The 72,089-nt window shown below is 42.4% G+C and overlaps 4 protein-coding genes across 4 annotated transcripts; 1 reads left to right on the top strand and 3 right to left on the bottom strand.

The window, feature by feature from the left end:
* Positions 1–3,587: 3,587 nt before the first annotated feature.
* LOC129830929 (growth factor receptor-bound protein 10-like) lies at positions 3,588–20,417 on the top strand. The gene is made up of 13 exons (XM_055893777.1): positions 3,588–3,886; positions 6,553–6,709; positions 13,020–13,135; positions 13,770–13,844; positions 14,039–14,176; positions 14,548–14,658; positions 15,112–15,210; positions 15,452–15,529; positions 15,671–15,787; positions 15,922–15,988; positions 16,492–16,579; positions 18,343–18,436; positions 18,621–20,417. Exons 1-13 carry the CDS (start codon positions 3,698–3,700, stop codon positions 18,765–18,767), a joined length of 1,476 nt encoding a protein of 491 aa, XP_055749752.1. The 5' UTR covers positions 3,588–3,697; the 3' UTR covers positions 18,768–20,417.
* A 5,112-nt stretch (positions 20,418–25,529) lies between these two features.
* Positions 25,530–33,422, bottom strand: LOC129830930 (uncharacterized). Its single transcript, XM_055893778.1, has 6 exons — positions 33,313–33,422; positions 32,947–32,966; positions 32,735–32,837; positions 29,637–29,807; positions 29,326–29,417; positions 25,530–27,006 (listed from the first exon to the last, which is right to left on the bottom strand). The coding sequence occupies exons 1-6, from the start codon at positions 33,313–33,315 to the stop codon at positions 26,412–26,414; spliced, it is 984 nt and encodes a 327-aa protein (XP_055749753.1). The 5' UTR covers positions 33,316–33,422; the 3' UTR covers positions 25,530–26,411.
* A 5,758-nt stretch (positions 33,423–39,180) lies between these two features.
* LOC129830931 (uncharacterized) lies at positions 39,181–43,879 on the bottom strand. The gene is made up of 6 exons (XM_055893779.1): positions 43,723–43,879; positions 43,328–43,374; positions 42,929–42,984; positions 42,191–42,576; positions 41,839–41,974; positions 39,181–41,648 (listed from the first exon to the last, which is right to left on the bottom strand). The coding sequence occupies exons 2-6, from the start codon at positions 43,330–43,332 to the stop codon at positions 41,599–41,601; spliced, it is 633 nt and encodes a 210-aa protein (XP_055749754.1). The 5' UTR covers positions 43,333–43,374; positions 43,723–43,879; the 3' UTR covers positions 39,181–41,598.
* Positions 43,880–53,260: 9,381 nt separating this feature from the next.
* LOC129830932 (uncharacterized) lies at positions 53,261–56,310 on the bottom strand. The gene is made up of 5 exons (XM_055893780.1): positions 56,247–56,310; positions 55,715–55,734; positions 55,469–55,583; positions 55,110–55,280; positions 53,261–54,554 (listed from the first exon to the last, which is right to left on the bottom strand). Exons 1-5 carry the CDS (start codon positions 56,247–56,249, stop codon positions 53,850–53,852), a joined length of 1,014 nt encoding a protein of 337 aa, XP_055749755.1. The 5' UTR covers positions 56,250–56,310; the 3' UTR covers positions 53,261–53,849.
* Positions 56,311–72,089: the final 15,779 nt, after the last annotated feature.

Consider the following 72,089-nt stretch of genomic DNA (forward strand, 5'->3'; position numbering starts at 1 on the left):
TCAGATGTTTGAGATGGAGTGGGGAAAAGGGGAGAAAGAGGGGTGAGGGAGGAGGAGCGAGAAGGAAGGAGCAAGGAGGAAAGAGAGAAAAAGAAAAGTGAGGGAGAAGGAAGGAGCAAGGAGGAAAGAGAGAAAAAGAAAAGTGAGGGAGAAGGAAGGAGCAAGGAGGAAAGAGAGAAAAAGAAAAGTGAGGGAGAAGGAAGGAGCAAGGAGGAAAGAGAGAAAAAGAAAAGTGAGGGAGAAGGAAGGAGCAAGGAGGAAAGAGAGAAAAAGAAAAGTGAGGGAGAAGGAAGAAAGGAAGAGGGTGTTAATAGTTAATATGTGATGAATGATTTGACTGAAGAGTTTTACTGACACACACACACACACACGCATTCCTCCCTGTTGATGTGGCCTATGACAACACCCAGCTCTCTCTCTCTTGCTGTGGGGCTTAACATAGCTAACATTTCATGCTCTGTGTGTGTGTGTGTGTGTGTGTGTGTGTGTGTGTGTGTGTGTGTGTGTGTGTGTGTGTGTGTGTGTGTGTGTGTGCGTGCATTCTTGTGTGCGTGCATGTACTGTATGTGTGTCAATGCGCATTTGTATGTGCGTGTATGTGTGTGTATGCTTGCATACATGCGTGTGTGTTGTGTGTTGTCTTATGCATGCTGTGTTAGGGGCCAGCTGGCATGCAGCACTCCACACATGAGGCTGATTATGACTCAGTATTACAGTACTGACGTTCCTCTCTTTCTTTCTCTCCTTCTGCCTCTCACTCTTTCTGTCCCTCTGTTTCTTTTAGTGCTGAACAATTAACCAAAACGTTGGTTATTGTTTGTTTTTTTAAACACCTAATTCACTGAATTCCATTTTATTCTGGGATTTTGTGAGATCAATGCCCAGTTTCACTAGAGATGAATCAGATCAAGCCCAAACTGTGCGATGCAGTAGGGTTTTGTAGTTTCCAACAGGCCAATATACAACATAGTTTAACGCAGAAAACGTGGTAATTAACTACAATGACCATAATCCATTGCGCACCTACTTGTCCGGTCTGTGCAACACTCCTTCCGTGGCCTCCAACTACTCTTAAATGCAAGTAAAACGAAATGCATGCTCTTCAAACGATCGCTGCCCACACCCGCCCGACCGACTAGCATCACTACTCTGGACGGTTCTGACTTAGAATATGTGGACAACTACAAATACCTAGGTGTCTGGTTAGACTGTAAACTCTCCTTCCAGACTCACATTAAGCATCTCCAATCCAAAGATAAATCTAGAATCGGCGTCCTATTTCGCAACAAAGCCTCCGTCACTCATGCTGCCAAACATACCCTTGTAAAACTGACTATCCTACCGATCCTTGACTTCGGCGATGTCATTTACAAAATAGCCTCCAACACTTTACTCAGCAAACTGGATGCAGTCTATCACAGTGCCATCCGTTTTGTCACCAAAGCCCCATATATTACCCACCACTGCAACCTGTATGCTCTCCTTGGCTGGTCCTCGCTACATATTTGTCGCCTAACCCACTGGCTCCAGGTCATCTATAAGTCTTTGCTAGGTAAAGCTCCGCTTTATCTCAGCTCACTGGTCACCATAGCAACACCCACCCGTAGCACGCGCTCCAGCAGATATATTTCACTGGTCATCCCCAAAGCCAACACCTTTTTAGGCCGCCTTTCCTTCCAGTTCTCTGCTGCCAATGACTGGAACAAATTGCAAAAATCACTGAAGTTGGACACATATCTCCCTCACTAACTTTAAGCGTCAGCTGTCAGAGCAGCTGTACACAGCCGATCTGTAAATAGCCCATCCAACCAACTACCTACCTCATCCCCATATTTGTTTTTGTTTTTCTGCTCTTTTGCACACCAGTATTTCTACTTGCACATTCTCATCTGCACATACAGTGGGGCAAAAAAGTATTTAGTCAGCCACCAATTGTGCAAGTTCTCCCACTTAAAAAGATGAGAGAGGCCTGTAATTTTCATCATAGGTACACTTCAACTATGACAGACAAAATTAGATTTTTTTTCTCCAGAAAATCACATTGTAGGATCTTTAATGAATTTATTTGCAAATTATGGTGGAAAATAAGTATTTGGTCACCTACAAACAAGCAAGATTTCTGGCTCTCACAGACCTGTAACTTATTCTTTAAGAGGCTCCTTTGTCCTCCACTCGTTACCTGTATTAATAGTACCTGTTTGAACTAGTTATCCGTATAAAATACACCTGTCCACAACCTCAAACAGTCACACTCCAAACTCCACTATGGCCAAGACCAAAGAGCTGTCAAAGGACACCAGAAACAAAATTGTAGACCTGCACCAGGCTGGGAAGACTGAATCTGCAATAGGTAAGCAGCTTGGTTTGAAGAAATCAACTGTGGGAGCAATTATTAGGAAATGGAAGACATACAAGACCACTGATAATCTCCCTCGTGGGGTCAAAATTATCACAAGAACGGTGAGCAAAAATCCCAGAACCACACGGGGGGACCTAGTGAATGACCTGCAGAGAGCTGGGACCAAAGTAACAAAGCCTACCATCAGCAAGGGCATTGAAGATGAAACGTGGATGGGTCTTTCAGCATGACAATGATCCCAAACACACCGCCCGGGCAACGAAGGAGTGGCTTCGTAAGAAGCATTTCAAGGTCCTGGAGTGGCCTAGCCAGTCTCCAGATCTCAACCCCATAGAAAATCTTTGGAGGGAGTTGAAAGTCCGTGTTGCCCAGCGACAGCCCCAAAACATCACTGCTCTAGAGGAGATCTGCATGGAGGAATGGGCCAAAATACCAGCAACAGTGTGTGAAAACCTTGTGAAGACTTACAGAAAACGTTTGACCTCTGTCATTGCCAACAAAGGGTATATAACAAAGTATTGAGATAAACTTTTGTTATTGACCAAATACTTATTTTCCACCATAATTTGCAAATAAATTCATTAAAAATTACAGGCCTCTCTCATCTTTTTAAGTGGGAGAACTTGCACAATTGGTGGCTGACTAAGTACTTTTTTGCCCCACTGTATATCACTCCAGTGTAAATTGCTAAATTGTAATTACTTCACCACTATTGGCCTATTTATTCCCTTACCTCCTTACTTCATTTGCTCACACTGTAAATAGATTTTTCTATTGCGTTATTGACTGTACGTTTGTTTATCCCATGTGTAACTCTGTGTTGTTGTTTTTGTCACTTTGCTTTATCTTTGCCAGGTCACAATTGTAAATGAGAACTTGTTCTGAACTGGCCTACCTGGTTAAATAAAGGTGAAATAAATCAATTTAATCACACACACACACACACACACACACACACACACACACACACACACACACACACACACACACACACACACACACACACACACACACACACACACACACACACACACACACACACACACACACACAAACACCACACACCACACACCACACACCATACACATACACATACACATACACACACACACACTGCACAATCCACTGGCTGAGTCAGAGAGAGTAGCATTCAGGCATTATCTTGCCCAGCACAAGAGGAAGGACTCTCTCAGTTTCTCTCACCTTCTCTCTTTCTCTTCCCCCTCACTCTCGCGCCATTTATCTCTTTCTCTCTCCCTCTCCCTCTCTCCCTCTCCCTCTCTCTTTCTCCCTCTCTCCCTGTCTCTCTCCCTCACCCATATTCCTTGTTCTATTTCTATGTCCCCTCCCTGTCTCCTGTGTTCTATTTACCTCTGTCCCTCCCTCTCTTCCGCTCCTTTCCCCTCCCTCCCCTATCCCTCCCTCTTTCTCTCTCTCCTCTCTTCCTCTCTCTGTCTCAGCAGAGTAAGGCTCAGTGTGAAAATGCCATCGTGCTCTCCTGACTGTTGCCTCTTTCAGGCTGTAGAGGTAAGCATATGCGTGTGTAGTAGGTAGGGTTTGTTGTGTGTTTGTCTGTGTATAGCTTTAGCGGTGATGACATTCCACATTTAGAAACGTTCTCAAACTACTATGAGGCAAGAATATTTTTCTTTTGTTTCTGGTGTCTCCTTTCTAGTGTGTACCCTTTGTGTTCTCTGCACAGGGGCCGGAGGAGGCAGAGAGAGCTGTGGCGTCATTTTTGATTTCCTGTGATTCTCTGTGTTCTACTGTGGAGTTGTTCCTAGTGTCGTGTGATTCTGTGTTCTACTGTGGAGTTGTTTCTAGTGTCGTGTGATTCTGTGGAGTTGTTTCTAGTGTCGGGTGATTCTGTGTTCTACTGTGGAGTTGTTTCTAGTGTCGTGTGATTCTGTGTTCTACTGTGGAGTTGTTTCTAGTGTCGTGTGATTCTGTGTTCTACTGTGGAGTTGTTTCTAGTGTCGTGTGATTCTGTGTTCTACTGTGGAGTTGTGTCTAGTGTCGTGTGATTCTGTGTTCTACTGTGGAGTTGTTTCTAGTGTCGTGTGATTCTGTGTTCTACTGTGGAGTTGTTTCTAGTGTCGTGTGATTCTGTGTTCTACTGTGGAGTTGTTTCTAGTGTCGTGTGATTCTGTGTTCTACTGTGGAGTTGTTTCTAGTGTCGTGTGATTCTGTGTTCTACTGTGGAGTTGTTTCTAGTGTCGTGTGATTCTGTGTTCTACTGTGGAGTTGTTTCTAGTGTCGTGTGATTCTGTGTTCTACTGTGGAGTTGTTTCTAGTGTCGTGTGATTCTGTGTTCTACTGTGGAGTTGTGTCTAGTGTCGTGTGATTCTGTGTTCTACTGTGGAGTTGTTTCTAGTGTCGTGTGATTCTGTGTTCTACTGTGGAGTTGTTTCTAGTGTCGTGTGATTCTGTGTTCTACTGTGGAGTTGTTTCTAGTGTCGTGTGACTCTGTGTTCTACTGTGGAGTTGTTTCTAGTGTCGTGTGACTCTGTGTTCTACTGTGGAGTTGTTTCTAGTGTCGTGTGACTCTGTGTTCTACTGTGGAGTTGTTTCTAGTGTCGTGTGATTCTGTGTTCTACTGTGGAGTTGTGTCTAGTGTCGTGTGATTCTGTGTTCTACTGTGGGGTTGCTTCTAGTGTCGTGTGATTCTGTGTTCTACTGTGGGGTTGCTTCTAGTGTCGTGTGATTCTGTGTTCTACTGTGGAGTTGTTTCTAGTGTCGTGTGATTCTGTGTTCTACTGTGGAGTTGTTTCTAGTGTCGTGTGATTCTGTGTTCTACTGTGGGGTTGCTTCTAGTGTCGTGTGATTCTGTGTTCTACTGTGGAGTTGTTTCTAGTGTCGTGTGATTCTGTGTTCTACTGTGGAGTTGTGTCTAGTGTCGTGTGATTCGCTACGATGTGTTTTGATGGGTTTGGGGATAAAACGTTGAATGATTGAAATAACATTTTCTGCAGACATACAACACACCCTCTCTCTCACATGCTCACACACACACTTCCCTGCTGGGAGAAAGAAGATAGATATATGTGTATGTATGTCAATTAATAAATGTCTAAGTGGGTGTGATTTTGAAGCGTGAATATTTGTGTGTACATCGTTAAGTGCATATGTGTATTTTTAAGTGTGAGTATTGTATATGTTTAGGTGAATGTATGTATATTGTCAGTATGTTTAGTGCGTATTTCTCAGAGGTGTGTATGTATGGTGTGTACAATATATCTCAGGTATATTGGTAAATGTTCAGGAGCGTATGTGTTAAAGGTTGAACCGTGGTTTTTAGATGATAAATGTACAGTCATGGTCAGCGTTCGATGATATCCTCATTTACAGAACAGAAAGCTGTACCACAGGAGTTGCATTTAACCATCTGGATAGAACGTAGAACGGCTAGGAAGTGTGTGTGTGTGTGTGTGTGTGTGTGTGTGTGTGTGTGTGTGTGTGTGTGTGTGTGTGTGTGTGTGTGTGTGTGTGTGTGTGTGTGTGTGTGTGTGTGTGTGTGTGTGTGTGTGTGTGTGTGTGTGTGTGTGTGTGTGTGTGCGTGCGTGCGTGCGTGCGTGCGTGCGTGCGTGCGTGCGTGCGTGCGTGCGTGCGTGCGTGCGTGCGTGCGTGCGTGCGTGCGTGCGTGCGTGCGTGTGTAACAGTAATAGTAATAGTCCTACTGTGTCTCTGTTTCTCCAACCCAGACTAAGTCCTGGACCTAAAAGCTCAGTGGAGAACCTCTATTGATCAGGAATAGGCTTGATCTGTGTCCAGGACACCAACCCTGTTTTATTAACATTTCAACTCACTCAAAATGGCTGTTATTTAGTCCGGATTATTATGTCATGGTAATAAGACATAAGGCAGACAGTCATGCTTATGACAAGTCTTACAATGTGTTATAACAGCATCATAATGCAGTATAGCTGCAGTGTTACAGTTTGTGTTCAGAAGGAACGGCTAGGCTTAACGGGCCTTTAACTGTTAACTGGCCCTTAATGTTTCAACTACTCTTTACAGTGGCCTGTTTGTAATGACTGTAAATGTATTTTGTGACCCTTTATTCTAATAAAGGTGAACAGTGATGATGGGGCAGGGACTGTGTCTTTTATAATGATCATATTAATGTTTTTATATTAATATAATATTTCTCTCTCTCTCTCTCTCTGTGTGTGTGTGTGTGCGTGTGTATCCAGATCATCAAGGTGTACAGTGAAGATGGCGCAGGGAAGGTGGTGGAGGTGCCAGCTGATATGAGGGCCAGAGACGTGTGTCAGTTCCTGGTCTATAAGAGCCACTGTCTGGACGACAACAACTGGAGCCTGGTGGAACATCACCCACTACTGGGCCTCGGTGTGTGTGCTTGTGTGTGTGTCTGTCTGGTGTGTGTGTGTGTGTGTGTGTGTGTGTGTGTGTGTGTGTGTGTGTGTGTGTGTGTGTGTGTGTGTGTGTGTGTGTGTGTGCATCAAGTGTGTTCAGGTTGGGGAAGCATATAGATCCTAGCTACCTAAAAACTTCAATAACATAAAATCCACACTTCTGTTCTACCTTTTATGACTTTTAGGTGTGTTTTTTTCGCTCTTATTCGCTATCCTGTTTTCCTATTTCCTATTTGTACTGACTGTTACTGGGATAGAAGACTGGTTTATACTAGGTAGAGCATCGTAATTTCTGGAAAAACTGTATTGGAAAGATGGAATGTGAGAAGAGAGCAGAGAAAGGGAGGGATGGAGAAAGTAGAGAGAGGGAGAGGGGGAAGGGTGCTGAGGTGGGTGTCAGTATCAGGCCAATGCAGCAAACAGCCAATCACAGAGCTATGTTGGTCGAGCCCCCAGACAGCTCAGCTCTCCCTCTACTTAAACAGGAAATTTCCCTGCCAGACGCCAGGACAGAGTGGTGCAGATATACAGACACCTTGAGCTCCGTGTTAGCCAGCACTGAAGAAAGGTATGGGCTTAATCCGTTTTGAGAATAGATACTGTAAGTTTTAGCACTGTCTGTGTCTGTCTGTCTGTCTGTGTCTGTCTGTCTGTCTGTCTGTCTGTCTGTCTGTCTGTCTGTCTGTCTGTCTGTCTGTCTGTCTGTGTTTGCCTATGCGTCTCCAATCAGCTGGAGTCCCATCATGTGATCTCTACCTCAAGATCAAGAGAGAGGGAAAGGAGAACACAAAATATATATAAAAATTGAGAATAATTCCATAGGATTCCAGTAGGACTGGTTCCAAAATCCGATCAGATTTTTCTACTAGGGGTCTACAAGAAATCATGAAAGTGGGGTTGACTTGCCTATAATAAGGCACATATAAACAAACAAGAAAACACATTTCTCATCTGCTATGACAATACAATGAGTCAAAAACAACATACAAATGGCTACAACTTACCTAGTTAGCTACACTACATGACCAAAAGCATGTGGACACCTGCTCGTTGAACATCTCATTGCAAAATCATGGGCATTAATATGGAGTCGGTCCCCCCTTTGCTGCTATAACAGCCTCCACTCTTATGTGAAGGCTATCCACTAGATGCTGGAACATTGCTGGGGGGGACTTGTTTCCATTAAGCCATAAGAGCGTTAGTGATCTTGGGCACTGATGTTGGGCGATCAGGCCTGGCTCACAGTCAAAGTTCCAATTCATCCCAAAGTTGTTCGATGGGGTTAAGGTCAGGGCTCTGTGCAGGCCAGTCAAGTTCTTCCACACCGACCTCAACAAACCATTTCTGTATGGACCTCGCTTTGTGCACGGGAGCATTGTCATGCTGAAACAGGAAAGGGCATTCCTCAAATTGTTGCAACAAAGTTGGAAGCACAGAATCGTCTATAATGTCATTGTATGCTGTAGCATTAAGATTTTCCTTCACTGGAACTAAGGGCCCGAGCCCGAACCATGAAAAACAGTCCCAGACCAAACTTTACAGTGGGCACTATGCATTGGGGCAGGTATCGTTCTCCTGGCATCTGCCAAACACAGATTAGTTCGTCAGACTGCCATATGGTGAAGTGGGATTCATCACTCCAGAGAATGCGTTTCCACTGCTCCAGAGTCCAATGGCGGCGAGCTTTACACCACTGCTGCTGACGCTTGGCATTGCGCATGGTGATCTTAGGCTTGTACGTGGCTGCTCGGCCATGGAAAGTGATGTTGCAACCGAGGACAGATTAATTTTACACACTCGGCAGCCCCGTTCTTTGAGCCTGTGTGGCCTACCACTTCACGGCTGAGCCGTTGTTGCTCCTATACGTTTCCACTTCACAATAACAGCATTTACAGTTGACCGGGGCAGCTCTAGCAGGGCGGAAATGTTACAAAATGACTTGTTGAAAAGGTTGCATCCTATTACTTGGCGCTCCCGAATCCACTAATTTGAAGGGGTGTCCACATACTTTTGCATATATAGTGTAGCTAGTCAGCTGATTGGCAAAATGTGCCTAACAGTAGTTTCTTTGCTAGCATAAAAACGAGTGCATAAAATGTTGTACAATGATGAAAATATATCTAAAACATTGACAACTTTGTCAGGAAACATAAGGAAAATTACTGTACTCACAGTTCTTGCATTCACGCACAGTGAAAGATAAAGCGGTTAATAATAATGTTAGAAAACCGGAGATTCTCCGCACAGCCACCGGTGGCGAGCTTAACTTGGGAGTTAGGCTAGGGCTAGGGTCCTTTTTTCTGAATTTCCGCCTGACTGACGTGCCCAAAGTAAACTGCCTGTTACTCAGGCCCAGAAGTCAGGATATGCATATAACTGGTACCATTGGATAGAAACACTTTGAAGTTAGTAGAAATGTTAAAATAATGTATGAGACTATAACACAATAGATATGATAGGAGAAAATTAAAAATAAAAAAAACAGCATTTTTGGGGGAGAGCCCATGCTCTTCCAATGGATCGTAATAGGGTCATATCCAAATCCAGCTCCCAGATTGCAATCCCTATGGCTTACACTAGATGTCAACAGTCTTTGTTCAAGATTTCAGGCTTGTTTCTTCCCAAACGAGGAAGAATTTTGAGTTTAGTACTGGGAGTCAGAGTTGGAAATCAGTCTGTGCGTGCACAACAAAAGAGAACGCGCACCTGCTAATTTTGCTTTCCTATTGAACATACTTCTTTCCGTATGAAATATTATAGTTTAATTACATTTTAGGGTACCTGAGGATTAAATATAAATGTATTTTGACTTGTTTTATCAAAGTTTAGCGGTAGCTTTTCGGATTCCTTTCTCTGTATGTTGAACGAGTGGATTACTCAAATCGATGGCGCCAACTAAACTGACTTTTTGGGATATAAAGAAGGATTTTATCTAACAAGACGAACATGCATGTTGTAGCTGGGACCCTTTGGATTGCAAATTAGAGGAAGATTTTCAAAAAGTAAGTGAATATTTAATCGCTATTTGTGAATTTATGAAACCTGTGCTGGTTGAAAAATATTTTGATGTGGGGCACCGTCCTTAAACAATCACATGACATGCTTTCGCTGTAAAGCCTATTGTAAATCGGACAGTGCAGTTAGATTAACAAGAATTTAAGCTTTTACCCAATATAAGATACTTGTATGTATCTAAATGTTTAATATCCATAAATTGTATGATTATTTATTTGAATTGCGGCCCTTCAATTTCACCGGAAGTTGTTGAAAGGTATCCCGCAGCGGGACGCCTAGCCTTAAGAAGTTCTAATTAACACTGCAAGCTCGTGCTAGTTGTGACATCATCAATCACTCTTAAAGGGACATGCTTTCTCACAGGTGAATAAAACAGAAATTAATATAGGACTGTTGTTTCCAATCAACGAAAATGTGGTAATTAATGTTGTTGTATTGTGCTGGAACTAAGGACAACAAATTATAATTGAATGGGTCAATTAAGAAAAAAAGTTATAATAGGATTCTGATTGGGCTAACAAAATCCTACAAGAGTTATCAAAAACCTTTAGAATAAATGTACTTTTAATCTGTCTGTCTGCATATTTCAAGACATGGCAAATGATGGTGCAGTGAGATAACCGATGGGCTGGACGATACTCTTCTCATCAATCAGCAGGAAAAACATACTTAAAACCTGGAAATCAACCAATCCTCCATCCTCCACAATGGAAAGGTCAAATGCTTTATTATCTAGATGTTGAAATTGCATGGGCGATGGAGAGAAAGAAAATGGTGCAGTTTGAGGCCATGTGGCAGAGAATGATATGGGCGCTGCAGATGGGGGATGTGAGCAGGTGGGTCTGGGCAAGAGGAATGTTGTGGATGTTGGTGAGCGTTTGTATGTGTATGTTTTGTGTTAAAAAAATGAATACAAATCAAAAGAAAAAAAACACTAGAGGTTCCAATGGGATTACTTTTGATTTCACACAGGAAAAGAAGTAGTCCATTAAAATTCTGATAGAGTTGATACAAAATCCTACAGGATTGCGAGAATCACATAGGGTCAAGAATCCTACTAGAACTGCAAGAATCTTATAGGATCCAAGATGATTTATTTTTATTTCCAATAGGAAAACAGTAGTCCAGTGGAATTCAAACAGTAGAGGTGACACAAAATCCTATAGGATTGTGAGAATTATATAGGGTTCTATTGGGAAAAAAAATCACTCGTCCTATAAATCACTAGTCCTATAGGATGTTTTTACTAGGGTAGTGTAGTTTTGTTTCTTCCCTCTTATTCTCTATATAGTTTCCACTAGGCGTTCCTATTTCTACTGACTGTTACTGGGATAGAAGACCGTTTTATACTTGGTAGATTGTCGTTTCTGGAAAAACTGTATGGGAGAGATGGAATGTGAGATGAGAGCGGAGAAAGTAGAGAGAGGGAGAGGGGGAAGGGTGCTGAGGCGGGGTGTCAGTATCAGGCCAATGCAGCAAATGGCCAATCGCAGAACTCCGTTGGTCGAGCCCCCAGACAGCTCAGCTAATCAGATCTCTCCCTATACTTCAACAGGAAATTCCCCTGCCAGGACAGAGAGGCGCAGACACACACACACAAACACACACAGACACCTTGAGCTTTGTGTTTGCCAGCACTGAGGCATGATATGGGCTCAATCCTTTTTTTGGAATAGAAACTGAGTTTGAGCACCGTGTGTGTGCGTGTGTGACTATGCGTCTCCAATCAGCTGGAGTCCCATCATGTGATCTCTACCTCAAGATCAAGAGAGAGGGAAAGGAGAACATACAAATAGAGGAAGTAAAAATGGTCTAACAGACTCTCAACTGCAGTTCTTTATACAAACTAGAATTATTTATGACTGTTCTTTGACACGGGGGAGGAGTTACGGAGGGAGAAAGTGAGAGGTAGAGAGATGGAGGAACAGAATAGGGGGAGACGGAGGGAGGGAGGGATGGATGGAGGGAGGGAGAGTAAAAGGAGGGAGAGGACAGGGAAACTAGTCTCGACTTCTCTGTGCAATCAAGTTAAACACATAACCAAATCTTACTGCAATGCCAAGTCCTGTGTCCAGATCTTCAAGTTGTACAGTGGCGATGGAGCAGGGAAGGTGGTGGAGGTGCCGGCTGATATGAGGGTCAGTGTGTGTATGTATGTGTGTACGTGCGTGTGCATGCATGCCTGTATCTGGTGTGTGCCTGTGCGTGGAGTGTGTTAAGGTTGGGGAAGCATACAGATCTTAGTTACCTAAAAGCTTCAATCACATACAATTCACACTTCTGTTCCACCTTTTAGGACCTCTTTACCCTAGTCAAAATAATCCTATAGTAAATCCTATCAGATTTTGGAACCTATCCATTATGACTAATCTTATGCTATAGAATATAATCCTATAGGATTTATCCTAAAGGATTTTAAAAAATCCTGTAGGAGAAAATACTATAGGAGTCCAATAGGACTGGTTACAAAATCTGACCCTAAGGATTTTTTTACTAGGGTAGTGTAGTTTTGTTTCTTCCCTCTTATTCTCTATATAGTTTCCACTAAGCGTTCCTATTTCTACTGACTGTTACTGGTATAGAAGACTGGTTTATACTTGGTAGATCATTGTCGTTTCTGGAAAAATTGTATGGGAGAGATGGAATGTGAGAAGAGAACAGTGAAAGGGAGGGTGGAGAAAGTAGAGAGAGGGAGAGGGGGAAGGGTGCTGAGGTGGGTGTCAGTATCAGGCCAATGCAGCAAACAGCCAATCACAGAGCTATGTTGGTCGAGCCCCTGAAAGCTCAGCCAATCAGCTCTCTCCCTCTACTTCAACAGGAAATTCTCCTGCCAGGACTGTTTTTTTGACAGGGAGGAGGAGTTATGGAGGGAAGAAGTGAGAAATAGAGAGAAAAAGGAGGGCAGGAGGGAGAGTAACAGGAGAGGGAGAGGACAGGGAAACTGGGCTCGGCTTCTCTATGCAATCAAGTTAAATACATGACATCATTCTACTGCAATGCCAAGTCCTGCTGTCCTTTCTCTCTCCATCTCTGTTTCTCTTTCGTTCTCTCTCTTGCTCTCACTCCACCGCTCCCCCTCAGGTCTCACAGCATCCCTACCATGGGCTTCCCTGATCTCTTTTCCAGGGTACCCTCACTCAAATACTGGAAACAAAGTATGATAACTAACTGTAGTAATGCAAATAAATGGGCTAATGCCTGATCTCTCTCTCTCTCTCCCTCTCTATTCTCCCTCTTCCTTCCCCTCTTCCTCCCCCTCCTCTCTGCAGAGCGTTGTCTGGAGGACCATGAGTTGGTGGTTCAGGTTCAAGCCTCTATGACCAGTGACAGTAAATTCCTCTTCAGGAAGAACTATGACAAGTATGAGTTCTTCAGGAATCCCTTGGTGAGTCCTCTGCACACTGCGTCGCACACACATACACACTGTTGCGCACGTATGCACACACACACACACACACACACACACACACACACTCACACACACACACACACACACACACACACACACACACACACACACACACACACACACACACACACACACACACACACACACACACACACACACTGCCCGAGGTGATTCAGTAAAAGGGAGTGACCTCACCTCAGTGCTGTGGTAATGATTACAGTAAAACTACCATGTCAATCACACTAAGAGGTGTGTTTGTGCGTGCGTGCCTGCCTGCCTGCCTGCATGCGTGCGCTCACCAAGGGATTACGTCAGGGGGTGAGATCATACTGCATCTACTCTGGATCACTCTCTCGCTGTCCTCTCTCTCTCTCTCTCCATCTCTCTCGCTCTCCCCTATCCTCTCTCTCCATCTCTCTCTCTCTCTCCCCCATCCTCTCTTTCCATCTCTATCCCACTCTCTCTCTCCCCTATCCTTTCTCTCGACTACTATTAGTGGTTCACTAATGTGATACTGAAGTCCCAGAAGTATTTTGCTCTCTTCTCTCATTCTGTTTTTCTCTCTCCTTTTATTTTCCTCTCTCTTCTTTCATTCTCTCTCTCTCTTCAGAAGTTCTTCCCGGAGCAGATGGTGGCATTGTGTCAGGAATCTAACGGCTCCATCCCCCACTCACAGCTCTTACAGGTTGAGTACTCTTACACCACGCACGCACGCACGCACGCACGCACACACACACACACACACACACACACACACACACACACACACACACACACACACACACACCTCTATCCCCACCTCAACATACACACATACACAAGCACACAGTCCTTACCCACTCCTGTGTTTGTGTGTGTGTGGGGGGGGGGGGGGTACAGAACTTCCTAAACTCCAGCAGCTGTCCGGAGGTGCATGGGTTCCTCTATCTGAAGGCATCAGGGAGGAAGTCCTGGAAGAGACTCTCCATGTTCCTCAGACGCTCTGGACTCTACTACTCCACTAAAGGATCCTCCAAGGTAGGAAGAAGATCAGGGATATTTTTTAGTGCCCTTGTTGTTTGGACACAAAGCTTTATGGGAGCGCTACACTAAAGAAAGGAGTGTTTAAACCTTCTCCCTCTCGCTCTCTCTCTCTCTCTCTCTCTCTCCCTCTCCCTCTCCCTCTCCCTCTCCCTCTCCCTCTCCCTCTCCCTCTCGCTCTCTCTCTCTCTCTCTCTCTCTCTCTCTCTCTCTCTCTCTCTCTCTCTCTCTCTCTCTCTCTCTCTCTCTCTCTCTCTCTCTCTCTCCCTCTCCCTCTCCCTCTCCCTCTCTCTCTCTCTCTCTCACTCTCACTCTCTCTCCCTCTCTCTCCCCTTCCTCCCTCCCTTCCTCCCTCCTCCACTCTCTAGGAGCCCAGACACCTCCAGTTGTTGTCAGATCTGGAGGACAGTAGTGTGTTCACAGTGACAACAGGAGGGAAGCTGCACAACGCCCCCACAGACTACAAGTTCTGTATCAAGGTGAGGGACACACACACATAACACTGCCCCCAGACAGACAGACAGACAGACAGACAGACATTACTGTACTGTACTTCCTCTGCAGGGGTTTTCACTGGAGGTAACCTGGTTATACTGGATCAGCCTAGTGTGATAAACTGGGACAGGGTCTGCTAGGACACACTGAGCCTGACACACACACACTGTACGCTACTCTCACCCCCAGGGATGACTGTGCAGGATTTGGGTGTTGGGGGTTGTGGTCGTTGTGGCCTAGTGACTGATATAAGGGAGGGTGGAGACTGGTAAAATCATCCTTTGGATATCTTATTTGATGTGAGTATTCAAGAGAATCAAGCTCATTCTTGTTACAGATTTACTAAATACTAATTGAAGTCTTGTCTAATTGAACATCTGATTGTTTGATTAACAGTCCAGTAAGGCTCTGTGATTGGCTGATTATTTGATTGACAGCCCAGTAAGGTGAGGAGTGAGTGCAAGGAGCTGAGGATGCTGTGTGCTGAAGATGAACAGAGCAGAACCTGCTGGATGACTGCCTTCAGACTCTTAAAGGTACAGTACATACACACATGCATGAACACACACGCGGTAGGTAGCCTAGCGGTTAGGAGCTTTGGGCCAGTAACCGAAACGTTGCTGGTTCAAATCCCCGAGCTGACTAGGGGAAAAATATGTTGATGTGCCCCTGAACAAGACACTTAACCCAAATTGCGTCTCTAAGTGGCTCTGGATAAGCACGTCTACTAAAATGTAACTGATATGTTTCTATTATGTTGTTGTTCTGTGTTTACAGTATGGAATATTACTGGATCAGAACTACAAGAGTCCCCAGCAAAGGAAGTCTCCGGTCTCACATTTCTCTACTCCTGTGGTAGGACTCCTATATGTTTATTCCCGACTCTATGACAACTGGTTAGCATTATCCTGATGTATCCTACCTTGTAAAGCAGACTAGGATCTTTTGGAGCGTGGTAGCGTGGCTCAGACAAGTTGTCTATCCTCGTCTCTGCAGCGGAGTGTGTCTGAGAACTCTCTGGTGGCCATGGACTTCTCTGGCAGGACGGGACGAGTCATAGAGAACCCTCTGGAAGCAGTGAGCGTCGCTGTGGAGGAGGGACAGAAATGGAGGGTGAGGAGGGGAGTAGAAGGGGGAGGAAGGGGATGGAATGGAAGATTTGGGAGACTGAGTCTGTGGAAAAAGGTGTAATTCTGTCATTTTGAATCTAAAATGTTTTGTTTCTCTGTTATCTTCCCTGCCGTCAGAAACGGGGTCAGCGTATGAAGGCTCTTGGCAGCCCCAGCCCCCTCCAGCCCTCTTCTCTCAGCTCAGGTACCCTACACGTTACACTATCTAGGTAGTAACACTGTAATAATTACACTCGTGACAACAGAGTAACTTCGTAAATGCTTAGTAATTTAGTGTATTGTTACACAATAGCGGAGGTGCATAAAAATGCCAGCCCCCATGCACCACAAATGTATAATTTGCTAAGTTCACCGTATTGTACATTGCTCTCTGTTACTCTTTTTTTGTATCGTCATTAGAACAGTATACATGATCCCAATTTAAGCTCCAAGACGCTGCCAATGTATACTCAAAAGTACATTGTGCTGATTTATTGGGGCAATGTAGATAGTGCTAAATCAAGACGTAATTTCTGAATCCCGACATCTTTATGAACCTTTGCCATTGGAATAAGGAGCAGTTCCTATTCCACTCCTTATCCGTACGTATCTCTGCCCGTCTAAAACTGGACATGAGTTGGGTTTAGACATTCATACCTGAAACATGCCTTCTACTTTACCTTTACCTCATCTTGCTGTGTCTTTCAGTGATCCACAGAACACAGCTATGGTTCCATGGTCGCATCAGGAGAGAAGAGTCCCACAAGATGATCATGCAACAAGGACAAGTAGATGGGTAAGACTTAGAAGCTGTATTATCCATCCATCCTTCTGTCCGTCGTACATCCATCTGTCCATCCATCTGTCCATCCATCCACCCTAGTACACACATTTTATTTTATTTTTTTATTTATTTTTTATTTAACCTTTATTTAACCAGGTAGGCAAATTGAGAACACGTTCTCATTTACAATTGCGACCTGGCCAAGATAAAGCAAAGCAGTTCGACACATACAACAACACATAGTTACACATGGAGTAAAACAAACATATAGTCAAAAATACAGTGAAAAAAAAAATAAGTCTATATATACAATGTGAGCAAGTGAGGTGAGATAAGGGAGGTGAAGGCAAACAAATATATGTATAAATAAATAAAAATATAAAAGGCCATGGAGGCGAAGTGAGTACAACACAGCAAGTCAAATAAAAACTAAAAAAACACTGGAATGGTTGGTTTGCAGTGGAAGAAAGTGCAAAGTAGAGACAGAGATAATGGGGTGCAAAGGAGCAAAATAAATTAATAAATAAATACAGTAGGTAAAGAGGTAGTTGTTTGGGCTAAATTGTAGATGGGTTATGTACAGGTGCAGTAATCTATGAGCTGCTCTGACAGCTGGTGCTTAAAGCTAGTGAGGGAGATAGGTGTTTCCAGTTTCAGAGATTTTTGTAGTTCGTTCCAGTCATTGGCAGCAGAGAACTGGAAGGAGAGGCGTCCAAAGGAAGAATTGGTTTTGGGGGTGACTAGAGAGATATACCTGCTGGAGCGCGTGCTACAGGTAGGTGCTGCTATGGTGACCAGCGAGCTGAGATAAGGGGGGACTTTACCTAGCAGGGTCTTGTAGATGACCTGGAACCAGTGGGTTTGGCGACGAGTATGAAGCGAGGGCCAGCCAACGAGAGTGTACAGGTCGCAGTGGTGGGTAGTATATGGGGCTTTGGTGACAAAACGGATGGCACTGTGATAGACTGCATCCAATTTATTGAGTAGGGTTTTGGAGGCTATTTTGTAAATGACATCACCGAAGTCGAGGATTGGTAGGATGGTCAGTTTTACAAGGGTATGTTTGGCAGCATGAGTAAAGGATGCTTTGTTGCGGAATAGGAAGCCAATTCTAGATTTGACTTTGGATTGGAGATGTTTGATGTGAGTCTGGAAGGAGAGTTTACAGTCTAACCAGACACCTAGGTATTTGTAGTTGTCCACATATTCTAAGTCAGAGCCGTCCAAAGTAGTGATGTTGGACAGGCGGGCAGGAGCAGGCAGCGATCGGTTGAAGAGCATGCATTTGGTTTTACTTGTATTTAAGAGCAGTTGGAGGCCACGGAAGGAGAGTTGTATGGCATTGAAGCTCGCCTGGAGGGTTGTTAACACAGTGTCAAAAGAAGGGCCAGAAGTATACAGAATAGTGTCGTCTGCGTAGAGGTGGATCAGAGAATCACCAGCAGCAAGAGCGACATCATTGATGTAAACAGAGAAGAGAGTCGGTCCAAGAATTGAACCCTGTGGCACCCCCATAGAGACTGCCAGAGGCCCGGACAACAGACCCTCCGATTTGACACACTGAACTCGATCAGAGAAGTAGTTGGTGAACCAGGCGAGGCAATCATTAGAGAAACCAAGGCTGTCGAGTCTGCCAATGAGGATGTGGTGATTGACAGAGTCAAAGGCCTTGGCCAGGTCAATGAATACGGCTGCACAGTATTGTTTCCTATCGATGGCGGTTACGATATCGTTTATGACACTGTTTTGGATGTGTGTCCGTGTGTGTTTTTCAGGTTGTTCCTGCTGAGAGACTGTCAAAGTAACCCCAAGGCGTTTGTCCTGACCCTGTGCCACCACCAGAAGATCAGACACTTCCAGATCCTACCGGTCAGTTATTTATTCTTTCAATTCATCTACTTTTCTTTCTAAATCCTACGTCTAATCTATTCCTCTTCTTTCTTGTTCATCCATTTTGGCTCGGTCTCAAGTTGTCCTCACATGCTATCTCCTCCCCTCCTTCTCAACTGTATTGTATGTGTATAATAGTTAACTTGTCTCCTCTCTCTCACAGTGTGAGGAGGAAGGTCAGATGTCCTTCAGTCTGGACGACGGCACCACCAAGTTCACAGACCTGATCCACCTGGTGGAGTTCTACCAGCTCAACAGAGGGGTGCTGCCCTGCAAACTCAAACACCCCTGCACTGCTGTGGCCTTGTGACCCTTCACCCCTGACCTCTGACCCCTGAACCATGATCTCTGGCCCCTGGTCTCACTACACCACCCTCTGTCTGCAGTTAAATTCTCTACCCCTCGTTCGTCATGGATTTAAAAGGAAGGAAGGAAGCTGATGGCATATGCTTAGTTACACCAATCCAAAGCTTTTAAAAACGATGATGAAGAGGACATGAAGGCTGGTGCGTCTTAATGATGATGATGATAAGCAAGTCCACACTTTGGAGAGAGGGGTGGGGTATTCGAACCTTGCCACACACAAGGACGGGCAGACAAACAGACGTGGTGAACTATAGTGTTCTATGGATATCTATGGATCCAACCTAGCCCGTTTCCTTCTCCTTCATCCACCTCAGATAGATAGACAGACAGGGAGCTGGGCTCCCCTCACTTCCTTAGTGATCATCAGGGATCGACTTGGATCGAATCGTTCACTACAATCGACGATAAATCAAAATGTGCAATACAGTCTTTATAAGCTGATCACCTGACGCTTCATGCTACCTGGGGGGCTGATGTTGCCTGGGAGGCATCCTACTCTTCCTCTGCTATACTTACTGGACCAACCATCTAACTAACTCACCGAGACTTTATACAGGGCCCTAGGAGGAGAAAAAGAAAACTCCAAAAAGAAAACTCCTTTCAAACAAACGTCCGTTTGTTTGAAAGGGCAGATGAATGTTTGAGTTGGGGACTTCCCTGTCAGAGCTGATGACATGGTATTACCGTTGTCAAACTATTTGCACTTCTGAACAGACAGTCGACAGTTCTCTTCTGAGCTGGATGAAGGTGAATGCTCCTTCTCAACCTCCTCTTCCTCCTTTCTTTCTTCTCCTCTTTCTACTCCTCCTCCTCTTTTCTGCGTGAACAATCCCAGCCTACTGATTGAATTAGCGTTGCTTTGGACAGGACAGAGAGGCGTGGCTGAGCGTGCCGTTGCCATGCTATTGGGAAAGGTGACGGCTAGGCGGCTCCGCTCCAGAAATCCTCTCCAACCTTTTCCTTCCTACTCCGTTTGGCTCCATCTGATCCCATCAGAACATTTAGAAACCCATTACAATTTCTTGGAATCAGACGGAAAGTTCAGAGTGTTGATAACGGGACAGAGGGAAGAGGAGGAGAAGTCTCACATGGGTCACCGGAAAACCTGCCCCCTGCACTGTCACTTGAGACTGTTAAGAGTTAAAACTGGAGTCTTTCAGGTTATGTTCCAATGTCCACACTAATATTGCACTTAGAACGTATGTCCAAGACCTTGTTACACTCTTAGTAGTGTGCTAGTACTGTATGTGGGTATTGGAACAGAACCTCATCACAACCAGACTGTATTTTATTAATGTCAATCAGTGTTCTCAAAGTTGTAAGCTTCTCACTGCACAGTCAGCAGTGACTATATACTATATGTGCTTGATTGGGCTTGCCTTGCTTAATAGACCAATAGAACTGTCTCAAAACTGCAAACCCTGCCCATCTGGCTAGAGCAAACACCCAAAGCATTTGAAAGATTTCAAATAGTACTTTTAACACAGGTCAGACCAAAAGGTGTGAGAGGGCATTAATTCTCAGAACACAGGAAACCATTTTAAACCACCCCCCAACATGTATTGTATTTATCTTGATTAAAATAATGACTTGAGATGTAGGATTGGTGGGCAGTGCAGCAGCCACAGTTAAATGAGTCTCCTCGCCTTAAAGTGGGTATTGTGAGCTGTGTGTGCATATGAAGTCATGCTATTATAATTCACATAATACATTTCAGATAGATGTTCCAAACCCTGGAAACAAGGGTCCAGTAAGAAGGTTCCTGTGAGAATTGGGACCCGTCCTGTCCCATTCTGTCTTATCCTGTCCAGTCCCATCCCGGCCCAGACCGTCCAGTCCTGTCCTTCTCAGTCGTCCTAACGTGAGACAGCAGAGCTGTTGGCCTAGCAAAAAATCATCAAGGAAGAATGGGAGAAAATCCCCAAATCCAGATCTGCAAAGCTGATGCAGACATACTCAAGACTACTCAAAGCTGATGCAGACATACTCAAGACTACTCAAAGCTGATGCAGACATACTCAAGACTACTCAAAGCTGATGCAGACATACTCAAGACTACTCAAAGCTGATGCAGACATACTCAAGACTACTCAAAGCTGATGCAGACATACTCAAGACTACTCAAAGCTGATGCAGACATACTCAAGACTACTCAAAGCTGATGCAGACATACTCAAGACTACTCAAAGCTGATGCAGACATACTCAAGACTACTCAAAGCTGATGCAGACATACTCAAGACTACTCAAAGCTGATGCAGACATACTCAAGACTACTCAAAGCTGATGCAGACATACTCAAGACTACTCAAAGCTGTAATCTCTGCCAATGGTGCTTCTACAAGTATTCACACCCTTGAGTCAATATTTTATGTAAACAGATCATTCTGTATTTCATTTTAAATTAGCAACAAATTCTAAAAACATGTTTTCACTTTGTAATTATGGGGTATTGTGTGTAGATGGGTGAGAAAAATAATATATTTCATCCATTTTGAATTCAGGCTGTAGTACAACTATATGTGGAATTAGTCAAGGGGTGTGAATACTTTCTGAAGGCACTGTATACAGTAGGTCTCTCGCTCTCTTGCTTTCTGAATCTTTGCCTCTTAATCACTGTGTTATAATGCAATCCTTCACAGAAGGCCAATCATATGGATATACATGTTTAATATAAAGACAGTATTGAATATCTATTAGACAGAATGTGAAACTATGGACAAGATGTAGATCTAACACTGTATCTAGGTTACAGGGCACTTTGAGTGCGTTCCAAATGGCACGCTATTTCCTATATAGTGCACAAGAAAGGGAATAGGGTGCCATTTGGGACACTATCCTATCTATTGGGCTTTATGCATTTGCTCATCACTCTCAAATGAAGATGCAGATTATTTGGTCCTTTTTTCATTATCTGATTTATTGTGTATATTGACTCAATTGTATATTTTTCTTATTTTCATCACAAAATTACCTTTTATATATAAAATAATAATATACCAGAACATATACCGTATTAAATTAAGCTATCAAAATTTTGGTATGCATTGAATTCTACAGTATGTATAAGCTAACTGGCTCAGAGAATGTTGAAACTATTCAAGGACTTTAGATGCTGTCAAAGTCAGCAATGCACCTTTTAAAGGCAATTTCCCAACGTTCACAGAGATCCCAACGTTCACAAAGACCTCAACGTTCACAGAGATCCCAACGTTCACAGAGATCCCAACGTTCACAGAGATCCCAACGTTCACAGAGATCGCAACGTTCACAGAGATCCCAACGTTCACAGAGATCGCAACGTTCACAGAGATCCCAACGTTCACAGAGATCCCACCGTTCACAGAGATCGCATTCATGGTAAATGCTGTGGATGTTGGCACAAGGTGAATTACCTTTAAAAGTAAAGTGCAGGCCTTTGATTGAATCCCGGCCATTCAGCTTTCCTTACACTCAATGGAGAGAACACATTGCTTACATGTACCTATACAGTTTTTCTGATCTATGTCTGCAACAGATAAGGGCATAAGAAATTGTCAAGGGCTAGGGACTAGACACTGAAACAGAACCAGCTAGGTGTGTCTCTCTCATAGGATTTATCAAATAAAAAATGAAAACATTTCAGGGTTGTCCCAGCATTTCTGCCAATGTGGTGTCAGTGTGGCAAACACAAGCAGAACGTGTTTCAACATAAAACGCTAATCTTTTGTGTTCCAATTGGATATGTTCAGGTAGTATCTCCTTGTTACACTTTGTTATAACATGTTTTTTAAATGTTTTCTCACTAGCGAACAAAACCCATCTGCACCACTCAACCCCATGGGTAGGGATTCAAACAAAACCCATCTGCACCACTCAACCCCATGGGTAGGGATTCAAACAAAACAGCCGACATCGCACTGCACTTGACTTAATTCATGTTTTAGCCGACATCCGCTGCATTTACCCCAAATGCAATCTCCACAAACGTCATTGAAATGACCTTTAAAAGTAAAGTGCAGTGCGATGTCAGCCGTGCATTGCGGTGTGTTTGAACCCCAGCCCATATGTCCACTCCTGTTCCTTTCACTCTGAGAGTTGAATGTCAGGAAGACATCTGAATCAATCACATTGTATCTCCTGTTCAGGTATTGTTATACAAATAAGGGACTGATATATTCTCTGTTCATTGGAAATTAGAAAAAAAGGTGACATTGCTATGATGGATGATCTGGTAATCAGTATAGCATCCTGTAATAATCTGGTGGCTCTTGTGCGGGTGTGATCACTGAGAAGGTGCTATGTATCCATTCTCTCTGTGTCTGGTTGTGTGTTGAGGTGTGTCACTATTTATAGCCTGTCAGAGAGAGGTGGAGTAATCTGGGCGGTTCAGGAGCACCGTTTATCCCATGGGATGACAGAGTGACTCTGATGCTAACACACACACACCCAAACACACGCACGCCAAGACTGGTTTAATCTGTCTCACACTGCTCTCTGTGCTTCAGCCAGGGGCCTCTATCCTGAAATCCACTTACGCTTACCACATACTGTTTACTCAGTAAATGTAGCCAATGTGGGAATTTAACCTGCAACCTTAGTGTTGCCAGATCCATGATTCATATTAGTAACTGTTGTTGATTTGTATTTCTGTGTGTTTGTCTGTGTGTGTGGGTTTCAGTGCTGGGACCTGTCCATGTGTCTGAATAACACAATTCACCATCATGGCTGTCACATTCGTCGTAACGAGGAGACCAAGGCGCAGCGTGATTGGAATACATTCTTCTTTTATTTACATTTACATTTACATTTAAGTCATTTAGCAGACGCTCTTATCCAGAGCGACTTACAAATTGGTGCATTCACCTTATGATATCCAGTGGAACAACCACTTTACAATAGTGCATCTAACTCTTTTAAGGGGGGGGGGGGGGGTTAGAAGGATTACTATTACTATACTATATTATTACTATTACTATATTACTATATTTATTCAAACGAAGAACACTTAAACAAACTAACAAAACAACAAAACGAACATGAAGCTATAAACAACTAGTGCTGACATGCAACTACACATAGACAACTACCCACAAAACCAAAATGGAAAATGGCAACCTAAATAGGATCCCCAATCAGAGACAACGATAAACAGCTGTCTCTGATTGGGAACCAATTCAGGCCACCATAGACATACAATATACCTAGGCTAACAAACACCCCATGACATACAAAAACCCTAGACAAGACAAACAAGCATACCCACCCTCGTCACACCCTGACCTGACCAAAATAATACAGAAAACATAGATAACTAAGGTCAGGGCGTGACAATGGCAGGTTACAGTGACTGTGCTAGAGGGATCTTGACCATGATAATAGTGCCTAGTCTAGTCGTTTAAGGCTTATAGTGCACTACTTTTGACCAGAGCCAAAATGGCCCCCTAACATAACTCACTACTTTTGACCAGAGCCAAAATGGCCCCCTAACATAACTCTCTACTTTTGACCAGAGCCAAAATGGCCCCCTAACATAACTCACTACTTTTGACCAGAGCGAAAATGGCCCCCTAACATAACTCACTACTTTTGACCAGAGCCAAAATGGCCCCCTAACATAACTCTCTACTTTTGACCAGAGCCAAAATGCCCCCCTAACATAACTCTCTACTTTTGACCAGAGCCAAAATGCCCCCCTAACATAACTCACTACTTTTGACCAGAGCTAAAATGGCCCCCTAACATAACTCTCTACTTTGGACCAGAGCCAAAATGGCCCCCTAACACAACTCTCTACTTTTGACCAGAGCCAAAATGGCCCCCTAACATAACTCACTACTTTTGACCAGAGCCAAAATGGCCCCCTAACATAACTCTCTACTTTGGACCAGAGCCAAAATGCCCCCCTAACATAACTCTCTACTTTTGACCAGAGCCAAAATGGCCCCCTAACATAACTCACTACCTTTGACCAGAGCCAAAATGGCCCCCTAACATAACGCACTACTTTTGACCACGGCCCATCCATCCAAATTGCAACTATTCCCTATACTTTTGAACAGTGGCTTATCTGCCCTATTGCATGTTAGGAATCCACTAGTGACGTGCAGCTGTGCAAGTCATCAATTTGATTTAAAACTGCATTCAAATACTGTTGCTTTCAAAGCATCCTCTTGTGAAAAAGGTAAGGTGTCCATGCAATGTGTTAAGGATAACACAGGCAGGCAGTAATACAAAATACAGAAATGCTGACAAGACAAAACAAAACACTGAACAAAAATCTAGTTTCCAGTTGTAATAAAATATCTAACCTTTACCAGGAAAGTCAAGACAAGTTGTTTAAGAACTAATTATTTAACTAAAACCCAAACCTGTCTTAATTTCAATAGGGATATTGTCTGGGATGACACCGGCCCCTACTGGTCTAATGGCCATATGACGGGACTGACTGGAATCAGACAAGCATTTTGGTTCCTGGTTAAAGTTTGCTGTTAAATACATTGATTGCACTTCCCTATTTAGCACTTTCCTGTTTGCTATTTCAAGCCTCTCAACCCTTCTGTTTGCAAACTAAACAGTCACTGAAACTCAAGTACACTGGGTGATCAAACACACACACACACACACACACACACACACACACACACACACACACACACACACACACACACACACACACACACACACACACACACACACACACACACACACACACACACACACACACACACCTTTATCATAGTCTCCTTTATTATATTCATTCCTCACATATTAGTCAACCCAGACATTAATTCACACCAACGGTTACAGTATTAATAATTTGTTACAGATGAGTAAGATGTGCATCAATGCCTACAGCAGAAGTAAAGTTTAAAATCAATTAAAAATAATATATGTTTAATGTAAAATGCTTTGTCTAGAGTATTCAATTAAATACAGCCAACAAATTATGAATAATACAGTATTTCCATTGAGATTTCCAAACAGGGTTTTGGAAATTTGTGACCCACAAATGGAGGTGTCTTTTGAGTCACAACCCACCATATGGGTTGGTGTAGAGAACATTTTGTTTTAAAGCTAATTTCCTGCCATTCTACACATTTTGGCCTGGAGCTGAAATAAAATGTGACAGTTTTAATGCAACATTTCCTGCAATTCTATACATTTTGCCATGGAACTGAGAACACATTTTGTCGTTTTTAAGCACATTTCCTGCAATTACCTGCATTTTTACAAGGCTAAAGCTGTATTCTTATGATAAAACATTATAACAAGATCAATGGGGGCCTGATTATCTAACTTTTATTTTGTTGAGTGTAAGTTCTCAAAGTCCCCCACTAAAAGAACCATCTACCTCACAGATGTCATTGATAAGAGCTGATAGCTATAGCCTAGCAGTTATACTGTATACTACATGCACATAGTGGCAATGCTTCAACGCTAGCTGTCAGCCACAAATCACATGTTGCTAGCCCTGCACCAAGATATGATTATATGTTTAATGTTTTTGATCTCAGTGTGTCACAGTAGGAATGTGCATCTGTATATCTGTAAATGTAGTGTGTGTGTGTGTGTGTGTGCACATGCGTTTACCAGTCATCTCTGACAATCTACTGTGGAATGTAATAGGAAGAATCCCATTGAAATTCTGACTCTTGGAGCTTCTCTTCCAGGTGAGCCTTTACCTCCTTCACCACTTGCTCTCGCATTTTGCAATCAACTGGTGGTACTACTTTCTTAACAATCTCTTCCTCTCCATAGAGCAGTTTGCTCAAGCTCTCTGCCTCTGCACAGTTCCCATAGGGCCACATCTGATTGCTTGGTTTCTCCAGACCAAAAAGATTACCACAGGACTTGCAAGGAGGTATCTTCTCCCCACTCTTCACATTGGAAGCCTGGCACTTGACATTCTCTTGTAGTTTCATGGTGCCATCAAAATTCTTTCTCTTGTTCTTATCTGGCTTGTATGTCATCACGACATTGGATACACCGTAGTGCCAGGTACACAGACAGGACACAGCGATCATAATCTGTCCCTCTTTCTTCCCCGTGCAGGACATGGACGCTCTATAGTACCTCCCTCCACTTTCAGAGATGCAGATGGTTGAGGAGGTGAACCGGTGTTTCCCTGACATGACATTGGCGATATCCCGCAGTTTCATGCCATATTTCCGACTTTTTGTCTGGTCCAAACCAGGAGACCACCTGGGAGTTGATGACAACAGACGTAAAACAAGATAAGGTCAGTGAGAAAAAGGCCCTTAATAGAATCCAAATAGACAAAAAATGTCAGCCTGTATATTGCAGAAACTTTTGCGAACTATTCATGAAATTATTTAGAAAAAAATACACAGATAGGAGCAGATCAATATATTAGGTTACAGCAGGTCACACATGATTTTGTGAATAGTTCACTAACGTTTCTCCACAACATACAGTACTGTCTGCATTTTTGTCTTTGTTATGTATTGAATGTATAATGTTTGTATACATCCTGCCCATAAGAGGGCGCTGTTGCCCACAGAATGCTTATGGCTGTTGAACCTTTTTATGTTGTGTTGCTCTGGTCCTCGCTGAGATAAAGTTCTCCCTTGCAATAAGAATCCCGCTGTCCTGTGTTTATGTTTAATAATAAGACTACGGACTTAACAGTCTTTTAAAAACAAATTAAAACCGCGGGCATAGTAAAATCAGGATGTCCCTTGAGGGCATCCATAGTTTAGTTCAAATTCAATTAACATGGTGAAAAATGACTACCACTGTTTGTCCCTTTTCCGTTTAATACTGAATAACAATACAAAAGCATTCAGCACTTATCACTTCATAATATGCAGTTCCCACTGGGCAGAAACTGGTTGAATCAACGTCGTTTCCACTTCATTTCAACCCCAAAAATCAATGTGATGACGTCAAATCAACGTGGAAAACTGATTGGATTTGCAAAACGTGCATTTAATATTTTTTCCCCCCAACTCTTAACTTAAATCCAATGACATGGTGACATTTGCTGTAGCGGTGCTGTGGGCAAAATCCCTGGGGATGCATGTGTGTGTTGTGATAATTGTGTTGTTTGCTGTTAATTCATATGACTTGTGACCGTGATATATAGGCCTAAAGGCTGAGACAATAAGAAGACAGTGGCAGAATAAATTCAACCACACCTTTGTTTTATCACAAAAACGGATAGCAACCTTTGTCCAGTGAAGTCCACTACGCATATTGCATCAGAGTTACATGACTTACAGCATGGTTGAGCAAGTTAATGTTTCCGACATTTTCGGACCACTAAACAACTATTGATTTAGAACCACAGAGAGTTACCACAAGTCGCAAAGAAAACAGGAGCTGCCACCACTATTCCAGCACCGTTTCAACTTCAACATTTCAACATCAACAAAAAGATACCAAAAACAATTGAGAACAATCAATATAAGCTAAATATGATGTGGCTGCCCATGGTTCTGATTTCTGTTTGACGCGTGTGTGTGCGCACAAGTAGAAAATCACCCTACTTGTAGAGAAGCGCCAATGCCATCCTCCTCTCTTTCATTCATGCAGTACACACTTTTATTTTTTGTTGTCCTAGGCTACCTGGCTAAAATGCTTGCTCGCTAGCCTAACTTCCATTCATGGGCAATATTAGCTAGTTAACATTAGCCTTCTACATCTAGCTACTATCCATATTGAACTTCCATCCTCTCAGGCGAGGAGCACAACAATGTATAAATTAATGGTTGGATCAGAATCGCCAACATAATCATTGGCCAGCAGGGTGAATTAAGTAAAACCACAAGTCCAAATCCCTATCTCCATCCATGGCTAATTTAGGAAAAGGACAATTTTAGCTAGCTAGCTAGCTAGCCACCGGAGGACAAAAACACAAAGAGATGCAACAATTGAAGTTGTTTCGGTTAATGACGTATGCTCTCAAAGCAATTTGATAGGAGAGACACCAAATCCAACCTGGCTTCCCTTTACACTTTTTTCCCCCGCCAGGACCATTCACAGTTGAGCGCGCTCAGTTTAGCTCAACGCTGATTGGCAAATTTGTTATACTTTTCTTGTCAAGGGGGGCCAAATGCTCGCTTGTTTGGACCTGACAGTATCAGATAGATGGCCTACATGTAGAGAGACAGAGGGGCGCTGGGACCAGCTGTACTGGTCTCCTGTGGGAATCGAACCCACAACCCTGGCATTGCAAGCGCCATGCCATTTTTGGGGGGAAGCCGGGCTTCCCTTGGCTCCATGAATACACGCCACTGGACATTTGTTATTGATTTCACATTGAATTCATGGTTAGTTGACAACTCAACAAAATATAAATCAAAACTAGACGTTGAACTGATGTCTCTGCCCATGTAACAGTATTGCTTCCATCCCTCTCCTCGCCCCTACCTGGGCTCGAACCAGGGACACTCTGCACACATCGACAACAGTCACCCTCGAAGCATCGCTACCTATCGCCATCGATTGAAACGCTATTAGCGCGCATCCCGCTAACCATTTCACATCGGTTACACTCACCCTCCTTTTCCGCAGCAACCAGTGATCCGGGTAACGGCACCAATGTAACAGTATTGCTTCCATCCCTCTCCTCGCCTCAAACCAGGGTCCCCCTGCACACATTGACAACAGTCACCCTCGAAGCATCGTTACCAATCCCTCCACAAAAGCTGCGGCCCTCGCAGAGCAAGGGAAACAACTACTTCAAGGTCTCAGAGCTATTGATGTCACTGATTGAAACGCTATTAGCGCGCACCCAGCTAACTAGCTAGCCATTTCACACCGGTTACACCCAGTGAGTTAGTCAAGAGCATCAGCAACACAACACTCACCATATCCAGCACACAGGAGAATGGAGTCCGTTTTGGCAGTTTCCTTGTGTAACTCTCAAACGGTTGTGGAAATATCTTCTCCATCATCTCAGACAAATGGTCACCAAGGATCATCTCGGGGGTGTATTTGGGGGAATGAATCCAGCCTAAGAAGAAGATGCTGTGGAGCATCTTATAGACAAAGGTTTGATATGAGAAGCACAAATAAAATGATTTTCTCTTTAAAAGTGTAACCCTAATGTTGTATATTGGACGGATATTCGTGCTTTCAAACTCAATAGCTTTCAAACCACTTGAGCCACAGACTCCAAATAAGTGTCACGATGTTGGACAAATTGCGCACAACATTGCACAGGTCTTATTTTCATGATTTGGACATTAATTCGCTTTCCAAAGCTAATAAACATGTGGCAATGTGAGCAGCACATTGTATTCCTAGTTGAATTAGTTAGGGAGCATAAACAAAGTACAAACTTTTTTTTACATTAGAATTCCAATAGCTCTTTGGTCATGTGACCTACTGACTTCAAACAAGGTTCAGAATGTCCACTGACTACCCTTCTATATTGCACACCCTTTAGTTTGTCCATTTTCATCTTACACATTTTTACATTAATATTTAAAACTTTCGAATTTCAATAGCTCCCTGGTCATGGAGAAGCTGGCGATCCTGGAGATGCTGGCGGGAGCCCCAGGGAGAGTTCTCTTTTCTTCAAACTCATTCAAGGACAGGGCGCCCTGGAATGGGTTCGCCCCGAGAGAGGGGCCCAAGCCATGGAAAGTGTCACGGTTTCGACGGCGTCCGGTGAGCTCTCCCTGGCCCTTGAAAATCCAGGGGAGAGGGTGTAAATCTCATGCAGGGCCGTACCCATATCTGCAGCAGGTCTCCAAGGTGAACAGCCTCTGGCATGTTATGACAATGTAGGTAAGGGAAGTTGGTAAAAAAAAGATCTGTAACTTCGGGATAAGGATTGGCTCTAAGGGTTGGGTCGGTCGGGCTGGGGTGCGGGGCTTGGCTCAAGCCGCGTCTAGTGGAGCAGTCGCTCCATCGCCCTCCTCTCGACACCATTGGAAGTTCGTTGTGCGGCCCATCTCGCGGTCTCTTGTGTGTGGTCTCGCATGGGGCTGCGTACGGGGATTCGTCCCCGGGGTGGTGTCCGTCGGCAGGCTGAAGGCGGACCGGTGGGGGGTTGGGTCCGGCAGTTGGTGGCGGCAACTCTAGACGCGCGCCAGGCCCTTCTCGCGGATCTCCCCAGGTACGGCGCTCGCCGGCCCCACACATTGTAGGTGGGGAGGTCTCCTCTACGCTCACTAGACTTGAGGCGGAGACTAAACCCATTGGCCTCGCAGTGATAGGGCATTGCATGGATCTGGCTCATGTCCTACGAAGTGGGGAGAGGTATCTCCAGCTTGTCTGGGGATGGGCCTACATCTGATGTGGGTAGTACCATCCACGCCCATTGATTTGCCGCGGAACCATAAAATTGATGGAAGAAGCCTAGGTTCCCACTGGGCATGGATCAATGAATGTCAACTTGAAATTCAAATTCAAAGGAGCATACCCACCTGTCAGGGTCGCACTCAAATCACCCGTGGGGTGACTGTGACCCCCTCATGTCAAAGTGAGGAATATCGAAGAAGCGCTGGTGAAGGCGGTTCCTATGGCTCTGTCCCAGAAGGCTGACTGGGCAAGCAAATGTTTGAAAGGGGATGATTATTTTCTGTTGCTTCTTCGGACACCCGGTTGATGGTGCCGCTAGATACAGCGAGGGGTATTTGGTCCTCAAGCTTATAAGTATTGCGCTGGCACTTGATGTTGATTGGGTGTAAAAAAACAGTCAAAGTCAGCTGAAGGTTTGTAGCGGCAACTGATGTCCAGTTTGTAAGACAGAAAAACCTCTGATGATACCACCGGGCGTTACTCAGGTGCTGGGGGCAGCACTCAGGCCATGGAGGTTGGAGTGGGGACTTAGTCTGTGAGCAGAAAAAAAGCGGGCAGGTCACCAGGAGCACAGAGCCTGTTACGGGTTACCAGGTACACAGAGCCTGTTACGGGTTACCAGGTACACAGAGCCTGTTACAGGTTACCAGGTGCACGTGGTTCCTGACAGCGGGACTATAGATGTCTTAGTAATTCCAGGGAGTAAGCTATACTCTAAGACCAAGGGAAAGGGGTGTTGACTGGGTAGGGAGAGTAGGTGTGGAGGCCTGGAGGTCTGTAGTTCCAGGGAGTAAGCTATACACTCTCAGGCCCAGTGAGAGGGCGGGCAGGGAGTGTAGGCCTAGAGGCCAGGAGTCAGAGGTCACCAGGTCAATGGGGGCCTGCCTGGAGGTCAGGAAGGCCCCAGTGAGAAGGCCCAAGTGAATAGGTGTATGAGTGACACTGTCCTTCAAGGGGGCAGAGCAGGCAAATTAATGTAAAATCTGGTGAGATTAAAATGGACAAGCAAAAGGGTGTGCAATGTGTAGGCACACTGAGTGGACATTCTGAACCTTGTTTTAAGTCAGTAGGTCACATGGCCATGGAGCTATTGAAATTAGAAACATTGAAAATGTATGTAAAATTTGGTGAGATGAAAATGGACAAACTAAAGGGTGTGCAATGTGTAGGCCCACCGAGTGTACATTCTGAACCTTGTTTGAAGTCAGTAGGTCACATGACCAAGGAGCTATTGACATTTGAAAGTTAGAAAAATTTATGTAAAAACATGTGAGATGAAACTGAACAAACTAAAGGGTGTGCAATGCGTAGGGCCACTGAGTGTACATTCTGAACCTTGTTTGAAGTCAGTAAGTCACATGACCAAAGCTATTGAAATTCAAAATTGTAAATAATGAATTTAAAATAGTGCGAGATTTAATTCAACAAAAAAAGTGTGCGCAATGTGTGTCTATGTCATCGGGTTGGCTAGAACCAGTTTTGAAAGTTTTAGGAGTAATGGTTAAAGAGCTATTGAACTTTGAAAAATGTGATTTATCACTATGTTGACGGTCCCTAACTGATGTTGGTGGACGTAAAAAAAACTACAGGTGAATATCCATCGAATATCCAACCTGAAACTAGTTTTACCTTGGTCTTCAAAGGGGTACATGCATACCTCATCCACATATTCCCTAGGTCCTTGTAGTTTGTCCATTTCACAGATGATATTGTAGGCATTAATCCTAAAACTGTCTTCAGTCTGCAAAAACAATTCTGCCCTAAAATATTTAATGACACAATATGAATTTTCTCAATAAATAAGTGTGTAATCAATTAATTTATTGAAATATCAAAAGAAGAGTTAATGGTTACTATGTTGAGGCTCACCTCTCTCGTAGTCCGGTGTCCTGTCGTGGGAAAGATAACGTCATAAACATTTAATAGACTAAAACTACAATAACTGCTACTGCTATTATGAAAAGTCATTAGAAGGTTTATACTTATTTGAATTTCGCCAAATTTACTTTCCGAAAAAACTACGTTTTTGAGAGTATAGGACAAAGATGGTAGACTAGGCCAAATATTTGCATAGGTGTGTCTGTGCGCGCGTGCGTGCCCGTCACAAAGCTCGAATGTATCTTTATATGTTTTGGCAAAATCGATGGATTAATAAAATATCATGTGTGTTCAAATGTTGATGTTTGTCGTGTATCTTAATTTCTTCTCAACAGACGAAGTAAAAAGGCTACTCACCATTTTTTAGGTAGTTGCAAATATGAAAATGAAAGTAAATCGGCTAACGCATAATAGCCTAGCGCAGTGGTTCCCAACCAGGGGTACTAGGACCTCTGGTGGTAACTGACCTATCCACAGGCGGAATTGAGAAGACTCATGAGACCATGGTCCAGGGTTCCCCAACTGGTTTTATTTGGCCCCACAAGTTTTCTGAGCAAAACAAATAACATAGACAGACAGAGATAGATTTTTTTTATTTGTTATTTAATATTCTGTTTTATATTTTTTTTCATAAAAAAAATAATTTTTTAACATAAAAGACTGAAAACACCAGGAAATCAGCTCCAAGTGATTTTCATTTAGTAAATCTGTTCCCCAATATTCCCATGCATAATAGAGAGACATGATCGTACACAAATAATAATAATCAATAATAATTGATTGGATTTATATAGCACTTTTAGACCAACTGAGGTACTCAAAGCGCGTTACATAGTAGGTGGAAACTCACCACATCCACCAACAATGTGTAGCACCCACCTCAATGATGCATGGCGACCATTTTTGTGCCAGAACGCTCACCACACATCAGCTATCAGGTGGAGAGGTGAGGAGTGATGTATGCCAATTAGGAATGAGGGGGATGATTAGTTGGCCATGATGGAATGTGGCCAGGATGGGAATTTAGCAGTGACACCGGGATGAACACCAGTACTCTTACAATAAGTGCCATGGTATTTTGAATGATAACAAAGAGTCAGGACACCCGTTTTAACTTCCCATCCGAAAGATGACACTCTACGAAGGGCAATGTCCCTAACTGTAATCAAGGTTTGAAATTATTATGTTTTAGTCAAATATTATACACTATATATATATAAAAGTATGTGGACTCCCCTTAATATTAGTGGATTCGGCTATTTCAGCCACACCCATTGCTGACAGGTGTATAAAATCAAGTACACAGCCATGCAATCTCCATAGACAAACATTGACAGTAGAATGGCCGTACTGAATAGCTCAGTGACTTTCAACATGGCACCATCATAGCATGCCACCTTTCCAACAAGTCAATTCGTCAAATTTCTGCCCTGCTAGAGCTGCCCTGGTCAACTGTAAGTGCTGTTATTGTGAAGTGGAAATGTCTAGGAGCAACAACAGTTCAGCCGCGAAGTGGTAGGCCACACAAGCTCACAGAACAGGACCGCCTAGTGCTGAAACGCGTAGCGCATAAAAATCGTCTGTCCTCGGTTACAACACTCTCTACCGAGTTCCAATCTGCCTCTTGAAGTAATATCAGCACAATAACTGTTCGTCATGGGCTTCATGAAATGGGTTTCCATGGCCGAGCAGCTGCACACAAGCCTGATCACCATACGCAATGCGAAGCGTCGGCTGGAGTGGTGTAAAACTCGCTGCAATTGGACTCTGGAACAGTCTGGGTTTGGCGGATTACAGGATTACACTACCTGCCACAATGCATAGTGCCGAATGTAAAATTTGGTGGAGGAAGAATAATGGTCTGAGCCTGTTATTCATGGTTTGGCAAATGCGGGTAGATTTAGATATTGGCGGGTAAGAATGTCTATTTCACCAGCTATGTTGGGGGGTGGTCAATTTGCAGGGCTCAACAGTGAGAGCATAGAATACCACAGTAAGATTCATAATACCCATAAAACCTTGCAGTCAACATGGAAATTGTTCCAATAATATTTCCATCATTAATTTTTCCCTTGGGGGATTTTAGAAACACTTAAAATAAATTCTGTGTTTCGTGTAGGCTTACCCTGGCGTGACATTTTGATAACCGTGTAAATCTCTCTAGGACAAGGTCACTTTTCAACATATTCGCCTGTATTTACCCACATTATTTTTATCCTAATTAGCTGCTAACGTGGCTATCATAAAGAACTACAAATACCATGGTGATCTGGACGAGACTGCCGAATCGAGGCAAAGGTAAGAATTTAACTATCTAATGTTAGCTTAATGCAGTAATGAATAAATTGGATACATTTCTTTAAATTGACAATTCTGTGAACTGTCTTGTGCAAGCTTTAAATTGACAATACAAGTTTAGCAAAGGTGTCAGCTAGAGATTAAGTACAGGAGCTTGCAGGGATTTGTAGTCTTGCATGAGGTCTACTTTGACGCTGATGAGCATGATCTAATATGAGGGTAAATAGAGCCGAATATATTGATAAAAGTCACCTTGTGTGAGAGAGATTTACATGGTTATCCAAAACATCACACATCAAAACATCAAAACATCACACAATAAAAATAGTCAAAAGTCAAGTATGAGCATCTGTGCGAGTTATGGTTAGAAAAATGCTGGAGTAGCTGTTTTTAAAGTAAACTTAGCAAAAAAAGAAACATCCCTTTTTCAGGACCCTGTATTTCAAAGATAATTAATTAAAATCCCCAAAACTTCACAGATCTTCATTGTAAAGGGTTTAAACACTGTTTCCCATGCTTGTTCAATGAACCATGAACAATTAATGAACATGCACCTGTGGAATGGTCATTAAGACACTAACAGCTTACAGACGGTAGGCAATTAAGGTCACAGTTATGAAAACTTAGGACACTAAAGAGGCCTTTCTACTGACTCTGAAAAACACCAAAAGAATGATGCCCAAGGTCCCTGCTCATCTGTGTGAACGTGCCTTAGGCATGCTGCAAGGAGGCATTAGAACTGCAGATGTGGCAAGGGCAATAAATTGCAATGTCCGTACTGTGAGGCGCCTAAGACAGCACTGTGAGGCAGGACACACAGCTGATTGTCCTCGCAGTGGCAGACCACGTGTAACAACACCTGCACAGGATCAGTACATCCGAACATTACTCCTGCGGGACAGATACAGGATGGCAACAACTACCAGAGTTACACAAGGAATGCACAATCCCTCCATCAGTGCTCAGACTGTCCGCAATAGGCTGGGAGAGGCTGGACTGAGGGCTTGTAGGCCTGTTGTAAGGTAGGTCCTCACCAGACCTCACTGGCAACAATGTCGCCTATGGGCACAAACCCACCGTCTCTGGACCAGACAGGACTGGTAAAAAGTGCGATTCACTGACGAGTCGCGGTTTTGTCTCACAAGGGGTGATGGTCAGATTCGCGTTTATCGACGAAGGAATGAGCATTACGCCGAGGCCTGTACTCTGGAGCGGGATCAATTTGGAGGTGGATGGTCCGTCATGGTCTGGGGCAGTGTGTCACGGCATCATCGGACTGAGCTTGTTGTCATTGCTGGCAATCTCATCGCTGTGCATTATAGGGAAGACATCCTCCTCCCTCATGTGGTACCCTTCCTGCAAGCTCATCCTGACATGACCCTCCAGCATGACAATACCACCAGCCATTCTGCTCGTTCTGTGCGTGATTTCCTGCAAGACAGGAATGTCAGTGTTCTGCCATGGCCAGCGAAGAGCCCGAATCTCAATCCCATTGAGCACATCTGGGACCTGTTGGATTGGAGGGTGAGGGCTAGGGCTAGGGCCATTCCCCCCATAAATGTCCGGGAACTTGCAGGTGCCTTGGTGGAAGAGTGGGGTAACATCTCACAGCAAGAACTGGCAAATCTGGTGCAGTCCACGAGGAGGAGATGCACTGCAGTACTTAATGCAGCTGGTGGCCACACCAGATACTGACTGTTACTTTTAATTTTGACCCCTCATTTGTTCAGGGAAACATTGTCACATGTCTGTGGAACTTGTTCAGTTTATGTCTCAGTTGTTGAATATTATGTTCATACAAATATTTACACATGTTAAGTTCGCTGAAAATAGACGCAGTTGACAGTGAGAGGACGTTTCTGCAAGCTGCCATTTGCACAAATAAATACGAATCCTATATCCCACCTCGCGCAGAAACGCAGGGGAGCTGTGTGCAATGAGTGAAGTGCTGATGGATTCATTTTTGGAGGCATTGGCATAAAAGTTGGTCTAATTTACTCTAATGTCTCGGTTGTTTAACAACTATAGTTTGCAACTGCTGCTTCAACTTATAGCTTTTAGACGCTATAAAGAGACGCTATTTGGGTTCTGACCCTAGTCAGAACCCAAATCACAGACTCACGTGACAGGACTTGTGTGGCCCTGTTACCACGGTAACCTCCCATCCATAAAGGGGCAGCTGAACATTTTGTCTGTGATATTTTGAGGATCCGCACCTTTTTTTCCAATTTTCGCCTAAAATTACATACCCAAATCTAACCGCCTGTAGCTCAGGACCTGAAGCAAGGATATGCATATTCTTGATACCATTTGAAAGGAAACACTTTGAAGTTTAGATCTGGAAAAAGATAATACAAAGAAAAAAACATGCGTTTTTTTGTACCATCATCTTTGAAATGCAAGAGAAAAGCCATAATGTATTATTCCAGCCCAGCCCAGATTTTGTCCACTAGATGGCAGCAGTGTATGTGCACAGTTTTAGACTGATCCAATGAACCATTACATTTCTGTTCAAAATGTTGTATCAGACTGCCCAAATGTGCCTAATTAGTTCATTAATAACTTTTGAAGTTCATAACTGTGCACTCTCCTCAAACAATATCATGGTATTCTTTCATGTAATGCCTGTGGTAAATTTGGGTTGACTTTGAATATCCCTATGGGGCAAGTTAGGGACGATCAGTAATTATGTTAAAATTCCAATAGCTCCAAATTTCCATGACTTTAAAACCTCAAACCAACTATAAATTGTAGAAATTAATATACAAATATTGAAATAATTTAATGAGAAAACTAAAAGGTGTGCAACATGAAAATATTGTCTAATTTACATTGTCATTTATTGATGGTCCCAAATCTAAAACTAAGCAAAATCAGGAAGTGCAGTCACCCTTTAATATGAACTAATGACATGTGGCACCTTGCCCCTGAGTGCTCGCTTTGGGTTTTGCCCTAGCACTACACAGCTGATTCAAATACCAACTCATCATCAGGCTTTGATTATTTGAATCAGCTGTGTAGTGCTAGTGTAAAAACCAAAACGTGCACTAAAGGGGGCCCCCTTTTAGGTGACCCAGGCACATGCCCAAAACAAGTTAAGCTACCCCAGTATCCCCGTGACCGTTTTGGATTGCAAAACTAAAGACACATCAGACAAGACAGAGACAGCAACATAAGAATACGATATAATAGAGACACCAGAAGAACAGAAAAGGACAAAGGAGACAGTAATAACCAAGAACCTGAGACAGCAACAGACAAGACACAGAGAAAGTGACAGAAGAGGGCAGATGGAGAGAGAACACAGGTGGGTTGAGTACACAGTAGACTATCACTTCAAGCTGTTCTATAGATTCTAATTAGTTATATTTAATTGCACCAATTTTAAGAAGTGAAATAGAGTGAAAAAGTCAAATGTGGTTTACAAATAATTTGTAGGTGAGAGTGTGTGTGTGTGTACACTGTGGAATACTTTCATTCCTCCATTTAGCTGTTGTTACTGGCTTAGGGATTTACCCCCCAATGTCTTAAAATCCTAGAAACACCACTGAATATAATCTAACTGCGTTAGTACAGGTAATAAAGTACATACATAAATTAATATATAAAGTTGTGTGAAATGCAGTGAACTCCCTTGACGTGAAGACATCAAGGAGAGAAAAACTTGTCATTATTCTAGTTATTTTGGCAACAAACTCAGAGCTGCTAGGGTGCACCACAAGTGGCTTCCTGCTTCTTCTCCTCATCACCTTTCCTTATTCTGCACTGACATGACTGCACGTGAGAGCCAGTCACCTGTAGACATCCCCAATATTGCTTCTACCTGTCAGTGTCCTGTTTTCTCAGATGGAGAAGAAACCACTTCAGACTATTAAAATGCCCCCATAGACCTAATCAACACTCACAAATAAAACTGATCCACAATAATTAATTTGTGTATATTTGTTTATTAGTGCACTAAATATGTGATTGGTCCAGCTCAGAGCTTCTGAGGCAGATTAAGTGATTGGCTGGTAGTGTAGACTCCTGTAGAGCTGTAGAGTATGGTATGGTTCAGGAGTGACGAGACAGGAAAAATGTGCAGGAGAGGTTTAAACAGGTAACATGCATACTTTGGAGGGGAAAAAAGTTAAACATTCAAAGTTTTATCAACATATTTACTGAATTTTCTACCACTACTGTAAACATACAGTCAGATAAGACTTTAAGTGTCCAGACAATGATGACATGGTCCTGTATGCAGAGAAGATTCATAATTCACACATTTAGTAGGTCTAGTTCATTTGATTATGGACAGGATAGAAGTAAAACTTTGACACATTGAATTAACAACCAAAAGGATGCATCATGCATTGCATCTAGGGCTGTTAAGGTGACCATATTACCGCCCACCAGCAGTCGCGAGTCATGACCGCAGTCAAATTCCATGTAACATTTAGTCACGTTAACTAGAATTCTCCAAAACTGCGCTCTGATGGTCATTAGTAGCCTACCAAACGGATTAATCGGCAGACGCTAATGGCCTGGTACTCAGCGATCTATTGTCCAATTAAATCAAATCAAACACTTCATGAGAGTGCTAGCAACTCATACCTGGTTGATGCTATGATAATTAAATAAGTGTTCCTATAAGTCCTGTTGCGTAACATTTCTATAGGCTATGCAATTGCGTGAGAAAGAGTTTTGATGAGCTCTATTAAAGAGGAGGATCCCATCAGATTTCTATAGACTATATTTATTTCTCAACTTTCCTAAAATTAAGCACATTGTTTTGCTTTACAACTGGAGTAGCCTACCTGGCTGGCAAGAAAATGAACCTAGGGGAAAGCATCCTCCATTTGCTATCAAGGACATACGGACTACATGTCTTTTTTATCCCATCCCCTGTTACAACAGGTGCATGATAATGGCCCATTCTAAATCAAAACCAATTTCACACATTATTTAGTATGTGTAAAGACTAGATTAAATTGAAAATAGTTTAATGGGGGTGAGAATATTATCACTTGTGAATGATGCCCAGGGTGTGCAGTCTGAGGCAAGAAACAGCGCATGCATTTTTTGTGGGAGTTTTTCTAATCATAGTCGCAAGCATCATGTAGCCTAGCAAACAGGCCTATATGTTTTGATAAGGTTGATTCACAACTAAAGTGGCCAAATAACTCCCAAAAAAGCATAGTCCCAAGACCTCAAGACCACAGTTGGTGAGCCCATAGCCTACAGAGCCTAGTGAAATGGTTTCTTATAAGCCAAGTAATTGCGCAATCGCGTGTGAACACAGTTTGACTGGCTACTATTTAAAAGAAGATCCCAGATTTCTCGTGTTGCTATATTTATTGCTCAATTCTTAAAAGTAAGCACATTAATCCGCTTTACAAACCGTGTAGCCTACCTGGCATATTAAAAACATAACAGCACGTAACCTCCACTTTCTATTAGTGGCAGGTTTTTTGGGGGGAGGTTGGCCATTCTAAAAAAATATATATATTCCACACATATAGGCTATATGTAAAGGCTATATGTAAAGACCTGATTATATTGAGAATAGTCTGATGGGTGAGAATATTAGCAATGAGAGACTGATGAAAAGTGTGCAGCCTGCGCAAGAAACAGAGCAAAGTGCTTGCCTTTCATGCAACTTTTTTTCTATTCATCATTACTGGCATCATGCAGCCTTAGAATGTATTAGAAATCAAAACATATAGCCTAACATTTATCACAACTAAAGTTGCATAAATAACTCTAAATTGAGCATATAAGAGGTTCTGTTTCTTTGTTAAATGTTCAACACAGGATAGCCGCATGTTTGCACTCCATTGGAAATAATTTGGGGAAACATATCTTTTCTTTTTTATTCAGCTATGTTCAATTTTATTGTTCTCACTATAAAATAATATAAATTAATGCCACAGGAATTATAAGCAATTATTGCCTGCTAAATGAAGTAGCTTAACCCACAGCCATATGGCATAGCCAGATCAGGGCTAACATAAGGACAACTCAGAATATGCTATTCTGTTCTTCTGAAATAGGCTACATTTTCTTCATATCATATTGTTTCTTTAGACCTCCACAAAATACATAATGGATTTATTGTGATGGTGTAGGCTATATTAAATAGATTTTTTTTACTTTTAAAAATGTAGATGTACTCTATGGGTGGAATCCAGGAGAAGCTAAATGTGTTTGTTAAATAACGGTCAAATACCATGACATCGGCAGGAATTTGCATAACAATTCAAATTTCATGACCACCACAGCCCTAATACACCAGCATACACGTTAACTTGAATTTATTACCAGTTTTTGTCACTATGGGTCTATAAGTAGTGATTATATTGCTTCTTAAACAAGTACTGTTGGAGGTTCCACTGGTTCGGGATAGCTACTGGCACCTGTGAGGGAAGGGCAAAGGTGCTTGTTAAGAAAGGAGTAAATTCAAAAATGGCAAGTTTTCTAAACAGCAATTACTGTAACAGTATAAAACCAGTTAAATTCAGCTTAACTTTTTATCATCATTGATCACATTGGATGGGCACACCAATAATGAGCTCTGTCTGTGTGCTACACATTAAACCTGCCCACCTGTGCTGCTATCTCCTTTGATGGAGTCAAGACAACTCAGGAAGCTGGGTTTGGCTTGTCTCAGTAACTCCTGGTGCTCCTTTTCAAGTCTCCTCCCCACTTTGCCCTGTCTTACCATGGCCCAGTCTTCCTTCGTCTACACAACAGAATGCAACGCAAAACAGCACAACATAAGGGTTAGATATCAAGTATGATCACTCCTCAAGATTAGTAAATACACCTGATCCGTTATCAATATTAACAAAACTATACCAAATTAATAATAATAATAAATGTTACTCTACTTGAATCACTACATTTTAATTCTTACCAGCTATAACAACTGTTTGATTCACTACAGATTGATTCTCACCATGTCCTTAAAGCACTCCCCTCTGTAGAAGGACTTGGAGCCAGGATACTGAAGCCCAGAGTCAAAGACTTCCTTCAGGCTCAGAGCGACCAGGTGCATCTCCTCTCCGTCATAAGCATACACATGACGGTCCTCACACAGCATTATGACCAGCTGGCCACTCTCTGTCGGGTAGGGGAGGTTTTCCACAGCTCCTAACACCTCCATCGTCACACTGTCTGGTAGGTAGAAGTTCCCCCACTCTTTAACTTCCTCTTCTCCTTTGTAGGACGTGTCATCCAGGCCCCCAACCTTCCACTCTGATTTCTTTGGCTTCTTGAGAGTAATACTCGCATGGTGATGTTTGCACACTGTGTCAGAGACCTGTTTCAGGTATTTCACTGCATCTGTTGACGATATTGTAAAACAAAAGTCCCAATCTCAATTACTGGAGAGCCGGTGTCGAATATATGCAGGTTTTTGTTTTAGCCAAACTTATTATTGTATGCTAGGTCTGTGCTCCACAACTTTGAATAGATCTTAAAGGCAACGTTTTGGTCAATAGTTCTTCATTAGGGTTACAACTCTGACCAAAACATGTTTCTTAAAATCAATTCTAAACACTGTGGCATACAATAATATTACTGGTGACAAAAGCTGCTGCTGTAGGCTAACCAACTGCTTTGCAGCTAACATATTATCTCAAACCGTTGATTGACCAAAGCCAAGGTATGACCAAGAAAACAAATCAACAGTTACCTTGTGTCTCTTCACATTGTAAGAAATTGTTCTTAATGTCCTTATAGCCTGCAGATCTGTATGGGATATAGACCAGAGACAAACTGTCATGAGTTTTTTATTATTGTAATGAAACAGGCAGGGAGCAGGTCTCGAACCCTCGACCTTCTAGCCCGAGGTCCGGCGCGCTATCGACTGTGCCGCAAAAGCATGCTCAAGCGGCAGAGTCGATTTCCGCGCTTATAAACCCAGGGTCGTTACACTTATAAACCCAGGGTCGTTACATTATATTAACACTGGATTTGTGTGTACAGTTCTCTAATGATTTCAACCCCACCACACATTATTTATTGCTGTGTCATTACAACACACTACCTAGATACATTTTAGTGAGTCTGCTCAATTTAACAAATCCCTTACGCCATCTCTGTATGTGCTGTAGCCTGGTCACGGGCAGTTGACGTTTTCTGAAGGAGGAAGGAAACAGAATATAAAGATAGGACGCCTGAACAGTCACCATTAGAGGAGCATCACTCATGTTGAATAACGTTTGGACAAGACAAAACGCAGTCATCATTCGCTATTATTGTCTGACAGCTTGTTCAACTGCTCATTTCATGTAACATAAAAAGGTCAGAAATATTTGATATAATTAGATCTACTACAAGAAAAGGTTTGAAAGAAATGTTCTAAAACATTCAGACATAAAAATACCCTTAAAGCTATCAAAAGTAAAAGTGAAACTATTGAGCACAAAAACAACTTGAAATGCAAACATACGCAATCATTTATTTCACCAATTTAATTAAGCCTACCTTCCACTATTATTGTGAAGAAATGTCGTGAATTGGCAAGTAAGATGCTTATATCCTAACTCTGTAGACACGAAGAGAACGGACCGCTGTGCAATTCACGACGCACAGAAATTTCTTCTGCTTGCTTTTCTGCGTTTGAAGTAAACATAACGTCACAGATGATTCACAGGATGTACAAGTGTGACGCATCCGGTTGGAGTTTCCGCTCAACTGCGCAAGTGCAGGCAGTCAAATCAAAGGCACTCCTTAGATACAGTATGAAGTCGTTTTTGACGAAAACAAAAACGTGTCAGTTTGTCACTTTCACGAAGTTGGAGAAATAACATGTTCAAATTCTTAAGAAATTGGCTCGAATCTTGGTTGTGACTTTAGATTTTGAAAAAATGAACAACTCAAACCCTGGCCTGGTCTACTTAGTCTGCTTCGCAAGAGATTCAGAAAGTCTTGCGATGTTGCGACTCGGTTTAGAAACTCTGTGCCTATAATCATTCTCATGGTTTGAACACTGAAGGGTGGTTGTGACTAGAGAGAGTACAACTACTGTACGACCAGAAGTGACTTTTCGTAACAGGCTAGGAGAGCATTTTATTTAACCCTAACCCTTTTCCTAACCTTAACCTAATTCTCATAACCTGCCACCTAAATGATCCTAACCTGCCACCTAAATGATCCTAACCTGCCACCTAAATGATCCTAACCTGCCACCTAAATGATCCTAACCTGCCACCTAAATGATCCTAACCTGCCACCTAAATGATCCTAACCTGCCACCTAAATGATCCTAACCTGCCACCTAATTGATCCTAACCTGCCACCTAATTGATCCTAACCTGCCACCTAATTGATCCTAACCTGCCACCTAATTGATCCTAACCTGCCACCTAAATGATCCTAACCTGCCACCTAAATGATCCTAACCTGCCACCTAAATGATCCTAACCTGCCACCTAAATGATCCTAACCTGCCACCTAAATGATCCTAACCTGCCACCTAAATGATCCTAACCTGCCACCTAAATGATCCTAACCTGTCCATATGGGAGCAGCAGCTAGCATCAACCATATGCTCAGTAGGCCTACTATAAATACCACAAACTCTGCCACTAGAGAGCACCACCCAGACATTCTAGTGGTAAATACAACAATAACATTTTAGATATCACAATTTCCTATAACCTGGGGATAATTCTAATGCACACAATCAAGAAAAGAGGGGGCAGTCAGGTGCACAAGAGATTACGTTTATGGGTAAAATGAACAGAACACAAAATATATTAAAAAGTAAGAACAGACAGCGGCTAGAAGATGCCCATTGTATAACCCCTGGCCCCAAATGTAGCCGTATAATTTATTCAATTACATCAAGGTCCTCTCAGTCTATCCATGTCCTCATCTTTTATTTACCATTATTTAAGCAGGTAGCCCCACTGAGACTAAAGTCTCTTTTGCAAAGGGAGCCCTGCATCAGAAGAGCAGCAATGAATTACACATTAAGAAGTGGCCCTAAAAAGTAGACTACAAACTGTTAATGACTCAGATATAGTTCAGCAATAGTAAAAGCGCCACAGTCAGTTTGCTAGCCTATAAAAAGCCTCACAAATAGTGCAGTACAGGAATGATGCTGCAACTGACTAAACAAATGCCTTGGTGTTTGTTCAGGGGGCTAACACCATTGTCTAGTATGCAGAAGAATTGCATTCAAACTGTTGGACACACTCAGTAACTACAAATACTGATGCTAAACACTCATGCTAGCTTCTCTGGTGGCAAACACATACAGGTGTTGTCTTAACTGATGCTGTTCTGGATGCTGAAGACTGCTCTATTCCAGTCATATGGGCCCATAGGGGTCTGGTCATAAGTAGTGAACTACTGAATATAGGAAATTGGGGTGTCATTTGTGATGTAGTGTTTGATGCCTGATACTGATTAGTCCCCAAGTAGCACAAACATCTGGCCCGATTCCAGCAAGCCAGATATAAAACTGCTGGCCCGGGTCTGGCAGCCGGATCCGTCCCGAGCCCGAAATGAATGACGGTACAGACTAGGCCCAAGCCTGAACTTAGCCAAAGCTGCAATTTTAGAACCAGAATACTCCCAGCAATGGCCCAAATCCACTCAATATTATATTAAAATGTAGGTAGTAATATTGCAGCTATTAAACGAACTATGAACAACAAAAAATACATGACATTTTCTCATTTTAAGACTAGATAAAATTGATTTAAAAAAAACAAATGTATTTCACCTTTATTTAACCAGGTAGGCCAGTTGAGAACAAGTTCTCATTTACAACGGCGACCTGGCCAAGATAGACCTGCTGCTCGGACAGCTGATGCTTAGAGTTAGAGAGGGAGATATAAGGCTCCAGCGTCAGAGATTTTTGCAATTCGTTCCAGTCATTGGCAGCAGAGAACTGGAAGGAAACACTGTCATCCCTCAACATGTATAGCTGCATGGATGAACCCAAATAAACGTCACTAGAAAACAGCTTAAACGCAAATGCAGCTACTTTGATGTTATTCTATCTGTTGAGTTGACGTGACTGTGTTAGACCTAGTTGGCTAGCTAGCAAGCAAGGGATAAGAACATTGCCAACCAGCTTAGCAATCAAACAAAGAGAATGAACGACCAGCCCGCTTCTCTAGCAACCTAACTGATAGAACTAACAACCAGATTTAGTGAAAGGATGAAAGTATGAATTTACTTATTCAAATATAAATGAAAAAAAAATGACCGGTAAATTTGTGCTTGTTTCTTTGGCAACCATGGTATAAGCGGGATAAACGCCTCCGCTCTATACATTATCTGGAGCTAATAAGTACCAAGTGCGTGCGTGTGTGTTAGCCTAGTGGTTAGAGCGTTGGACTAGTAACCGAAAGGTTGCAAGATCAAATCCCCGAGCTGACAAGGTACAAATCTGCCGTTCTGCCCCTGAACAGGCAGTTAACCCATTGTTCCTAGGCTGTCATTGAATTTGTTCTTAAACGACTTGCCTAGTAAAATAAATATGTAAATGCATCCATCTCTAGGTCTATGCGCCCTCTCCTGGCTGTGTTTGGTCCTCTCCTTTCGGTCTCGGTCTGGTGCAACCTTATGACAAACTTCTCCGTCTCTCCATCTGTAGCTTTGGATGTGAAAGTTTCACCTGACAGCACCTTTGAATAACAGGGCAGAGCAAAATAAGTAGTTACAACAATGTCAGATTGACACCACACAAAAATCCTAGGAATCACAATCCAGACCTCAAATATCAAAACAATAACCACAGAGGTTTTCAATTTCAACACTGAGTAACAGATCAAGAGATAAACATTGAGAAAATTATAAAATGCTACATGCAAAGTGTTAGTCCCATGTTTCATGAGCTGAAATAAAAGATCCCAGAAATGTTCCATAGGCACAAAAAGCTTCTCATTTTGTTCACATACCTTTTTGTAAGAATTTCTCCTTTGCCAAGATAATCCACAGGTGTGGCATATCAAGAAGCTGATTAAAACAGCATGATCATTACACAGATGCACCTTGTGCTGGAGACAATAAAAGGCCTCTAAAATATTCAGTTTCGTCACAACACAATGCCACAGATGTATCAAGTTTTGAAGGAGCGTGGAATTGGCATGCTGACTGCAGGAATGTCCACCAGAGCTGTTGCTAGATTAACATTAAATAATTTCTCTACCATAAACCACCTCCAACGTCGTTTTAGGGAATTTGGAAGTACGCCCAACCGGTCTCACAACTGCAGACCACGTGTATGGCGTTGTGTGGACGAGCGGTTTGCTGATGCCAACGTTGTGAACAGAGTGCCCCAGGGTGGCAGTATGGTATGGGCAGACAGGCATAAGCTATGGACAATGAACGCATTTTATGAATGCAATTTGAATGCACAGAGATACTATGATGAGATCCCGAGGCCCATTGTCGTGCCATTCAGATCGGCCCTGTGGTTCCGGAGATGTAATTTAAGTGTTATTCACAAAATTAAAAAATGGTGGAAAATCCATCATGGTTGATCTTATGAATTAATTATGCTTCACCATCTGGCCATCTGTTGGACAAATCTGGATTTGGAGGAAGCCAGGAGAACGCTACCTGCCTCAATGAATAGTGCCAACTGTAAAGTTTGGTGGTTTGAATAATGGTCTGGGGCTGTTTTTCATGGTTCGGGCTGGGTCCCTTAGTTCCAGTGAAGGGAAATCTTAAAGCTACAGCATAATGACATTCTAGACAATTCTGTGCTTCCAACTTTGTGGAAACAGTTTGAGGAAGGCCCTTTCTTGGTTCAGTATGACAATGTCCCTGTGTACAAAGTGAGGTCCATGTAGAAATGGTTTGTTGAGATCGGTGTGGAAGAACTTGACTGGCCTGCACAGAGCCGTGACATCAACCCCATCGAACACTTTTGGGATGAATTGGAACGCCGACCGCGAGCTAGGCCTAATCGCCTAACATCAGAGTCCGACCTCACTAATGCTTGTGACTGAATGGAAGCAAGTCCCCACAGCAATATTCCAACATTTAGTGGAAAGCCTTCCCAGAAGACTGGGGGCTGTTATAGCAGCAAAGGGGGGGGGGGGGACCAACTCCATATTAATGCCCATGATTTTGGAATGAGATGCTCGACGATCAGGTGTCCACATATCTTTGGTCATGTAGTGTAATTAATATATACAGAACCAGTCAAAAGTTTGGACATACCTACTCATTCAAGGGTTTTACTTTATTTTTACATTGTAGAATAATAGTGAAGACATCAAAACTATAAATAACACAAGGAATCATGTAGTAACCAAAAAAAAGTTAATACAGAAGCCCTATTTGGTAAAAAATATTATGGCAAGAACAGCTCAAATAAGCAGAGAAACGACAGTCCATCATTACTTTAACATATGAAACTCAGTCAATCAGGAACATTTCAAAAACTTTTAGAGTTTCTTCAAGTGCAGTCGCAAAAACCATCAGCTTCAGAAATTGCAGCCCAAATAAATGTTTCACAGAGTTCAAATAATAGACATCTCAACATCAAATGTTCAGAGGAGACTGCGTGAATCAGGCCTTCGTGATCGAATTGCTGAAAAGGAACCACTGCTAAAGGACACTAATAATAAGAAGAGACTTGCTTAGGCCAAGAAACACGAGCAATGGACATAAGACCGGTGAAAATCTGTCTTTTGGTCTAATCAGTACAAATTTGAGATTTTTGGTACCAACCGCCGTGTCTTTGTGAGTAGGTAAACGGATGATCTCCGCATGTGTGGTTCCCACCATGAAGCATGGAGGAGGTGGTATGATGGTGCTTTGCTGGTGATACTGTCAGTGATTTATTTAGAATTCAAGGCACACTTAAACTGCATGGCTACCACATAAATCTACAGCGATAAGCCATCCCATCTGGTTCGCGGTATGGGACTAGCATTTGTTTTTCAACAGGACAATGACCCAAAACACACCTCCAGGCTGTTTAAGGGCTATTTGACCAAGGAGAGTGATGGAGTGCTGCATCAGATGACCTTGCCTCCACAATCACCCAACCTCAACCCAATTGAGATGGTTTGGGATGAGTTGGACTGCAGTGTAGGAAAAGCATCTCAATTTATTGTTGCGAGTTAAAATAGTAGAATACACAAGACGCAATTTTGAAATTTGGTTGTGCATCAGAAGTTTTTTCTTGTTATTTTAGTCACTGATAGTTAGTCCCATGTCAGCTAACATTTTTTAGATTGAAGTTCTTTTTAGAAGCTCTTCATTTGGCATTAGGGAAAACACGAGATTAACTGCTACAAAAAAGACCTCCTAAAGAACACTCTGTAATGTTCACAACTACATATACTTTGAACTCGCGAAAAGCTGGAGGTGTGGTCAAGAAACACTGGCATATTTAATCATCGGACCCAGTTTTGCCGGCTGAATTTAAAAATCCAGAGGTCGCAATTTATGCAATAAATTGGTTCATGCCAACTGCCAGCCACAAAAGAAAATCAGCCAGGCTCTTTTACGCCATCTAACAAATGGTAGCTATAAATGCAGAGGACGTGCACAGCGCAACAATATGATAAAGTGTGAATATTTCTGCCACCCACACACAGGAAAACGGTTCCAAATAAATGACATTATTACGTGTCCCACCACCCATGTTATTTACATGATTAAATGTCCATGTGGGCTCTGCTATGTGTGTAAAACCTCAAACAGACAATTAGTGAACATAACAGTTCAATCAGGAGAAACGACAGGGATTATCCAGTCGCAGTACATTTTAATTACCTAAAGCATGACATTTCTACCTTTTAGATTTTGTGGTATAGAGAAAGCTAAGATATCAGACAGGGAAGGTGATATTAATAATACTCCAGAGTAAAAGGGAATGTTTTTGAATTTTCACCCTCCAGACATTATTTCTTAAAGGACTTATTTCCTAAAGGACTTAATGATGAAATGCCTATGTATGTTATGTTGTGAATTTGAACATGAATTATGTGCCTATTTAAGATTACTCCGATGTTTTTCATACGATGTACCCAATGATTAATGAAAACTTGCTATGTCCTCATTGTGGTTCTACAGACGTGTTTAATACATCTTATTTATACACTTCTGTAATATTTATGAAATGCATATTGTTATATTTGGTAGCACTTATTTGTTTTTCCTTTGCCTCCAACCCCTTTCGATGTGTGGAACGGATGTGGGTGGGGCTAGGTCTACATAAGGGTGCTAATTAACAAAATTCACAAAAGCTCTTCACAAATTCACAAAGGCCGTGAGGCCGATACCGTAAGCTTATTAAATATCAGTGACACTAACAAGAGCAGTGTGCGGTTTCCTTTTTCCTACAGCTTGTGTGGCCTAACACTTCACGGCCGAGCCGTTGTTGCTCCAAGACGTTTCCATTTCACAATAACAGCACTTACAGTTGACCGGGGCAGCTCAAGTGGGGCAGAAATTTTACGAAATGACTTGTTGGAAAGGTGGCATCCTATTACGGTGCCATGTTGAATGTCACTGAGTTCTTCAGTTAGGCCATTTGACTGCAAATGTTTGTCTATGGAGATTGCATGGCTGTGAGCTCGCGTTTATACACCTGTCAGCAACAGTATTGAATGAAATAGCCGAAACCACTAATTTGAAGGGGTGTCCACATACTTTTGTATATATACTGTCAGTTGACAAGCAAAATGTGTCTCACAGTAGTTTCCTTTCTAGCATAAAACCTAGTGCATAAAATGCTGTACAATAATGAAAATATGACTAAAACATTGACAAGTTCGTCAAGAAACATAAGGAAAATTACCGTACTCACAGTGAAGGATAAAACGGTTAATAATAATGCTGGAAAATCGAAGATTCTCTGCACAGCCACAGATGGCGAGCTGAATTTGGCTAATTAACACTGCAAACTCGCGCTAGCTTTGACGTCATCAGTCACTCTTAAAGGGACATGCTTTCTTACAGGTGAATAAAACAGAAATTAATATAGAACTGTTGTTTCTGATCAACGAAAATGTGGTAATTAATGTTGTTGTATTGTGCTGGAACCAAGGACAACAAATTATAATTGAATGGGTTCAATTAAGAAAAAAAGTTGTAATATGATTCTGATTGGGCTAACAAAATCCTACAAGAGTTATCAAAAACCTATAGAATAAATGTACTTTTAATCTGTCTGTCTGCATATTTCAAGACATGGCATATGAGGGTGCAGTGAGATAAACGATGGGCTGGACGATACTCTTCTCATCAATCAGCAGGAAAAACATACTTAAAACCTGGAAATCAACCAATCCTCCATCCTCCACAATGGAAAGGTCAAATGCTTTATTATCTAAATGTTGAAAGTGCATGGGCAATGGAGAGAAAGAAAATGGTGCAGTTTGAGGCCATGTGGCAGAGAGTGATATGGGCGCTGCAGATGGGGGATGTGAGCAGGTGGGTCTGGGCAAGAGGAATGTTGTGGATGTTGGTGAGCGTTTGTATGTGCACGTTTTGTACTGTTGAAAAAAAATGAATAAAAATCAAAAGTAAAGAAACACTAGAGGTTCCAATGGGATTACTTTTGATTTCACATAGGAAAAGAAGTAGTCTAATACAATTCTGATAGAGTTGATTCAAAATCCTACAGGATTGCGAGAATCATATAGGGTCAAGAATCCTATAGAACTGCAAGAATCTTATAGGATCCAAGATGATTACTTTTTATTTCCAATAGGAAAACAGTAGTCCAGTAGAATTCTAACAGTAGAGGTGACACAAAATCCTATAGGATTGTGAGAATTATATAGGATTCTTTTGAAAAAAAATAACTCGTCCTATAAATCACTAGTCCTATAGGATGTTTTTACTAGGGTAGTGTAGTTTTGTTTCTTCCCTCTTATTCTCTATATAGTTTCCACTAAGCGTTCCTATTTCTACTGACTGTTACTGGGATAGAAGACTGGTTTATACTTGGTAGATCATTGTCGTTTCTGGAAAAATTGTATGGGAGAGATGGAATGTGAGAAGAGAACAGTGAAAGGGAGGGTGGAGAAAGTAGAGAGAGGGAGAGGGGTACGGGTGCTGAGGCAGGGTGTCAGTATCAGGCTAATCCAGCAAATGGCCAATCGCAAAACTCCATTGGTCGAGCCCCCAGACAGCTCAGTCAATCAGCTCTCTCCCTCTACTTCAACAGTAAATTCCCTTTCCAGGATGCCACAACAGAGAGACAGACACATTTTTTTTGACACAGACACATTGAGCTTTGTGTTTGCCAGCACTGAGGCATGGTATGGGCTCAATCCTTTTTTTGGAATAGAAACTGAGTTTGAGCACCGTGTGTATGCGTGTGTGACTATGCGTCTCCAATCAGCTGGAGTCCCATCATGTGATCTCTACCTCAGATCAAGAGAAAGGGAAAGGAGAACATACAAATAGAGGAAGTAAAAATGGTCTAACAGACTCTCAACTTCAGTTCTTTATACAAACTAGAATTGTTTCTGACTGTTCTTTGACACGGGGGAGGAGTTACGGAGGGAGAAAGTGAGAGGTAGAGAGATGGAGAAAGAGGGAGAAAGGGAGGGAGGAATATAGTATGAGGGTAGAGAGGGAAGAAGAAAAGAGGGAGAGGTACAGAGATGGAGGAACAGAATAGGGGGAGACTGAGGGAGGGAAATTGCCAAACAAAAGGGTGGAAAATGCCAGTGCGCCAGTTTACTTGATAAAATAGCAAACTATAGTGCGTTTGACACTTGCAACTAAGCGGCAGCCGAAAATAAAGCCCTTGGTCTTGCCATATCCATGTTTCATATTTATTTGTGCAGGTCATTAACCTTATGTTTTTATTAATCCTAGGACATTTCTCTTCCCACACACATTCAGTATATTCACTTCAATATACTAATATACAATATACCATGAATAGTTGCACTTCACTTTTCAGCACCCTGTTTTTCTGTTCTGCTATTTCAACTCTCTTCACCCTTCCGTTTGCAAACTAAGAACAGTAAGCACTGAAAATCTCTCTCTCACACACAAATTACAACATAGGCTACATTACAATGACTACAATGTAAGTTCCTTTATTAGATGAATTCCTCACATAGCTATATATCAACCCAGACATGAATTCACACCAACGTTTACAGTATTAGTAATTTGTTACAGATGAGTAAAATGTGCATTAATAACTACAGAATACAGAAGTAAAGTTTAAAATCCCAATGAAAATCATCTTTAAAAAAAATATATGTTAAATGCTTAGTCTAGACTAGAATATTAAATTAAATTACAGGCATATTGTGAATTATACAGTATCTCCATGAGGTACTCTAAAGAACGGTCCCCTTCTAAAAGAACCATCTACCTCACAGATGTCATTGATAAGAGCTGATAGCTATAGCCTAGCAGTTATACTGTATACTATATGCACAGAGTGGTTCACTGCTTTGGCAATGTTTCAACGCTGGTTGTCAGCCACAAATCAGACGTTGCTAGCCTGGCAGCAAGCTATGACTATATGTTTCATGTTTTGGATCTCAGTGTGTTGCAGTATGAGTGTATATATGTGTGTGTAAAGTGTGTAAGTGCTTGTGTGTGTATGTATGTGTTCGTACGTGTGTGTATGGATGTGCTTCACCATCATCTTTGACAATCTACTGTGGAATGTAATAGTCACCATCCCATACATATTTAATAGACCCGAGTTTTCTTTGCAGGTCAGTGCTTACCGACCGTATCACCTGCCTTCGCACCTCGTCATTTACTACTTGCCCAGCATCAAATGTCTCTCCATTGAACAGTTTGCTCAAGCTCTCTGCCTCGGCGCAGTTCCCGTAGGGCCACATCCTCGTTTCCGTTGTCTCAAGGCCAAACAGATTATGACATGATTTGCAAGGAGGCATCTCCTCCCCAGTCTTCACATTGAAAGCCTGGCACCTGACATTCGTTGGTAGTTCGAAGGTGTGGTCAAAGTTCTTTCTTTTCTCCTTGGTGTTTGGGTCGTATGTCATCACGGCATTGGATACACGGCAGTTCCAGGTACGCAGACAGGACACAGCAACCATGATCTGTCCTTCTTGCCTCCCATTGCAGGACATGGACACTCCATAGTAACTTCTTTGAACTTCCTTCGTTTGAGAGACACAGATGGTTGAGGAGGTGAACTGGTATTTTCCTAGCACCCGTGCTTCTACACCTGCATTGCTTGCTGTTTGGGGTTTTAGGCTGGGATTTATAAATGAAAGAAATAAATTTGATTGCATTTGATATTTCATTTCGGGGTCCGACATGTATTTGGCGATTTCCTGCAGATTCTTCAGTATGTCGATCTCTTCGTCTGGTCCAAGCAAGGAGACCACCTGGGAGTAGATGACAACAGACGTCAAAAGAGAGGTCAGGTAGAATCCCAAAAAATAAAAAAAAGGTGGCCTGTATATTTCAGAGAAACCTTATTGCTATTCACACAATGATTTACACAAATATATACAGATAGGAGCAGATCAATATATTATGTTAGAGCAGGTCACACACATCTTTTTGTGAATACTTTACAAAAGTTTCTCCGCAATATACTGTCCACCTTTTTTTACAAACGGTAGACATCGTAGGATAGGAATGCCCCTTGTGGGCCGTGGTGTGTATTCATGGATACCAAAGGAAGCCAGGCTTCTCTCTGTGTTTCATAATTTTCCGTCAATTCGCATGAATTGTGTATCTCATAGGAGAAAGCATCCAAGCGAGTAAAACAGAACCCCTCTGTCTCTCTACTGGTATGCTATCTATCTAATGCTGTCTGGTCCAAACGAGTATGACATTGTTGCTGCATATAGCATTTAAGTCATTGAAGGTTTGTCCCTTCTCCGTTGAATTAATACTGTATAATAATAAAAAGCATTCATCAACACAACACTTACCATATCCAGCACAGAGGAGAACGGAGTCCGTTTTGGCAGTTTACATGTGTAACTCTCAAATGGTCTCGGGAAAGTCTCCTCCAATGCAGGCATAAGTTCACCAAGGATATCCTTGGGGGTGAATTGTTGGGGTTTATGAATGAAACCTAAGAAGAAGATGCTGTGGAGAATCTTAGAGACAAACACAGGTTTGCTATGAGAAGAACATATAAAATGATTGTCTATTTGGATGCATAACCCTAATTTCTGGATGGCTCTATCCATCATCCATTCATTCATATTTTTTTAGATAGTTTTTTGCAGGAAAAGAAGATAAACTATCCAATTGCAGATAATGACACCTTCAAATGCATACATACCTCATCCACATGCACCTTACAGTCAGGCTCGTCTTTGCATAGTTGAATCATTACATCGATGATCCTGAAGGCATTTGTTATAAAACTTGCTTCAGCCAATAGAAATTCTTCTGCCCTAAGAAATATATATTTTTTGTCAGTTATGACAGAACAAGATTTTTATTAAATAAATAAGTGTGCAATTATTTAATATATTGAAATATCAAAAGAAGAGTTCATGTTAATGGTGAATATGTTAAGGCTTACTTCTTCTGTTGTTTAGCATCCTGTCATGAGAAAGATGACGTCATAACCATTAAATAGATCACTTGGCCTATACAATAACTGATACTGCTATTATGAAAACTCATTAGAAGGTTCATATTAATTTGAAATTAGCCAAATTATTTACTGAAATAGCTACGTTTTTAAGAGGACTGAGCAAATATAGTAGACTACACCTAATATTTGCATAGACGTGTCTGCGCACGGGGAGAGGCTATTAGGACACTTCTGACCTGCAAAACGACTTAACAAAACATAATACTGACCCTTACCTTATCTAAACCCCGATCCTAACATAATTTTAACCAAATCTGAAATTAAATTTGGTTTCCTTATAGCCTTTTACGTGCGCGCGTTCCTGCGCGTCAAAACTCTTCAATAGATTTCGAGTTGTTTTGGCTAAATCGATAGATGGATACAAGATAGTGTGTTCAATTGTTCATTTTTGCCGTGTAGGCCTATCTTAATTTCTTCTTAATTTCTTCTCAACAGACGGTGCAAAAAAGCTACTCACCATTTTTGAGGAAGTTGCAAAGATGAAAATGAAAGTCAAAAGCCAAACAGTCGTTTAGTCACCATCACGTGATTTACAGTAAGAATTCAAGAATTAGATGTGTGCTGACTAAGTGCCGACTTTTCATATTTGATTGATGGTTACGCCTTCCGTCCTATAGCCTAATCCAGAATTGATTTTACAGTTCTTACAACAAATTCCTATAATTAGGTTAAGGTTGTTTGAGAAACAGCTCTATTGAATAACTTCACTGAGTGTACAAAAAGTTAAGGACACCTTAATTAACCATATGTCAAGTTGGCTGGATGTCATTTGGGTGGTGCATCATTCTTGATACACAAGGGAAATTGTTGAGCATTTTTTTTTAAACAGCAGTGTTATAGTGCTTGACACAAACTGGTGCACCGTTCAACAGCATTGAAATCTTTTGTCTCGTCCATTCACACTCTGAATGGCACACCTACACAATCCATGTCTCAGGGTTTGAAAATAATTGTTTCACCGGTCTCCTCTCCTTCATCTACACTGAAGTGGATTTAACAAGTGACATCATTGAAGGGATCATAGCTTTCAACTGGACTACAGGAAAGGAGGACCGAGCACGTGCCCATTCTCATCGACAGGGCTGTAGTGGAGCAGGTTGAGAGCTTCAAGTTCCTTGGTGTCCACATCACCAACAAACTAACACGGTCCAAGCACACCAAGACAGTTGTGAAGAGGGCACAACAAAACCTATTCCCCCTTAGGAGACTGGAAAGATTTGGCATGGGTCCTCAGATCCTCAAAAGGTTCTACAACTGAACCATCGAGAGCATCCTGACTGGTTGCATCACTGCCTGGTATGGCAACTGCTCGGCCTCTGACCGCAAGGCACTACAGAGGGTAGTGCGTATGGCCCAGTACATCACTGGGGCCAAGCTTCTTGCCATCCAGGACCTCTATACCAGGCGGTGTCAGAGGAAGGCCCTACAAATTTTCAAAAACTCCAGCCACCCTAGTCATAGACTGTTCTCTCTGCTACCGCACGACAAGAGGTACCGGAGCGCCAAGTCTAGGTCCAAGCTTCTACCCCCAAGCCATAAGACTACTGAACATCTAATCAAATGGCGACCCAGACCTTTCACTGTAAGGTCTACACCTGGTGTATTTGGCGCATGTGACTAATACAATTTGATTTGATTTGTCTGGTCAGTCTATGTCATGGAAAGAGCAGGTGTAAATTAGGTTTTGTACACTCAGTGTCTATGTTAACATATTTTCTGGTGTCTGCTCCCCATAGGCAGGGTCTAAAATATAATCTACCTGCTTAAGTACAGGTAATAAAGCAGCTAAATACATGAATGAATAAATATATACAGTTGTGTGAAATGCAGTGGATGATCTTAATGCAACAGTGAAGACTTCAAACAGGAGAACAATGATGAATTATTCTAGTTAATTCAGGCTAATTCTCAGAGCTGCTAGGGTGCACCTCAATAGTCTACAGTAGCTTCATGCTTTCTCCTCATCACCTTTCCTTCATCTGCACTGACATGAAAGAACAGCTCGTGAGAGCAAGTCCCCTGAAGATATCCCCCATTTTGCTTCTACCTGTCAGTGTCCTGTTTTCTCAGATAAGAACAGATGAGGTCAGGGCGTGGGTCTATAATGGACAAGAAACCACTTCAGACTATTGAAAAGCACACAGACTGAATATGTACCACAATAATACATTTTTGTATATTTGTTTATTAGTGCATTCATTCATAAAGATATACAGTACATTCTGAAAGTATTCAGACCTTTTGACTTTTTCCACATTTTGTTAAGTTACAGCCTTATTCTAGAATGGACTAAATTGTTTCCTCAATCTACACACAATATCCCATGACAAAGCAAAAACAGTTTTAGAATTTTTTTCAATGTTTAAAAAGTCTTCTTGGGTATGACGCTACAAGCTTGTCACACCTGTATTTGGGGAGTTTCTCCCATTCTTCTTTGCAGATTTAGACAGAGATTTAGGCCAGAGTTCAATCTTGGTTTTATCAGACCAGAGAGTCTTGTTTCTCATGGTCTGAGTCCTTTAGGTGCCTTTTGACAAACTCCAAGCGGGCTGTCATGTGCCTGTTACTGAGGAGTGGCTTCCGTCTGGCCACTCTACCGTGAAAGCCTGATTGGTGGAGTGCTGCAGAAGCAGTTGTCCTTCTGGAAGGTTCTCCCATCAACTTCCAAAGTTGTGGCAAAATGGCTTAAGGACAACAAAGTCAAGGTATTGGAGTGGCCATCACAAAGTCCTGACCTCAATCCTATAGAAAATGTGTGGGCAGAACTGAAAAAGTGTGTGTGAGCAAGGAGGCCTACAAACCTGACTCAGTTACACCAGCTCTGTCAGGAGGAATGGGCCAAAATTCACCCCTTATTGTGGGAAGCGTGTGAAAGGCTACCCGTTTTCGGGTAGCAGTTTGCCCCCGGTGATGCGTAGTTTGCCCCCGGTGATGTGCTGGGCAGACCGCACGACACTCTGGAGAGCCCTGCGGTTGTGGGTGGTGCAGTTGCCTTACCAGGCGGTGATACAACCCGACAGGATGCTCTCAATTGTGCATCTGTAAAAGTTTGTGAAGGTTTTAGGTGCCAAGCCAAATTTCTTCAGCCTCCTATTTTCCTGGCACCACACTCCCATCAAATCAATCAAATGCATTTATAAAGCCCTTCTTACATCAGCTGATGTCACAAAGTGCTGTACAGAAACCCAGCCTAAAACCCCAAACAGCAAGCAATGCAGGTGTAGAAGCACGGTGGCTAGGAAAACTCCCTAGAAAGGCCAGAACCTAGGAAGAAAACAGGCTATGAGGGGTGGCCAGTCCTCTTCTGGCTGTGCCGAGTGGAGATTATAACAGAACATGGCTAAAATGTTCAAATGTTCATTTGTTCATAGACGACCAGCAGGGTTAGATAATAATAATCACAGTGGTTGTAGAGGGTGCAACAGGTCAGCACCTCAGGAGTAAATGTCAATTGGCTTTTCATAGCCGATCATTCAGAGTATCTCTACCGCACCTGCTGTCTCTAGAGAGTTTAAAACAGCAGGCCTGGGACAAGGTAGCACGTCCGGTGAACAGGTCAGGGTTCCATAGCCACAGGCAGAACAGTTGAAACTGGAGCAGCAGCACAACCAGGTGGACTGGGGCCTGAGTCATCAGGCCAGGTAGTCCTGAGGCATGGTCCTTGCTTGGGCTCAGGTCCTCAGAGAGAAAGAGAGAGAGAAAAAAAGAGAGAGAATTAGAGAGAGCATACTTCAATTCACACAGGACACCGGATAAGACAGGAGAAATACTTCAGATATAACAGACTGACCCTAGCCCCCCGACACAAACTACTGCAGCATAAATACTGGAGGCTGAGACAGGAGGGGTCAGGAGACACTGTGGCCCCGTCCGACGATACCCCTGGACAGGGCCAAACAGGCAGGATATAACCCCACCCACTTTGCCAAAGCACAGGCCCCACACCACTAGAGGGATGTGTTCAACCACCAACTTACTATCCTGAGACAAGGCTGAGTATAGCCCACGAAGATCTCCCCCACGGCACGAACCCAATGGGGGGCGCAAACCCGGACAGGAAGATCACGTCGGTGACTCAACCCACTCAAGTGACGCACCCCTCCTAGGCATGGCATGGAAGAGCACCAGTAAGCCAGTGAGTCAGCCCCCGTAATAGGGTTTGAGGAAGAGAATCCCAGTGAAGAGAGCGGAACCGGCCAGGCAGAGACAGCAAGGGTGGTTCGTTGCTCAAGTGTCTTTCCCTTTACCTTCACACTCCTGGGCCAGACTACACTCAATCATAGGACCTACTGAAGAGATGAGTCTTCAGTAAAAACTTAAAGGTTGAGACCGAGTCTGCGTCTCTCACATGGATAGGCAGACCATTCCATAAAAATGGAGCTCTATAGATAGCCCTGTCTCCAGCTGTTTGCTTAGAAATTCTAGGGACAGTAAGGAGGCCTGCGTCTTGTGACCGTAGCATACGGAAAGATAGGTAGGCGCAAGCCCATGTATTGCTTTGAGCGTTAGCAGTAAAAGCTTGAAATCAGCACTAGCCTTAACAAGAAGCTAGTGTAAAGAGGCTAGCACTGGAGTAATATGATCACATTTTTTGGTTCTAGTCAAGATTCTAGCAGCCGTGTTTATTACTAACTGAAGTGAATTTTTTTGCTTTATCCGGGTAGCCAGAAAGTAGAGCATTGCAATAGTCTAATCTAGAAGTGACAAAAGCATGGATACATTTTTCTGCATCATTTTTGGACAGAAAGTTTCAGATTTTTGCAATGTTACATAGATGGAAAAAAGCTGTCCTTGAAACAGTCTTGATATGTTTGTGAAAAGAGAGCTCGGGGTCCAGAGTAAAGCCGAGGTCCTTTACAGTTTTATTTGAGACGACTGTACAACCATAAAGATTGTCAGATTCAACAGAATATCTCTTTGTTTCTTTGGACCTAGAACTAGCATCTCTCTTTTGTCCGTAACGGGAGGAGGAGAGACCAGAGAAGGCTCGGCCTCTGACTCCGACCCGTTGCTTAATGGGGAGAACCAGTTGAACGTTTCTGTCGGCTGAATGAGCGACACCGGTTGAGCATTCCTACAGCATTTCCTTCCAGAAACCATGAGAAAATTGTCCGGCTGCGGGGATTGTGCGAGGAGATTTATACTACTATCTGTACTTATTGGTGGCACAGACGCCGTTTCATCCTTTCCTAACCTTAAATTACACTTGCCTTACGATTGAGTCTGAAGCTGGGCTTGCTGGGCTTGGGCTTGCAGATCATTCTCCTGTATATTATGGGTACAGCGACTGCAATTAGAAGGCATAATGTTAATGTTACTACTTAGCTTCGGCTGGTGGAGGTCCTGACGATCCATGGCCCTCACCTCCTCCCTGTATGCTGTCTTGTCATTGTTGGTAATCAGGCCTACTACTGTTGTCATCTGCAAACTTGATGATTGAGTTGGAGGCGTGCGTGGCCACGCAGTCACGGGTGAACAGGGAGTACAGGAGGTTGCTGAGCACGCATCCACGCATGTTTTTTCCTCCCTTCACGACCTGGGGGCGGCCCGTCAGGAAGTCCAGGACCCAGTTGCACAGGACGGGGTTCAGACCCAGGGCCTCAAGTTTAATGATGAGCTTGGAGGGTACTATGGTGTTGAATGCCCCCCCCACTAGCAGTAACTTTGCTGATAGCTACACTACATGACCAAAAGTATATGGACACCTGCTTGTCTCATTCAAAAATCATGGGCATTACTATGGAGTTGGTCCCCTTTTGCTGCTATAACAGCCTCTACTCTTCTGGGAAGGATTTCCACTAGATGTTGGAACGTTGCTGCGGGGACTTGCTTTGATTCAGCCACGAGAGCATTAGTGAAGTCGGGCACTGATGTTGGGCGATTAGGTCTGGCTCGCGGTCGGCATTCCAATTCATCCCAAAGGTGTTCGATGAGGTTGAGGTCAGGGCTCTGTGCAGGCCAGTCAAGTTCTTCCACACCGATCTCAACAAACCATTTCTGTATGGACCTCGCTTTGTGCACGGGAGCATTGTCATGCTGAAACAGTACAGGGCCTCCCCCAAACTGTTTCCATGAAGTTGGAAGCACAGAATCGTCTAGAATATCATTGTAATCTGTAGCTTTAAGATTTCCCTTCACTGAAACTAAGGGGCCTAGCCTGAAGCATGAAAAACAGCCCCAGACCCTTATTCCTCCTCCACCAAACTTTACAGTGGGCACTAGGCATTGGGGCAGGTAGCGTTCTCCTGGCATCTGCCAAACCCAGATTCATCTGTTGGACTGCCAGATGGTGAAGCGTGATTCATCACTCCAGAGAAGGCATTTCCACTGCTCCAGAGTCCAATGGTGGTGAGCTTTACACCACTCCAGCCGACACTTGGCATTGCACATGGTGATCTTAGGGTTGGTGCAGCTGCTTGGCCATGGAAACCCATTTCATGAAGCTCCCGACTAATAGGTATTGTGCTGACGTCGCTTCCAGAGGCCGTTTGGATCTCGGTAGTGAGTGTTGCCACCGAGGACCGACGGTTTTTAAGCACTTGCTTCAGTTTCCACTTCACAATAACAGCACTTGCAGTTGACCGGGGCAGCTCTAGCAGGGCAGAAAGTTGACAAACTGACTTGTTGGAAAGGTGGCTTCCTATGACGGTGCCACATTGAAAGTCACTGAGTTCTTCAGTAAGGCCATTCTACTACCAATGTTGTGTATGGAGATTGCACGAGATCACAAATCCACTAATTTGAAGGGGTGCCCACATACTTTTGTGTATATATAGTGTATGTAAAATCAGAGTATATACGTACTATCAAATAATCTGTGTAGTGTAGCTTATTCAAAGTGACCACAGGCAATATGATCTCATTGAAAATTACAGAGATACTATTAGGGTTGATTGAGATATAACATCTACAACTAAAGTCAGATCCATAATTATTGGCACTCTTGATAAAGATGAACAAAAAATACTGTATAAAATAAATACAAATACTGAGCTATATTGTATGCAAAAAAAATACAAAATTACCCCCCCCCCCAAAAAGGGCAAATTGCATTATTTTATACTCATACAAAATTAGCACAGGTTTCAATCCGATTGCCAATGCTGAGAAAACTGAGGATGGATCAATAACATTGTAGTTACTCCACAATACAAACTAAGTGACAGAGTGAAAAGAAGGAAGCCTGTACAGAATAGAAATATTCCAAAACATGAATCCTGTATTCCAAAACATTAATCCTGTTTGCAACAAAGCACTAAAGTAATACTGCAAAAAAATTGGGCAAAGAAATGCACTTTTTGTCCTGAATACAAAGTGTTGTATTATGGGGTATTGTGTGTAGATGGATGGGGAAAAAATCTATTTAATCCATTTTGAATTCAGGCCGTAACACAACAAATGTGGAATAAATCAAGGGGTATTAATAGTTTCTTGAAGGCACTGTATGGAGGAATGGTGTAAGATCCCTCCCAATTAGGGCTGTCATTATGGGCGGGGCCTAGTAGGCCTGGCCCACCCTACCATACCTCCTTGCCCGACTAAATAAAATATTGAAACATTGATCATTTATTTGCCGAAACGTGCGCACACAGAAAGACCCATCAATCTCAGAGCGAGGTGAACAGTGCTCCTCCTTCTCCGTATGTGTATATGTGTATACCATGTATCTGATACTGTGTGGACAAAAGGAGTATGGCATGTCATACTCCTTTTGTCCACACAGTATCAGATACATGGGCTACATATAGTAAGATAGAGGGGTGCTGTTTTGCTTGCCAGTTTCAGCAGAGAGGAAGTTACGAAGCGACAGGGCTCACTCTCGCCACAATCTGTCTTGAATGAAACCCAATGCGTTTCTATGGGCATATTATGCAGACCTAAACTTGTCTCCTGCATTCCCGCCTTTGGGACAATGACTCGCATTGTTAGGGCAGAGACATGAGCATCTCATCATTATATACAGATCTCTGGTTTCAGAACTTGCGAATTAGAATGGAAAATTGGCGGGTGCACAGTGCACTGTTCGGATGCTGACTTCCCCTAAAGTACATTTATGTTTTGCCAAAATTATGTAATTACTCCTGTCTAAATAAAATCAATCAAAATAATTTAGCAGAGAGCTTGATTTAGACACTGAGAATCATTAGCTTTTTTTCTTTTCTTTTTTCTTTATAGCTGTCGATTGTTTCAAATCACAAATGCGTAGGCCTATGCCTATTTGGGAAGTCAGCAATTTGGCAGCGCACATGGCAATAGGCCTAGCTGATTATTGAGTTGCGGCTGTCATTATTGAGATATGGGCGTTTTTCGCCATTAACCTGTCTAGCCCAGGGGTTCCGCTTACGGAACTCCTCCCACATTCCACTGAAAAGGCAGAGCGCGAAATTCAAAAAATATTTTTGAGAAATATTTAACTTTCACACATTAACAAGTCCAATACAGCAAATGAAAGATAAACATTTTGTGAATCCAGTCAATATGTCCGATTTTTTAAATGTTTTACAGCGAAAACACCACGTATATTTATGTTAGCTCACCACCAAATACAACAAAGCACAGACATTTCTTTCACAGCACAGGTAGCTTGCACAAAACCAACCAAACTAACCAAGAACCAACCAAACTAACCAAGAAACAACTTCATCAGATGACAGTCTTATAACATGTTATACAATAAATCTATGTTTTGTTCGAAAAATATAAATATTTGAGGTATAAATCATAGTTTTACATTGCAGCTACCATCACAGCTACCATCACAAATAGCACCGAAGCAGCCAGAGTAATTATAGAGACCAACGTGAAATACCTAAATATTCATCATAAAACATTTCTGAAAAATACATGGTGTACAGCAAATGAAAGACAAACATCTTGTGAATCCAGCCAATATTTCAGATTTTTTAAGTGTTTTACAGCGAAAACACAATATAGCATTATATTAGCTTACTACAATAGCAAACCACACAACAGCATTGATTCAAGGCAACAGTAGCGATAGCGACAAAACCAGCAAAATATATTAATTATTTCACTAACCTTCATAAACTTCATCAGATGACAGTCCTATAACATCATATTACACAATACATATATGGTTTGTTCGAAAATGTGCATATTTAGAGCTGAAATCCGTGGTTATACATTGTGAAAACGTAGCAACTATTTTCCAGAATCTCCGGATATATTTCTGACACTCACCTATTCTGACCAAATAACTAATCATAAACTTTACTAAAAAATACATGTTGTACAGGAAATGATAGATACACTAGTTCTTAATGCAATCGCCGTGTTAGAATTCTAAAAATAACTTTAGTACGACATACAGCTTACGTTATAGCGAGAGAGCGCCCAAAATCTGGGCGGAAACTAATAGTAAACATTCTCGACAGAAATACGAAATAACATCATAAATGGGTCCTACTTTTGGTGAGCTTCCATCAGAATCTTGTACAAGGGGTCCTTTGTCCAGAATAATCGTTGTTTGGATTTAGAATGCCCTCTTCGTCTGTTGATTTAGTAACCAAAACTTGCCAAGTGGCGTGAAGCTGTCCATCGTCACCAAACGCAGAGAACGGAACACGCCAAAACTCCCGAAAAATTTTCAATAATCTGATAAAACTATATTGAAAAAACATACTTTACGATGATATTATCACATTTATCAAATAAAATCAAAGCCGGAGATATTAGCCGTCTATAAGGAAAGCTTTTCAGAAGCCAAAGCTGATGTCCTTCCCGCGTCTTCCTGAACAAAGGAAATTGGGGTCATGTCATTCCAAGACCTCTCTTTTGACCATAGATATAGCTAGACTCCCCATTTCACCTCTCACTGCCTATTGACATCTAGTGGAAGGCGTATGAAGTGCATGTATAGTCATAAATTTCAAGCAAATTGATAGGGAGGCCCTGGAACAGAGCCTCGATTTCAGATTTTTCACTTTCTGACATGAAGTTTGCTGCAAAATGAGTTCTGTTTTACTCACAGATATAATTCAAACGGTTTTAGAAACTTGAGAGTGTTTTCTATCCAATAGTAATAATAATATGCATATTGTACGAGCAAGAATAGAGTACGAGGCCGTTTAAATTGGGCACCTTTAACCAAGTTACTCAATACTGCCCCTGCAGCCATAAGAAAATTAACACAATTCCTGCAAGCACGTGCACACAGGAGGTCTCCGTGCACAAACGGGTCCGCCTATAGAAATCAAATGCCAGAACAACTGATTCATTCTGGCGCCGGCCCTACTCCGGATGTGTTCTCCTATCTCATAAAACATTTTTGGAACAGTCTGTGTTGTTATCCTTGGGAGGGTAGGGAGCACTGAAAACAGGGGTGCCAATAATTCTGACCCCTATCTTTTTTAGATTTTTTTGTCTTACTTGTTGAACAAAATCTCTTTCTCTGAGCAATTGTATTAGTATAAAATAATATATTTTTTCATTTTTTTGTAGCATGCAATATATCCCGTTATTTGTATTATTTATTGTATACAGTATTTTTTGTTCATCTTTATCAAGGGTGACAATTTTGGACCTGACTGTATGTGAAAGCACTTTGCGGCTAATGTATTTGTCACGCCCTGGCCTTAGTTATCCTTGTTTTCTGTATTATTTTAGTTAGGTCAGGGTGTGACAGGGGGGGATGTTTGTGTGTATTTGTCTCGTCTTGGGTGGTTGTATTGTATAGGGGGTTTTGTTGAGTGTATGGGGTTGTGTTCAGAATAGATGTTTAGGAAAGTCTATGGTTGCCTGGTTTGGTTCTCAATCAGAGACAGCTGTTTATTGTTGTCTCTGATTGGGAGACATATTTAAGGCAGCCATAGGCATTAGGCTATTGTGGGTAATTGTCTATGTGATGTTGCATGTTTGCACTCAGTATTATAGCGGTCACGTTCGTTTGGTTATTTTGTATTGTTTGTTAAGTGTTCTTCGTTATTAAAAAGAAGAATGTATTTCTCTCACGCTGCGCCTTGGTCTCCTCACTACGACGATCGTGACAGTATTTGTAAGAAAAAAATACATTTGATTGGTTGGTTTGTTGGTCGATCGATCGATCAATTGACTGACAGACTAACTGATTGATTGACTGATTAATAATGTGACAACCAGTTCCAGTCTGATTGTTCTGTGTTGATCATGACAGGGCCAGAGCCTTTCCCCATTGGCCTCGTTGCTGGAGTGGTGGATAGAAGGATGATGTTAGATATTGTTTCAGTACAATTTTGCTCTCTTGTGATACTCTCCACCAAACCAATCTAGCAAAACCATTAACAACTTCATGTTCATCTTTGTATTTCAGAGTTTACTTTGACCAATAGTAAGTACATGTATTAATTCACAAATGATCAAAGGAACACTGAAACTGGAGGAAATGTGTCTTTTTGTGATATACAGTATTTTGTTTTACTGTGTCCATCATTACAGAATGTGGTATTCACCTGACTTGGGTCAAATACACGTCAACTTGTAGAACATATTTTTTGTTTTCCTGGTACAATGGAGCCAATGGAATTGTTCCAAAAATGCAAACTTCAAGCTATAGAAAAAGCACACCTCTCAAAGTTTATATATGTAAATAAACGATACAATTTAAGACGGAAAATAGTATATTCAATACCGGAGACAAATAACCAAGTGCGCGCCCTCACCGGAGCGCGTCAAACATTTTCCAGCCAAGCAGATGCATCACAAAAGTCAGAAATAGCGATAAAATAAATTGCTTACTTTTGAAGATCTTCATCTTTTTGCAATCCCCAAGGTCCCAGTTATACAATGAATGGTCATTTTGTTCTATAAAGTCCTTCTTTATATCCCAAAAATGTCAGTTTATTTGGCGCGTTTGATTCAGAAATATACCTCTTCCAACTCGCCCAACTGGCATACAAAGGAATGTAAAAAGTAACCTGTAAACTTGGTCCAAACATTTCAAACAACGTTTCTAATCCAACCTCAGGTACCCTAATATGTAAATAATCAATCAAATTTAAGACGGAATAAACTGTTTTCAATACCAGAGAAAAACAACGAGGAGCGCGCAGTCATTCACGAGCACCAAAAGACTAGAGTCCTGAGTGACACTCAGAAAGAACACGAATACTTCTTCATTTTTCAACAACAACAAAAAATCGAACAATTTCTAAAGACTGACATCTAGTGGAAGCCATAGGAACTGCAATCTGGGTCCTAATAATTATGCTTTCCCATAGAAAATCTTTGGAAAGTCCAATGACCTCAAAAAAATGTTTTGCTGGATGGATTGTCCTCGGAGTTTTGCCTGCCAAATCAGTTCTGTTATACTCACAGACATTATGTTAACAGTTTTAGAAACTTTAGAGTGTTTTCTATCCAATATTACCATGCATATGCAAATCCTAGCTTCTGGGCCTGAGAAACAGGCACTTTGGGCACCTCAGTCATCGAAACTTCCGAATACTGCCCCCTATCCCTACAAAGTTAACGAGGAAAAAGAGTGATATGGGTTGCGAGAAACAGGGTAGAGGCACATTACGAGTCCGGACTGGATAGTTGATTAGTATAAGCCAGTTAATCATAGAGAGGTGCGACCGGTACGAACACAAGCAACCCCGGTTACCTATTATCCGGGACAAATAGTACCAGGGGAGGACAACCCTTTTCCAGATGACGCGCAGCCCCAAGTACGGACACAAATACAGCATCACCATCAGCCATCAGCCACATAGCGGAACCACGTCAAGGCGTAAAGCTGTAGATCCCTGTTTTAGATGTGGTGCCATTGGTCATTGGAGAAATTAGTGTAGGGTGGTACTGGAACCTGCTGCCTTGGGAGCAAATGCTGCTGTACAAACGTTTGTGTCTTTGTCAAAAGAGCAGCAGCAAACCCTCTTGAAAGCATCGGGAGAGGAACATTTTGCACGGCAGTACATGGCCTCCATTCGATCAATAGTGGTTCATAGAGATTACGTTTTTTTATGTGAAAGGAGACGTAGGAGTTCACATCTCACACAAAACTTTCTAATAGATACAGGCGCTCAAATATCACTGATTCCATACAATGAAAAATTGGCTAACAAAGGGCATTGAAAAATCGGGGTAACAGGGGCACAATCTAAGGTGATACAATTATTACCTGTCATTAAATCTGGGACCAGTGACAATACCAAGATCATTTTATATGGCTACGCGAATAGAACCGATTTTGGGGTTGGATAATCTTGCAAAATCCATTCTCCCGGCATTTTACAAAGGTAACAAATTAAAATTGGCAGTAAGAACGGCGAAAGCCGAGCAATTATTGTTTCAGGATCATCCATTATGGGCAAAAGACGCATTAGATTGTGGTCTAATCAAAGGTTGCAAGCCTGTTGTGGTTGAGGGAGAACCGCCGCCACCAATGAAGCAATACCCTTTTAAACCAGAGGCTGAGAAATCGGTGGTGGAGGACCTTCCAATATTACTTGAACGTGACAGTGATCCACGGACCAGCTCGATGCAACAGCCCTTTATGCCCAGTGAAAAGGGACTAAAGTGACGTATTACTGTGGATTTTCGTGGCATAAACAAACATGCAGTGAAAATCAAACCAGTGGTAGCAGATTTGGCAGACCTATTGGCATCTATTCCCTCAGACTCAGAATGGTACAGTGTGTTGGATATGAAAAACGTATTTTGGTCTGTACCGGTGGCTGAGGAGTCACGCCACTGGGTCGGGTTCTGTTGCCAGGGGGAGCAATATATACGTGGGCTAGAGTACCGATGGGATTTACAAATAGTCCTACTTGGTATCATTCTGCATTGAAACGATCATCAAAAGGGTGTCAATTTGAAGGTTCTGTGCTGGTACAATACGTGGATGATTTGTTATTAGCGTCAAAAGACGAAGAAACTCATATGCAAGACCTCACCATATTGGTGGACTATTTGGCGGAACAGGGTCATAAAGCATCATATGAGAAAGCACAACTAGCAAAGCAAGAGGTAACATATTTGGGGGTTTCGATTTCTAAGGGCACGAAACACATTACCCGGGATCGGGAAGAAACAATGTGTTCTATGGCACAGTCTAACACTCCTCGCACGCTCAGGAAAACTTTAAGAGTTTTCAATTTTGTAAGACATTTTATTATTCCATCATTCTCTGAGATTGCTGAGCCACTTACAGAGTTGACGAAAGGGGGAAAGGGTCCCCATGAGAGGATAGAGCGTTTGTCAAGTTAAAGAAGCAATTGTGTCAAGTTCCAGCATTGGGATTGCCAAACCTAAAATTAGCTTTTGCGGTGTTTATGCAAAATCATGGGGGTAGAGAAAGACCAGTAATGTACTGGAGTAAATCGCTAGACTCGGTCACAAGAGGAATGCCACTGGCTCTTAGGGTGATACAGGCGACAGAAATGGTGTTGCATAACACGGCTTCCATTACAATGGGTCAAAAAGTGGATTTGTATGTTCCACACGCAGTAGCAACCATAGTGAACAGCACGAAAGCACAACATGTTACTAGTGCAAGATGGACAAAATGGGAGTTAACGTTAAATGGGGAAAATCTACAATTTCATAAGATTGGTGCTTTGAATCCTGCGTCGTTAATGCCGTTGCCTGGGGAGGGTGAATCGCATACATGTAACCCTGATCAGATTACTCCAAAACCCAGTCCTGATTTGTAAGAGACATCATTGGAATCGGGACAAGTATTGTACACAGATGGCTCTAGTTACATGACCACAGAAGGGAAGAGAGTAACGGGGTCAAAATCAAATCAAATCAAATGTATTTGTCACATACACATGGTTAGCAGATGTTAATGCGAGTGTAGCGAAATGCTTGTGCTTCTAGTTCCGACAATGCAGTAATAACCAACAAGTAATCTAACCTAACAATTCCACAACTACTACCTTATACACACAAGTGTAAAGGGATAAAGAATATGTACATAAAGATATATGAATGAGTGATGGTACACAACGGCATAGGCAAGATGCAGTAGATGGTATAGAGTACAGTCTATACATATGAGATGAGTAATGTAGGGTACGCTGTGTGTGATGACAGGGGAATAGTGAAGGCTGGCCCTGGCCAGGGGGCAGAGTTACATGCATATGCCGAGGCTTGTAGGTTGTCAGAAGGGGAGAATGTTACAATATACACTGATTCTCGATATGCATATGGGGTAGTTCATGATTTAGGTACATTGTGGTCACAACGGGGCATGTTAACAGTGACAGGAACACCAATAAAAACTGGACAGGAGGTAAAGGCATTGTTAGAAGCATGTCAGTTACCCAGTAAATTAGCAGTGGTGAAAAGTGATGCTCATACTAGTCGTACAGATAAAATCGCCATAGGTAATCGTAGAGCAGACGAAATGGCTACGGTGGCTGCCTTGGCGAGAGAAAGTGTTAAAGAACCACATGTAAATATTGTGAGTAGAAAGGATGGGATTGTGAGTCTAAAAGATTTACAGCAGCAAACTAACAAGAAAGAAATGTGGAAGTGGTTAGAACTGGGGTGCCAAGTAGACATTAAAGGGTTGTGGTATAACCCTACTACTGGAAGGCCCATGGCACCAAATGGGATACATGTTACTCTTTCTGAAATGTATCATGGACCGACCCATCAATCGGTTGGGAACATGTACTCTCAGTTCAAGACGACATGGTGGGGAACGGGCGTGTTAGGAACATTTCGGGTCTGGGTTAAAAGATGTGTGATATGTGCCCAACATAATATTGCACAAACAATGCCTACTCCTGCCCGACAGTAACCCCTGCCGGAAGGACCATTCACATCATCGCAGATAGACTTTATAGGGCCACCACTGGAAGACCGATGCATTGGTTGTGGTGGACAGATTTTCAAGATTGATGGAAGTATTTGCAACTTCCACGTCAATGGCACAAACTTTGTTTAGGGAAGTGATACCGAGATGGGGCTTATTTCGGACATTAGATTCCGATCAAGGAACGCATTTCACTTCTAAAGTGCTACAAGCGGTATGTAAGGCTTTGGGAATCTCCCATGCTTTTCATTGTCCGTATAGGCCGCAAGCGGCAGTGATTACGGAGCGTCGAAATCGTTCAATTAAGGAAAAATTGGCCAAGACTTTAGGCACCGAACTCAAAGACTGGGTTACGAATTTACCCGTGGTACTGATGTCAATGAGGGCGTCAACTAACGCCACCACCGGACTCACGCCACACAAAGTGGTGACTGGCAGACCGATGAGGGTTCCAGGGGCTGTTATTCACATGTCACAAATGAGTGATTTGGCAATAATGGGAGAATCTATGTTGCAGTGTGTATATTCCCAGGTGAA

Source organism: Salvelinus fontinalis, chromosome 32 (genome assembly GCF_029448725.1).
Source record: "Salvelinus fontinalis isolate EN_2023a chromosome 32, ASM2944872v1, whole genome shotgun sequence".
Lineage (NCBI taxonomy): Eukaryota > Metazoa > Chordata > Actinopteri > Salmoniformes > Salmonidae > Salvelinus > Salvelinus fontinalis.

What these genes read in the sequence shown, in the direction of transcription:
- LOC129830929 (XM_055893777.1), top strand. Translation starts at nt 3,698, where the DNA reads ATGTCCCCTCCCTGTCTCCTGTGTTCTATTTACCTCTGTCCCTCCCTC. An exon ending in CACATTTCTCTACTCCTGTG is followed by an intron (nt 15,530 to 15,670) that starts GTAGGACTCCTA and finishes TCGTCTCTGCAG; the next exon opens with CGGAGTGTGTCTGAGAACTC. An exon ending in AGGAGGGACAGAAATGGAGG is followed by an intron (nt 15,788 to 15,921) that starts GTGAGGAGGGGA and finishes CCCTGCCGTCAG; the next exon opens with AAACGGGGTCAGCGTATGAA.
- LOC129830930 (XM_055893778.1), bottom strand. An exon ending in TCTCCTGTGTGCTGGATATG is followed by an intron (nt 29,418 to 29,636) that starts GTGAGTGTTGTG and finishes CAATGTGTGCAG; the next exon opens with GGGGACCCTGGTTTGAGGCG. An exon ending in GGTTGCTGCGGAAAAGGAGG is followed by an intron (nt 27,007 to 29,325) that starts GTGAGTGTAACC and finishes ATCAACTCCCAG; the next exon opens with GTGGTCTCCTGGTTTGGACC.
- LOC129830931 (XM_055893779.1), bottom strand. An exon ending in GGGAGTGCTTTAAGGACATG is followed by an intron (nt 41,975 to 42,190) that starts GTGAGAATCAAT and finishes TCTGTTGTGTAG; the next exon opens with ACGAAGGAAGACTGGGCCAT. An exon ending in CAAAGGAGATAGCAGCACAG is followed by an intron (nt 41,649 to 41,838) that starts GTGGGCAGGTTT and finishes CTTCCCTCACAG; the next exon opens with GTGCCAGTAGCTATCCCGAA.
- LOC129830932 (XM_055893780.1), bottom strand. An exon ending in GATGCTAAACAACAGAAGAA is followed by an intron (nt 55,584 to 55,714) that starts GTAAGCCTTAAC and finishes TATATTTCTTAG; the next exon opens with GGCAGAAGAATTTCTATTGG. An exon ending in TCTCCTCTGTGCTGGATATG is followed by an intron (nt 54,555 to 55,109) that starts GTAAGTGTTGTG and finishes ATCTACTCCCAG; the next exon opens with GTGGTCTCCTTGCTTGGACC.